The sequence below is a fragment of the Henckelia pumila genome, chromosome 4 (genome assembly GCF_033568475.1).
Source record: "Henckelia pumila isolate YLH828 chromosome 4, ASM3356847v2, whole genome shotgun sequence".
NCBI lineage: Eukaryota > Viridiplantae > Streptophyta > Magnoliopsida > Lamiales > Gesneriaceae > Henckelia > Henckelia pumila.
Window position 1 is genome coordinate 154,636,827 of NC_133123.1, and position 72,089 is coordinate 154,708,915.

At 35.5% G+C, this 72,089-nt stretch overlaps 3 protein-coding genes across 11 annotated transcripts; 2 read left to right on the forward strand and 1 right to left on the reverse strand.

The window, feature by feature from the left end:
- The first annotated feature begins 11,272 nt into the window (after positions 1-11,272).
- On the forward strand, positions 11,273-15,131 carry LOC140860935 (aspartyl protease APCB1). The gene is made up of 9 exons (XM_073263933.1): positions 11,273-11,975; positions 12,307-12,424; positions 13,011-13,240; positions 13,331-13,570; positions 13,955-14,108; positions 14,196-14,281; positions 14,463-14,577; positions 14,664-14,736; positions 14,848-15,131. Exons 1-9 carry the CDS (start codon positions 11,425-11,427, stop codon positions 14,955-14,957), a joined length of 1,677 nt encoding a protein of 558 aa, XP_073120034.1. The 5' UTR covers positions 11,273-11,424; the 3' UTR covers positions 14,958-15,131.
- A 10,821-nt stretch (positions 15,132-25,952) lies between these two features.
- LOC140863536 (uncharacterized) lies at positions 25,953-56,468 on the reverse strand. Of its 9 annotated transcripts, none has more exons than XM_073267029.1 (10): positions 56,349-56,468; positions 55,617-55,947; positions 55,330-55,431; positions 55,144-55,225; positions 55,020-55,039; positions 54,845-54,905; positions 53,840-53,922; positions 53,620-53,727; positions 50,938-53,181; positions 44,290-44,424 (listed from the first exon to the last, which is right to left on the reverse strand). In XM_073267029.1, exons 2-6 carry the CDS (start codon positions 55,668-55,670, stop codon positions 54,855-54,857), a joined length of 309 nt encoding a protein of 102 aa, XP_073123130.1. In that variant the 5' UTR covers positions 55,671-55,947; positions 56,349-56,468; the 3' UTR covers positions 44,290-44,424; positions 50,938-53,181; positions 53,620-53,727; positions 53,840-53,922; positions 54,845-54,854. The 9 variants fall into 9 exon arrangements, with proteins under 9 accessions (XP_073123127.1, XP_073123130.1, XP_073123128.1 ...); XM_073267027.1 differs by having other exon boundaries at positions 55,617-55,811; positions 56,349-56,462; XM_073267026.1 differs by lacking the exon at positions 44,290-44,424 and adding an exon at positions 25,953-26,485 and having other exon boundaries at positions 55,617-56,462.
- Positions 41,982-44,731, forward strand: LOC140862135 (putative late blight resistance protein homolog R1A-3). Its single transcript, XM_073265138.1, has one exon. It carries the CDS (start codon positions 41,982-41,984, stop codon positions 44,565-44,567), a length of 2,586 nt encoding a protein of 861 aa, XP_073121239.1. The 3' UTR covers positions 44,568-44,731.
- Positions 56,469-72,089: the final 15,621 nt, after the last annotated feature.

Genomic DNA, 72,089 nt, shown 5'->3' on the forward strand with positions numbered 1-72,089 from the left:
CTGAGAGTGTCACCTTTCCGCAAAATTCTCAGATTTGGCCTTAAGGGCAAGTTGTCTCCTAAATTTATCGGTCCGTTTGAGATCTTGGAGAGCATTGGAGATTTGGCTTATCGACTAGCTTTGCCACCGCATCTTTCCAGTATTCACGACGTGTTCCACGTATCTCTGTTGCGACGGTATGTGGCGGATGAGTCTCATATTCTGCAGCGGTATGAGGTTCAGGTGAGCAAGGATTTGACTTATGTTGAGAAACCTATTCGTATCCTGGATTATAAGGATAAGGTTTTGCGGAACAAAGTCATTCCTTTGGTTTTAATTCAGTGGCAGCGCCGAGGCACTGAGGAAGCTACTTGGGAGCTTGAGGACAGGATGCGTGAAGACCATCCTGAATTGTTTTGATTTCATTCTTAAAGTTGTATTCAGTTGCAAACTCTGTAAACGTTTGATTTGAATAAAGAATGTTTCTGATTTCTGTATTACATTCAGTACTTAAGATCTGATTTCGAGGACGAAATATCTTAAGTGGGGGAGAATGTAGTAGCCCGTAACCAAAATCATTAATTAAGGAATTAATCATAATTACTTGGGTAGAGTTCGGAAGCTCCGAAGGTGAGTTCGGAAGCTCCGAACAGGATCGAAAGCTCCGATGCAGGATCGGAAGCTCCGATGGTATTACGTCAGGCATGATGTGTGGCAAGATCGGAAGCTCCGATCAGGATCGGAAGCTCTGATCACCCCTATCCGAAGTCAACAAGTGATATTTTGACACGTGGCAGATCAGGATCTTCGAAAGCTCCGATGGCAGGATCGGACGTTCCGATCGAGGTTCGGACGTTCCGATCGAGGTTCGTACGTTTCGATCGAGGATCGGAGGCTCCGATCATTGTCTATAAATAGAAGGCCGAGAATTCATTTGCAATTGCCAATTCCGGATTTCCTCTCTACTCTAGTCGTATTAGAGTTGTTCTAGCCTTCCTAGGCTTGACCCGGGAGTCGTCGAGGCGTTCGATAGTCGTAGCGGAGTTGTGCCCAAGTTCTGGAGGCATCGACATCAAAGGGCTAACGACGGACGAAGGTATAACTTTTGCTTCCTATAAATATTTAGGAGTATGCAATAGCTTAGTTAAGGCTTTTAGAGCACTTTAATGATAGTAGTATCATTTGGCAGTGTAGAGCAGATTATAGGCGTGGACCTAGAGTTGGTAGAGCTTGCACTGATTTGAGGTACGAAAGTACTGTTCGAGATATCCTGACTGAGTATGCATGTATCATGTGACTGCATGGTTTATATGTCATTGATTTATGCTGCATTTATTTTCATACTGAGCTATCTCCTTCGAGATGTCTGTTAGTAGGGTTTTTCCCTATCCTGTTAGTGGTTGGACTTCCATCGATTTGGGTCCGGCATATCCACTTGTATTATGGTATGGGAGCCACCTCCTGAAGCGACGGCACAGCGTGCTACATACCAGGGCCTAGTCTGTCTCTGTTATCTGATCCTTGACCTCGAGTTTATAGGGAGTTCACTTTGCATGCATGTATACTCATACTCTCGTGCTGAGCATTTTATGCTCACGTCTCGTACTCTGTGTTTCTGGACACCCTATTTCATGGGGCAGGTTTGCGATTGGACGAGGCTGGTGGATCCAAGAGGGGCTAGGCAGTGGTTGGCCAGCTGGAGCTTCGTCTAGGTTTTATTTCTGTTGTTTTGGGTTGATACAGTTATTCCATTTGGTTGTATAATATTTGGATAAATTACAGATTACTTTCCTTGGGATTGTATTTATTTATGGTTTCCGCAAGTTTATTCTGATATCTGTTTTATTAAGTTATTGCATGCCTAAGTTCTGTTTAGTAGGTGATCCGGGTAAGGGTCACTACACTTCGGGTCGTCCGAAGTGCTCTCAGTCCGACACTTGTCAAAATTCATTGCTGAGTAATCCTGCCTACTTGGCACAAACGAGTTCGGGCCGTCCGAACTTGAGTTCGGATCGTCCGAACCAGCCTTAACTCCGAAGTCAACAAGCTCACCTTCGGAGCCCCCGGTGGTCAAGTTCGGGCCGTCCGAAGTCCTCTTCGGATCGTCCGAACTGGCTCAGACAATGAAATTTTATTTCTTGTTTCTGAAGTTCGATTAAATCCCGGAATCGGTTAACTACCAACCCTTAATCATGTTTAACATATTATTATCTTAAAATGAGTTCTGGGTTACTACAATAACCCCGTAAGGATGTATTGGATCTAAAATAGTTTTTCCGTAAGGAGTTTGATGGAGTGGGATTTTACTCCTTCTCGATCTGGTTCCTGCTGGATATGAATTTTCTCCAACTTGGAACTCACTATGTGGTTCTTCTGTTTTAACCATATATCTTGGGGGATTCTCTATGCGTTGTTCACCCTCAGGAAAATTCATTTTTAGATCTACTACTTTGAGATTCGCAAAAGAATCCGCAAGATCTTGTAGATCCTTGAGATTTAATCTTTCTAAAGTAGTTATCAGATAGTGTTTTTCTCTGATACTGCTTTTATAAGATTAATCATCATTTCATAATTGGTTAAAGGTTTTTGGACCATTTTGGTTTTACCTTTCTGATGTAACAAAGGTTCGGTACCAAATGAGAGTGGTAACCTTCCTCCTGTATTTCCTTTTCTAGAACCCGAAGTGTGTTCTAGATTTATGATTTTATTTTGAAGATCCTTTAGGTTTCCAAGAATTTCTTCTTGTTTCTTAAGGATTTCTTCAATTTGGCGAGGTATTTCATACAGCTGATTGCTGTAATATTGTACCATCTTTTGAATTTCTCTAAGATCTCTGAAGAGTTTAGAGGAATCTGGGGTAATCTCTAAAAATTGAGAGTTAGAAATCATTTTTTCTTTATCTCTTCAAAATTAAGAGCATTAATCACAACATGTTGTAAGTAATCTAATGTGAATAGATTAACTTGTTTATAGGATTTAATATGAATAAAATCCTCTTGATTCAAACCTTCGTTTGAAGTCATCTTTTGAAAGAATCTTCTCCTCAACAAAGAAAAGCATGAATTAACGAATAATATTATGTCTGAATAATTAACCTAAGGCTCTGATACCATTTTTACGGATAATTCTTTGTACCACGAATAAGCACAAAATCTTCAGATTTTAGCATAAAGTTTTTAGATTTTAAGCATAAAAAACATAAATCCAGTACAAGAATTAAACAATTAAATATTCAAGTTTTGTGGTCCTAGGGAGCTCTTGCAAAGAATCTTATGGGTAGGGAGTTAGGGCAAAGTCATGTTTGAGTTTGGGGATTTATCACCAATTTGCTCAATCAAAATTGGCTCAAATTCCATATCATTAATTATATATTGAGCAGATCGTTATATAAATCTAAGGATTTCATTCGAAATCAAAGTTATCGTCTTTCATATTTTTAATTACAAATGATTTAGTTGTATCCATAAAAATATAGAATATATCTCTTGTCACATGTTTCACGGATATATATCCATAAAAATAATATTGATGTTTTTTATACACTAATTAATTTATATTTTTTTCATTAGTCGAATCAGATTAGAATTGTGTTTCACAAAATAAAAGAGTTTTGTGAAAAATATATAGCTATATATAATCTTCTTATCGCATGCTATTTTTTAAAAAAACATTGTAACAATAATAAAGTAAAAATTATGTCACTATATTACATAACCAATATATTAGACGTTTTAACCAACTAAAAATTTATTTATTATGTGATAACAAGAAGTTAATCTTATTAATCAGTATATATATATATATATTATAAAATGGAGTTAAAGTATCGGTGAATTGGGATTAAATCCCCAAACCCAAACTTGGGTTTGGGGACAGTCCCTTGTCAGGCAAAATACATTTTCAATTCCTGATCCATTTCATTTGTTTGTTTAAGCTCCCTAAATGGACCATTTTACTTATTTATCCTTCAATTGCTCACGTCACCTGCACCATCTCTTTTCTTGTTTTATTCTCCTTTCCATCTTTCATTTCCATATCCCTTCGTCTCCTAGGAATAAAAAGTGGAAGACATTTAATTGGTGTCTGTGAGCTTCTAAATTCTTGGCAGCAAAATTTTCGAAGAGCCTTAAATTGAAACTCTTGAATCCATCTTCGTTTTGTAGGAGTCTACTTCGAAGACCAGAAAATGTTTTTGTTCTACTACGAAGCAACAACATTGAAGAATCTTGAAGCTAGTTTCATTGTGAAAATTGAAAGGTTTGGAACACAAAATCTCAAATTTTATAAATTTTACAAGCTTGTAGCTTTATTATTAGGTACTAATTCGTTTATAAAATTATTGATTAATTGGAGAAAATCCCTATTATTTCACAAAAAAATTTGGCAGAATAATACTTAATTCGATCGATTTTATAGAAAAATAACCATATAGAGAATAAATTAACATACATGTTATATCGTATTGGACTCCTTATATTTTCCTTACTTTTTCTGTGCAGAGTTCTGAATAAGGAATCCACCTCTGCCTCGCACCCGCCTAGTTGTGTGTATATATATATATATATATATATATATATATATATCTCCAGAAACTTATTCATTCACAAAAAAACACACACAAAAAGTCAAATATTAATATTAATGAATTTTTGAATATATATCTGTGTATATATTGAAGGAAGAAGAAGAAGAAGAGCATCAAAAATAAAGAAGAAGCAATAAAAAATGGAAGCACCAACAATATTTACACATGATAGAGATACCATCACATACTTTACACACACACACCTTTTGTTTCATTTCCGAGTCATATTTCTTTTGTGGACAACCTTTTGTGTTGACATATTATGTTGTTACCGTCGAATTTGTATTTTGGACAAATTTTGTTGTTGTGTTTGTGTAATTTTTTTGTGTTACGTATTATGTTTTTTGTGATGGTGTTTGTGTTTTTTTACATATAGTTTTTCGTACAAATGACAACAGCATATCGAAGTTGAGACCAAAAAAAAGTACAAATAAAGCGAAATTAGGTATATTTATTTTACATATATGGTACTCAATGAACCCAAATCGGGTATACAACTAATGAACCAAAAAAAAATTTCCAATTATGGCATGCAAATTAGTACCAAAATCGAAGGTCAGCTTCATCCATCAATGTCTCATTAGAACAATGAAAAGAACTACAAGGAGCACATTACCTTCCATCATCCTGCAATAATATCCAGAGTATAATAATGGCATTGTACACTTGTCCTGCAATATGTACTTGATATACATTACCTTCCATCAGAAAGTACTGAAATGTGCTTGGTTTATCACGATCTGTACCTATATTATGCTCATATGTACTTGATATACATGCATTTGTACCACGATCTGCACTTTGAAAATTCATCTGCTCGTGCTTCAGCGGGTAAAAAGTACCGCTCGTGCGCATTATTTTCTGTTCAGATGCTGATTTTTTTATATGGAGAGCTCGATCGGGTAAAAGTTACCGCTCGAGCGCATTGTTTTCAGTTTTGGTCTTCAAACTACCTCATGCAAGCTCGAGCGGGTAAAAATGACACGTTCTGTACCTATAATACGCTCATATATACCCGGCTTATATAGAGTTTGTATCTCGTTAAATTATTATGCTTACCTGTGAAATGACATTGTTTACCTTCTATCAAAAAGTAATTAAATGTTCTTGGTTTACCACAATCTGTATCCATATTACGCTCATATGTACTTCATATACATGACTTTGTACCTCGTGAAATTATGATTTTTACTTGTGAAATGACATTATTTACCGTCTATTAGAAAGTACTCATGAAATGTGCTTAGTTTACCATTATATGTACCTATAATACTCTTATATGTACTTGGATTAGATAGAGTTTGTACCTCGTGAAATTATTATGTCTACTTATGAAATGAAATTATTTACCTTCTATCAGAAAGTAGATAGAAGTACTGAAATGTGTTTGGTTTACCACGATCTGTACTTATATTATGCTCATATGTACATGATATACATGACTTTGTATTTGGTTAATTGTTTAGTTACAAATATGATTGATTACTTGGGATTTGAAATTAGTCTACCTTGTTTGACTAACTACTCAGAGATTTAAGTATGTAAAACATATGTCAACATGTCATTTCATGCTTTGGATATTGGTGGTCACTACATGAAATCATATCATTCAAACATATCATAGACATTCTTGTAATATTTACAATGAAGTTGATCACATGTTTCATACTGATTCAAACATATCATCGACATTCTTATTCTCACAACGGTGTACTCGATGTTGTACTCGATTGACTCTTACACATACCCGATTACATATTGTACGCACCCGATTTACTCGACTTGTACCCTTAAGTAACAAGTAGTTCAATATTACATTATACTCTTGAATTGGCATGAGTGAAGATTTTTAGTCTAACTATGTTGTGGTTTATATATTTCGTACATATATACAAAAGAACACTTTGGTTTGGTTATTGATGATCTATATATGAAGTCATGTTATGCACATATTTCATAGTTATTCATCCACTACTTACAAACAAGTTTATCTCATGTTTCATAAACTTAATCTAACTATTGTACCGTGTTGTATCATTATTCTGGTACTAACACAACTAAATATCTTGACATTGGAAAATTTAAAAAGTAGGGTAACCCACGCTTGGGGGGCACACGAGTGGTGTATCCGCATGGAGCAATAGAGTTAAGAGCTATAATTTTTTTTTCAAGCACAATTTCTTTTTTAAAAAAATATTAAATTTAAAACTAGAAAAAAAAACAAAAGAGAAGATGGGTTGTCATGCATGCTTAAATCGCATACAAATTTAAGTACATCGGGTACAAAACTGTTAAAATAAAGTACATAAGTAGCTGAATATGGTACAAAGACCGCTCGAGCGTGCACGATGATTTTTGAAGAATGCAAAACAAAGAGTTATGCGCTCGAGTGGTAACTTTTATCCGCTCGAATGTGATCGAGATTCGAGATAAGGAAACACTATTCTGGAGGATTTTAAAAAAAAGGTACATAACGAGCTGAATAAGGTACATATGTGTGAAATTAGAGTACTTACATAAAAGAGCTATACTAATTTGAATTCATAAGTAAATAATTAAAGAATCAGATAAGGTGCACTTTTAAGTAAATCGGGTACATTGAAGCTATAAATAAGGTACATATAAGAGTCAATAGAGTACATTGTTACCAAAATCCAATATTAGGTAGGAATATCGTGGTCTCCACTGAACGGGAGTGTGGTTCGTTCCAAAATACCATTGGAGATACTTACTATAAATATTGAATTGCGAATGAGATGTGATGTGTTGATAAGGTAAGGTACATGTGTAAGTAAATTGGGTACATGAAAGCTATAAATAAGGTACATATGAGAGTAAATAGAGGACATGGTCACCAAAATCAAGTATTAGATGGGAATATCGTGATCTCCACCGAACTTGAGCTTGGTTCATTCCAAAACACGATTGGAGATAGTTACTATAAATATTGAATTGCGAATGAGATGTGCACACGAAAATATAGATTAAGATTAGCAAACGTGAGCAATTTCTTTATAGAAAATGGTTACATGATATGAATTTAGAGGCATAATCGATATACCAACCATAGAGTGTGGATGTCCATATATTTGAGACACTCAAACTATGCAAATAAGTTTCATTAATACAAATTAACAATTATAATCTAATATTTAATTACTTACTTAAAGATCGTATATATGCAAGTAAATGAGGTAAAATAATATTTTAATAGGGTACTTATCGATCTGAATACGGTACATATGTGTAAAATTTGAGCACTTTCATAAAAGAGCTACACTAATTTCAATTCACAATTAATAGTTACTATAAATATTGAATTGCGAATGAGATGTGCACACGAGAACATATATTAAGATTAAAAAATATGTGAGTAATTTCTTTATAGAGAATGATTACATGATATGAATTTAGAGGCATAACGATATAGCAACCATGGAGTGTGGATGTCCCTATATCTGAGACACTCAAACTATGCAAAAAAGTTTCACTAATACAAATTCACATGTATAATCTAATATTTAACTATCACTTAAAGAGAGTATATATGCAAGTAAATGAGGTACAATAATATTCCAATAGGGTACGTATCGAGCTGAGTACGGTACATATGTGTGAAATTTGAGTACTTTCATAAAAGAGCTGCACTAATTTGAATTCACAAGTAAATAATTAAAGAATCATATAGGGTATCTGTGTAAATAAATCGGGTACATGGAAGCTGTAAATAAGGTACATATGAGAGTTAATAGAGGACATGGTCACCAAAATTCAGTATTAGGTGGGAATATCGTGGTCTCCACCGAACGGAAGGCTTGGTTCATTCCAAAACACGATTGGAGATAGTTACTATAAATATTGAATTGCGAATGAGATGTGCACACGAAAACATAGATTAAGATTAGCAAACATGTGAGAAATTTCTTTATAGAGAATGGTTACATGATATGACTTCAAAATAGAGATCATCAATATTCCAACCAATAGGAGTGCACATGAATACATGATTGAGATACTAAAACAATGTAATAGCTACTCAAACGAATCCCACTCATATCAAATGATAAGTATAATCTAAGATTTAATTATTGAATTAAATAGGATACATATTCAAGAAACTAAAGTACAATAATATTCAAATTAGGTACTTAAAGAGGTTAATATAGCACGAATTTATCATGCTTTAGTGTTTATACAAAAAACCTATATTAATGTGAATTGACAATTAAATAATGAAAAGTTAAATAAGGTACATATTTAAGTAAATCAAGTACATTCAAGTAAAAACAGAGCACATACAGGATTAAGAGAGCACATTATTATCAAATTTGAGTATTCGATAGGAAGATTGTGTTTTCCACCGAACATGAACGTGATTGTGTACAAAAAATCATTTGAGATAGTTATTTTAGTTATTGAATTATTAATGAGATGTTCGCACCAACACATAGATTAAGATTAGCAAACATGTAATCAACTTTTTTGTAAGTAGTTCATGAATATATGCAATATTTACATGATATGAATTCAAATAGAGACCATCAATATTCCAACCATTAGGAGTGCATGTTAAAATGTGTTTGAGATACTAAAATCATGTAATAGCTTCTCAAATAAGTTTCACTTGTATCAAATGACAATATAACATAAGAATTAATAACTCAATTAAACATGGTACATATTCAAGTAAATAAGGTATAATAATATTCAAATGAGGTACGTAAAGAGGTGAATATAGCACATATTTACCATATTTCAATATTTATACACAAAATTTATATTATGTCAATTGACTAATAAATAATAAAAAAGTTAAATAAGGTACATATGTAAGTAAATCGAGTATATCCAAGTAAAAAAAGAGCACACATAGGAGTCAATAGAACACATTATTATATAGGAGTCAACATAGCACATATTCAAGATCTATATTGAAGTTAAGAGCTATCCTTTCGCAAAGAACATATATAGATCCAAATTCCCCCCTAAATTTATACAATTATAGAAAGAAAAATCAAAGTAAGTTAATAACCAAATAAAATATTGAATGCTACTGTCTACTACTAACCATATTTGATTGGATACAACCTAGATATCTTGGGGCTCCTCCAATTGGCAAAAAATTGGGGTGGGTGTCGAAATTGGAACAAAACCAAAGTGAAGCAGAACTAGAAATTAATGTAATGTGATGAAAAAATTAAGTGTCATGAGGGCTAAAAAAAAAATCGGTCAAACCGAGAAAACCGACCGAACCAAAAAAATCGGAAATTCGGTTCGGTTTATTCGGTTTGACCAGTTATTTTTTTAAAAGATATCGGTTAAGTCGATTTAATCGGTTCGGTTCGGTTATTTTTAAAAAATATCGATTAAACCGAATTTTTTTATATAATTAAAAAAATTAATATTGGGCCTTAAGTTTTAACTATAATTATTTATTTGTTGTTGGGCTATAACTACATATATCCAATTTTATTAGAATTCAAACTCACTAACCCAACAAAAACGCATATCATATTTTTTAATTTTTTGCCTTAAATCCTAACACCACAATTTATCTTCATCGTCATATTGAAATTTCATCTTAAATTCGATTGAAAGCTTGTGCGCATGTAAGATTATATTTTTTTTAAAAAAAAAAATTGTTAAAGGCCCGTGCACCTAAAAATACTTGTAAATTCAAATGGAGAAATGTGTGCACACGAAAATACATTTTTTTTTTTAAAAAAAACATGTAAATAAAAAAAACAAATATAAATCGGTTATTTCTGTTGAACAGATTTTTTATCGGTTCGGTAAAAAAAACATGTAAATAATAAATAAAAAAATCGGTTATTCGGTCGAACCGATTTTTTTATCGGCTCGGTTAGTCGGTTTTAATATACAAATTCGATCGGTTCGATTTGTTAAAAAATAAATCAGTTGGTTCGATTTTTGAAACTTTTGGTTCGATCTGTTTTGTTTTAACCGATTGCACACCCCACGTAGAGAAGCATAACTGATATGATATTTCTCGCTACAAATTCCGTTTAGTGAATAAGTAAATTAAATGTTGGTATTCGAGAAAGTGATGTGGTTGTAAAAATAAAAATATATATGCTCTGGAAAATTGTTCTGTTTTGGTGGGTTTCATTTATTGCGATTTCTTTTGGATTCAAAAAAGAGAAATCAAACTTTAAAATAATGGAAAAAAAAGACAGAGAAGTTATATGGAGAATAAAAAAAAAAGTTATACGAAGAAGAAGAAATGATGAATTCATGTACAATTCACAAGGTGGTAAAGGGCATTTATGTCTTTCGAATCAACTAGGGAGTTGAGAAAAATAATTAGTCCATGTTAGGGACTGAGAACAATTTTTTCCTGATATGGGGACTGAGCACATATTTCAGTATTGATTTGGGGATATTTGGGTAATTCACCCTTAAAGTATCTGTTTTTTTTATATATATATAATTTTGGACTTCTCTTTCTTTTCAAAACCAATTTTAATTTTATATCTTTTATTTTCTTTTTCCAATTTAGACTTTTTGTATGGTGAATGCTTACGTAACACTACGATAAATTGTCATGCCAACGTCAAATCAATATCATGCTATAGAAAAATGACAAAAATTGAAATAAGATGAGCATAAAACATAAGGTTGTAAAGAACTGAAATTTCAAAATAAAAATTTTTCTTAAAATAAATCAAGTTTGGAGCATGCTAGTTAATTGATCTTCTCTGTACACTCCAGCATTTTATAGTATACCGTTGACTTGTGGCTCTGGGAAAAAGTCGCCCCTTTCTTGTTCCCTTCTTCATCTCTTCTGCGAGGTGAAGACCTGTGAAAATCGCGCAATCGTAAGCTCGCAGAAGGCGATAATGGAGGTGAATCCCGATTCTTCGCCTCAGCTTACGGGCGTGGTGATAATCACGTTGCCTCCGCCGGACAATCCTTCTTTAGGCAAAACTATTACTGCTTACACTCTATCTAACGACGATCAAACGCCAATTCCTCATGTTAGTAGTCCCCCGCTAGCCTCCCAAAATCGTACCTTTTCTGTACATAACTTCTTGTACAAAAGCTCAAAAACTGTTCTCCCGATTCTGGGTATCTCTCTGGTTGCCTTATATCTCTGGGTTTCTTTATCTGGAGAGACCCTTTTCGAATTACGGTATGAAAATGGTGACGATGATCGTCGTGAAAATAATGGGTCGAAAAGCTCGGTTCTTTTCCCGTTGTATCGGAAGCCGTACGGGGGTAGGGGTGAAGGGAATTTGTTGGGGGAAGTTGAGCTTAAGCTTGGAAGATTTGTGGGCTCGGAATCTCGCCCGGTTTTAAAGGTGTTTGAAGATGGGAAATCGGTTTCGGTTGCGTCGAAAATTGATGCTTCTAGTGTGGTACCTGTTAAGGGTAATATTCATCCAGATGGGTATGTTTGGTCGTTGTTTTTCATCTGATCAGCGTTTGGTGGCAGTGATTTCAGCGCTGATTAATTGAATGAATGAATATTGTGCGATTCTTTCAGTTGCATGTTTCCTAGTTGTAAACTTCAGTTCACCACTTGTATATATGTCATTGAACTAAATCTAGTAGCTTCAAAGTGTGAATTACACAAGTAAAACTAAAGTTTTGGTAATCTTTGCATAAATTTTTCTGCAAGGCGATATTTTAGTGCATTGACGTTATCAAATTCTGATTTTGGGTTTGGGTTGATGTTCTGGTTATAACAAGATTGATACAAGTTTAAAATCACATTACAGGCTGTATTACACGTACTTGCTAATTGGGAATCCTCCAAGGCCTTATTTTCTTGATTTGGATACTGGGAGTGACTTAACATGGATACAATGTGATGCCCCGTGCACTAGCTGCGCCAAGGTAATGCCTATGGCTTCACCAATTTTATGCAGTCTCCATCTAGATATTTAACTGCGTGTATTATGATACCACTGTATGCTGGCGCGTCTACCACTACTGCCACTTATATATTTACAACATTAACAAGAAAGGAGAGCCAAAAAACCATAAGATAGATCCATTTTATGGAGACAGCATTAAAGAAGACAGATATTTCATCGAGTGAACAACACTAATGAAGATCTGACCACTCTGCATTAGAAAATGCTCGAGTAATTAACATATTTAAATATCTACGGTTGTTTTGTTGTGGAAATTGGGTCCCTTGAACCTTGTTTTATATGTCCTTTACTGATATCTCCATTTTGTAAACATAGCATTTTTATCTATAAGACAGATGTTTAATCACATGAACATCAACAATAAAACTTTGTCCAGTCTGCATTAGAAAATGCTGGAACAATTACCATATATTTTCTATTGTTGGAGGCCATTGGTTAATATCAATGGCTGTTGTGTTATTGAAATGGTGTCTCGTGGACCTTGTTTCCTTTACTTAAGCTTATGGTACGGTAATCACAAAGCTCTGCCAATATATGTTATCCAGGGAGCACACCCTTTTTATAAGCCGGCGAAAGCTAACATTATACCGCATAGGGATTCTTACTGTGTTGAAGTTCAAGGAAATCAAAGAACGAAACACTGTGACACTTGCCACCAATGTGATTATGAGATAGAATATGCTGATCATAGCTCCTCCTTGGGAGTTCTTGCTAGGGACGAACTTAATCTAAACATGGCAAATGGATCCTTGGCCAGTTCAAAAGTAGTTTTTGGGTAACGATTTTTTTAGTAGCCCAAGTAGAACTTTTTGCTATGCTAACTTAATGATCTCAATGTTTCTTTTCTTTGGGTTTATTATGTCAGCTGTGCATATGACCAGCAAGGATTGCTTTTAAACACACTAGGGAAGACAGATGGAATTCTTGGGCTTAGCAAAGCCAAAATTAGCTTGCCTTCTCAATTGGCTCGCCAAGGAATCATAAAGAACGTCATAGGACACTGCCTTGCAACTAGTGATAGTGGTGGTGGTTATTTGTTCTTTGGTGATGATTTTGTTCCGCATCAGCAGATTTCCTGGGTCCCCATGCTTCACAGCAACTCTCTGTGAGTAGGATTTTCAAGAAAAGTGTTTTCTTGTTAATATTTTGACATGAAATTTCACTATAACCCGTTGCTGCTGAATCAGTTTCCATAGAATATTTCTATGGAAGAAAGTTTTGCAGAACATGCGAGAGAACGCGTGTGATGGTCTGATGGAAGAATTTCAGTTAGTTTTGTGGCATCGGTTAGGTAGAGAGTGTTGGTTATTACAGTTTAAGCTGTTCGAGAGTTTGAATGTTCAGTAAAATTGGTCTTTTCTCCTTATCTAGGATATTATTTTTGCTTGAAAGGGTATTATGGTGTTTAGTTTCGCCATTTCTTGATTTTTCTTTGTTACATTCAAGAGGGATTCAGATTTTTACAGCCCAAATGCATTTTATGGTCCAGCAATGCTTATCAGACAGAAATCGTAAAAATCAGTTATGGAAGAAGGCAGATTGAATTTGGCAACGTAGGGAATGAACAAGGAAGTCTAGTTTTTGACACTGGGAGCACATACACTTACTTTACAGAAGAAGCATACAATGATCTAGTTTCTATTGTAAGCAAACAGATTATTCTTACAAGAATTTTAATTTAATATCTTCCTTCGGTACTGTAATTTTTTAAAATTAATTATTGATTGCAGCTTGATGATATTTCCAGTGAAAGCCTTGTGCGTAATATGTCAGACTCATTTTTACCCGTATGCTGGCAAGCCAATGCCCCCTTGAGGTATAATAGAAAATGTTGCTCCATATAGTTTCACTCTAACTTGCTTCCAATTGTTTAAAGTTTCTTTTCTTGTGTATATTGTGAACTGGGATCACCGGTTGCATGAAAGTGCTCGTACATCTATATTCGAGCAAATGTAACTCTTATTTGATTTGGTTCTAAAGCTTTCCATCTTGTTTAGATCTGTCGAAGACATTGCACAGTTCTTCAAACCTTTGAACCTTCAATTCCGAAGCAATTGGTGGGCTGTGACCAAAAAGCTTCAGATTCCTCCTGAAGGCTACTTAGTGAAACATGTGAGTATTTCCTTGCATATCATTAGTTTTAAAAAACCACCAACTGTAGCTCTACAAAATGAATATGAGACTTTTTGCTGGTGCAGAGCAATGGTAATGTGTGCTTGGGCATCCTTAATGGACGGAAACTGCACGATGGATCCACATTCATTCTTGGAGGTATGAAAAAATCAGATAAAATTTGCTGACACGTGACATAATTGATAGAATAGACCACAAGTTCGTCTTTTGGCTCATCCTCGGTTATTCGACTTTCGCTTGTATTGACAGATATCTCAATGCGTGGTCGTCTATTTGTTTATGACAACGTGAACGAGAAGATTGGTTGGGTTCTATCACACTGTGCCCTGCCTCAAGGTTCAGAAACACATTCGTTATGATCGTACCAAAACATTGTCCTATGTACATAGTCATCGATGGCCGTCTAAATATTTTCCTAGTCTCTTACCTTCCAAACCTCGTCTTTTCTTGTTTTCCATTAAAGAAGAAAAGTTCATTGTCTCCACCCTAATGTATAGTGAAATTTTTGTTCAATCTGATATGCTTTTATTTGATCATTTTGTTGAAGGAAATAAAGATGACACAGGTTTAGTTCAAAACCTTGGTATCTTTAGTTGACTAGCATATTTTATCTTTAGATTTTCTAACCAAATATCAAAATAATATAAAAAATATGGTGTAAAACTTTGTGCACTTCAATTCTAATTTTAATTTAATTTGCAATGTATTTGATATGTTTTCACTCCCATTTATAACCATAAGTTTTATAATAATTGATGATTCATCTATCTCCTAATATATGATATTGTGGCATACTTCACCTTCTAATTTTTTTCCTATTAAAATTATATTTTTCCATTTTTTCTCTTAAACTTTATAGACCTGTTCTTGTTTATTTTTCTCCTTTTATATATTAAATAAAAAGTTATCAACCGCAATGAAAAAAATTGAATGTTTATCAACCAATTAAATACTTTAAAAAATAATAGAATTATGGAATCATGGAATGCATTGACTACTAATATACGTACAATTACCCTACAATTAATTAACCTAGAATTTAAGTGGGAAGTTAAAAATTACTAACTAAAAATTTTAGTGATAATAAGCAGGAAAGTCCATCTTTTAATTTTATGATGAAAATTGAACGTATTATGCATGATTCTTTTTGTTAAGATTAGTTTGTGGGGTTACTGCTAGACTGATAATTTACTTGATAACTGTAGTAGTTTACTTCACAATTATTTAACAAATCGAGATCAGTTGAGGTTGGTCAACTAATTTTTTTTTCTCATGTGTCGATGTTGATTTGACAAACAAAATATGTGCGAAAAATGACAACCAACAGATTAGAACATAATTCAAATGACTAAGCAGTTTCGTGAGAATGGTAGACTGAAAGTAGATTACATAGATGTTGTTTATGGATGTTCAGAAATTTCAATCACTCCTACGTCACCTCCTTCTTCCCCTCGAAAGGATTCACTCTAGAAAACTTTGACAATTATAAGTAATTTGTAAGAGCCCGATCTAAAACTAGGACTTATATACAATGTCTATCCCAGAACTCCTAGAAACAAAAACACAACCATCGTTTGTTTCTTACAACGATGATAGTGTTTTTACATAACACTCAACTAATCTAAAAGAAAGTTTACAACTCGATAGAGCTTAGCACGAAATGATCCTTCACTTAGATCGATTGAGACTTTATGTTTGTGCTTGATGATCAGTTGATTGCCACGATCCTTGATGTTCGTGTTCTTGAGAGTGTTTATGATTGTTATGCTCAATTGTCTTACACATTCAATATTTTTTTGTTATCATCCACCTTTTTAGATTCTTTGATCTTTTATTTATAGTCTTTTATCAACGGCTCTTATTGGGTTTCAAATTCTTTATCCTTGCTTTGTCTCTCTCCACGTCATCATCTTCGACAACGATACACTGATATTGCGTCTGTACTTTTGCGGCGTAATTAAGCTTTGTATTGAAAACCTTATCCCATTTCAGTTGTGGTGGTACACTAGTATGATGCATGAGAGAAGCACTTTTGCAGTCGATCAGTTTAGTCTGTTACTTCAGTTTAGCATTCATTTTTGTTTGATCAATTTTGACCTTTTTGGTATTGTTCAGTTTAGCTTAAAACGATAGTAAACGCCAAAACCTGGATCCTAACACCTTCTTTCCTAACATAGGACAATATTAATTAAGAGATTGTAACATTAATTATTATATGGCATATCATAATGGAAAATGTTTATAATACACATTAATAGTCCACCAATATCTCTATTTCACAAATAACTAAAATATAATTAAAATTTTCAAAATCTTAAGTCTATAAGAAATACATTAAATTAATGTAAATAAAATTTTTATGAAAATTTGAAATTTCTTTTACAAATATTTAATTATTGAAGTTGTTTATTTTATTTTACTAAGGAGAGACTGATTTTAAAAATAATAATAAAAAATATTGTCGTTAATATATAGTTTTTGAAATAAAAAAAACAAATTAATATATATAACCAGCCTTGACAATTCTGATACATTATCAAAAAAAAATCTGATACTGCTCAGACCGGGTTCTTGAACCGGGCATAAAAAGTGTAGATGGACCGTGAATGCATTTCTTCCTTAAAGATCCGAACATCCGACCAAAATAAGGAGGTCATTGAGTGAAATTTTGGATTTTGGAAAGATTTTCGAGTTTGGGGAATGAAAACGGGTTTGATAGAAATTTCTTCATATTCAAAGCAAATTTTTGACCTGACAGAAGTACAAACAATCTATTTGAGTTTCAAAGATTAGAGATGATATCCCAAAAAAAAAAAAAAAGTTCGATTTAGTGTATATTTTCTAAAATGTGAGAGCATACAAGATCAAAATATAAATATGTTAACATATAAGACTAAATTGCTAATGCTTCAGAGTTTTTTAAAAAAATCTAAAAGTAAATTAGAAACCTTGTCACACAATACGAGCCTTACAATAATATGTCTGAAATATCAGTTGGTCAAGTAAATTATTGTAAATAAGAGAATGAAGCATTGCTTGTTTATTTGAAAAGAAAATTCTGTTCAAAATCAAGATACAGTGAGTGATTACTTTACAAAATTGAAGTCTCTTTGGGAGGAATATTTGAATAACTACAGGCGTGGAAAATGCACTTGTGGGGTGGTGGTTTCAAAGATATAACAACTTATTGGCAGATGAAATACATCATGACTTTCCTCATGGGATTAAATGAATCATTTTCCCATGTTCGAGGTCTAGTTATTTTGATGGATCCTCATGACTTTCCTCATGGGATTAAATGAATCATTTTCCTATGTTCGAGGTCTAGTTATTTTGATGGATCCGCTCCCAACGATCAACAAGGTGTTCTCCTTGATTTCTCAGGAAGAATGTCGACAACGAAAAATTGTCATTCCTTCCTCTGATTCGACGGTTAAAGCTTCAAACTTGGAATGCAGTAAGTGTGATGTTCATGGACCACTGTGAAAACTACTTGTTATAAGATACATTGCTATCATTAACGTCACCGATCTGAAAATAATAATTAATTATAAAGTGATGTTGGTGCTCTAAGTGACTTTTTCTTGAACCTCTAGCCAGTCAATGTCAGCGATTGTTGTCTCTCTTGACCACGCAGTTGGACTCTTCTTCATCTTATGTTGACAGAATGCCTATATCTTCGACCTCGTACAAGACATGTATTACTAGTTTATCCATTCAACGTACCTGGATAATAGATTCTGGCGCTTCCCACCATGTTTCATATACCAATGCTTTCATATCGTTGCACCTTGTTTCAAGTTCGATGATAACTTTGCCAAATGGCACGTCTATTTCAATACAGTACAGTGGGGGTGTTTTGTTTGTAATAAAAGAGTACCTGGACAAGAAGATTGATAACCAAAAACTCGAGTTCAGCCCCATCATCCATGCCCAAGTTTACAAAATCACTCCAAACGAGTTGGTTGGTATGCTGTTTTCCCCTTGAATTTTGATATAATCGGCCATTCTTGATGGATATATTATAAAAAATGTTGATGTCTTGATAGGAGTTAGTCAATCAATATTTTGACCGTGAATTTTTAGATTTCAGAAATGTTGATTTCTTGATAGTCAATATTTTGATATTAATGGAAGGCCATCGATGCAAATAAGAAAATATATGATCACAATCATATCTATATATGAACCAAGATGTGTTGAGTTTTTGCCAAAGAAAGCAAAAGAGAGGCAAGAAGACAGAGTGGATCATGCAGGAGTATGTGGCCGATCAGACTCAACGACAACCGAGAGACCCTAACAACATGATGCAGGTAAAAATGGCAACTTAATTAAGTAATATCCATTTGTTGCAAAATCGATATTCATTCAAGATTATCTTTGTTTTTCGACTCTTGAAACTAGATGAGTATGTTGTATGTCGAGTTTACAAGTTTTGTAAGGTCGAGAAACAGGCAGTGAAAACTGAACAAGCTACTCATAAGCAGCGGCAGAATATGGAAGGGCATCAGCCACCCAATATGGAAGGGCATCAATAGCCCAATCTGTAGGAAGGTGCTCTCCAGAAGTTGCAAAACAATCGGCAGTCTTCCTGATTTTTAAACCTATAAACAACAAGAATGGATGCATATTGACATACGTACTGACTTTTTTTCAATATTGTGAATTCTAAGGGTCTTTTCACCTCTAAGGTGCGAGTAGAAAATATATTAATGGATGAAATTACCTTTTGTGTTTAATTAGATAGATATATAATTAGCACAATATATATGCACATGACCATAAACGAGGAGAATGAAATTCAACTTGAATTATTAAAATCAAATAGATGGTCCACAATCACAAATGATAACACTACCTTAGTGGATGAAATGCCCTATAAGGCTCGTGAACGATGTATGAAAAATCACCTCATTATATTGAGCAGACTATAAAGAGAGATTATGAAATACCAATGAAGTAACTATAAACGATTCAAGGGATACAAGGGCCAATGAGAGTTCTAATTCAAACAAAGCAAAATGGAGGGAAATATTTTCACAGTAGACTCCATCTAGGTTAGGATCAACATTCGCATGTAACAATGACCAAGAATAAACTAAATACTAGTAGGATTAGAACTGCAAAGCTTGTCTACATATTGGAAAATTCACAGGTCTTACAAATCCAACGACACTAAAAAATAATAAACAAAATAATCATAGTTCTTACAACTCCTATATAATTGGACATAACACCACACCGCTTACTTTTCTCGATTCTAATTATACTAGCATCAGATTGCTTCAAGTGTTCAAAATTCTTGGATAGTAAGACAAACATTCTTCATTTACATGAGATACAGTAACATGTAAATTAAAAACAGGTTTATTTGGTTCTTACAAAGCTGATTCTCGAAGCACGTGGAGATATTGCGTATTACATAGAGTCTTGGGCATCACAGATGATCAGGATACAAAAATATTATAATATTATTATCAAATCTTCACACAAAGTCAAATTAGAATACATAAATACCAGCCAACTCCTCTCAATCGATGAGAGTAGGATGAACTTGAATGTTGATGGTTATTAATTTCCTAAAAAACGCAAGGATAGATTGACTCCGACTAGTGATCCATCTGTAACGCTTTGTGATAGCTTACAGATGGATCTTTTTCGGAATCAGTCTTTCCCCACAAGGGTAGATCTGCTTTTCATGCATATTTTCTTATTGATACCGACGAAAAACACTGTTGAATTTGTTAACAAAAAAGAGTGACAACATGAAAAAAAAAGATCTGCAATTTTTATGTTATCCTTTGATGCCAACAAGTTTTTTGTTCCAAACATTAATTACAAAATTAGTAACAAGTTTTTTTGCTAAAATTAGTTTAAAATTATTTACACTAACTTGCTTCGTTTTTGTAATGAACTGGGCTGACCCAGTTCATTCTTGCTCTCATAATCTTATCCCCCCTGGTGGGGAATTTTTTCCCTCCCCAGGATTCGAACCTTGTACTCTAGGTCATAAATGCAATGTTCCCTCAATCCTGGTACCATTGAGCTAGTAGCACCCAATATTTTTAGTACGTAAATTCGCATGCATAATTAGGGATTTTATTTATTTAGAATTTTAGATTATGGGTTAAATAATTATGTGAAATTATTCGTGTATGTTTTAAGTTATTTTTAAGCATTTAACCCATAATTAGAGATTTTTCATGAATTATGGAAATTTAGTTATTTTATCGCGTAGACGGGACCGTGGACGGACGAGATGACAACTTTCTACCCAAATTATTTTATGAGTCTTTTTAGAGCCCAAAAATATTATTTTGAGTTTTATGCCCTCAAAATTATCAGTATTTAATTTTATATAACTTTAAGAGTCCGTTTTTACCCAAATTAAGCCATGTTATTGACTTTTTATTATCTTTAAAAATCCCCTAATTTAATATTTCGAGATTTTTGATATTTTATTTAAGTTATCAATATTTTAAAAACTTAGGAACCTTTGTAATTATGTTATTATCTCCTAGATTATCTATTTTTCCAAAATTATTATCCTAAACTACCCAAACCATCGCCCAAATCCCCTATCACACGCTCATTCCATCTTCTACTCACCCTAAGCGCCCACAGCCGCCTCCATCACCTTCCCAATTGGCCAGCAGGCCCTAAGTCACCATAGCCAATTTTTGTTGAAGCTTCAAGTGGTTATCGTCGTCCCGTCGTCTAGGAATCGTCGCCTACGCATTCTAGCTCTCATCGTCGGTGATAGGCATGTTTTCTTCCTCTTTTTTGCACTATATCAGTGATTATTATGTGTGTGTTGTGTATGCATGGATTTGTTCATAGATTTTCAGAAAAATGAGACGGTTTTGTTCTTGATGCTCGTTCATGTGCTTTCTTCATTCAAGCTCATGTTTTTCTCCCTCCATGGTAGTATAGCTGCTGGTCAGGGGTCCCTAAGTCTTGTGAGGGTGGTCTGGACTGGAGTGGCTCGAGTGGTTCGAGCCAAACGAGCTCAGGTAGGTGCTGGTGCAGGATCGGACTTGGGGGCGCAGGTTTAGGGTTTGATGGAAGGGGGTTCGGTGCTCTGTGCGTGGGCTGCATGGGGTCGGGGCCTTGGTCAGGTTAGGACCGCCCAGACGTGGGCCACGTCTGGGTGGCAGAGCTCCGGCCAGGGGCGGCCTGAGCTGGGCGGCAGCAGCCCTAGAAGGGCTGCTGCTCGCGGCCGCATGAAAAGGGAAGTAGGGATCGGGTTTAGGGTTTTGAGTGGGTTCGGGTTGGGTTGTTGGGTCCGGGTCGGGTCTGGATAGTCATGGGTTATGTTAGTTGGGTCCGGGTCCAGGTTAAGTGAGTCGAGCTCGGGTATTTTTATTTTTAAGTTTTAAATTTAATTAAGGGTTAAATGGGCCTAATTAAATCCAAAAATTTAATTGGGTTTCATTTAATTATTTGGGTTGAATTTAATTGTTATTGGGCTTAATTAAATTAAATTAAGTTAGCCCGATAATTTTTATGGGCTTGGGAGCCCATGGAAGTTATTGGGCAAGTCTTTGGGCTTTTGGGCCCATTGGGCCAGATTAAGTTGTTATTGGGCCAAGTATGTGCTAATGGACTTTAATTGATTTATTGGGCTTAGAAATGTGTTAATGGGCCAGTCTCAGTGTTAATGGGCCAGAATTAAGAAAATGGGCTTGAGTGTTAGGGCCAGCAGTTCAGTAAAAACCATGAGAAATTGCATGTGTCCTAATTATATATTTAATTATTTTATGCATGAAAGTTATTTTAGTATTTATATGTTAGTATAAAAATTAAATTAAATATATATGAAGAACACACATTTTTATTTAAGTGCATGCATTAATGAAATAATTTTATGGCATGATTTAATGTTTAAGGTTGAGCAAGAAAATAATTTTATGTTGGAAGTTGAAGTAGTGTGACAATTTAAGGGGTGGCAAGCCCCCACATGTTAAGGGCAGTTTACTGTCAATTTAAGGGTAGTTTACTACCAGCAAGAGGTGATTCGTCACTGCCGCGTACGTTGGTTTTAAGAGACTGATCAGTCGAACCATTTAAGTTTAAGGTTACACTATGGATATGACCATGCGATGTTAGAAAAATGTTATGCTCAACAATGTTTATGTATGTATTATATGATTATATATAAGATCAAGTTTAAGCAAGATTTTAAGTTATGATTCACGATTTTTAAGCATGTTCATTCATGTATATGTTATGTATTAGTACTTCAGTGATTTAAATTATTTTAAATCCTTGTTATGTTAGCATGTTGGGCCTCTAGGCTCACTACACTTATATGGTGCAGGTGAGTACGTAGAGGAAAATGTAGTACCTACCGGCGGCGAGGACGTATGAGCGGACAGGCAGTGATCCCCCGCAGCCGTCGTTTGAGTCATTATGAATATTTTTAAGAATTTTAAACTCTGTTATTTATTTAATTCTTTTAAGTCTTTTCAGTGGCAAATTTTAATACTATTTTTAGTAAGTAATTTATTGCATGCAAACTTTTAAGTTAATTGTTTTGACAGTATTTTATTTAAGTTTGACTCAGATATTTAAGTATAAAATGTTGCGTTTTATTTAAGTTATTTTTAAATCTGTTTATTGTTGTGCATATATGTATGGGCATGTATGTACATTTATTTCACTTAGGATATAAAAAAAAAAATATTTCCGCATATGTTATTTTAGAAAATTTGGTCGTTTCAATTGGTATCAGAGACGCGTTCTTGGTGGGGTCATCACTGCTATGTGAGCTCAGAAATCCACGCTACTGGTCTGTAAGTTTTAATTGATTTTAGTATGATTTAGTAGCATGTTTAAGACTTAAGTATTTATGTTAGCAGAAATTTTTTTTTTAAGTACTTAGTTATGCATTTCGATTTACGTAAAGAAATATGTGGTGGTGCAGAATGCCTCCGAGACCAGTTAACAGGCGTGAGGGATCCCCACCACCGCAGAACCCTCTTTTAGCATTGGAGCAAGCCAATGCAAACATGATGGCTGGGATTACTGCTCTGTTGGAGCAGCAGGCGGCACGTCCGAGACTTTCCCATGATGAGGACGTGGCGGAGAGGTTCCAGAAGAAGGGACCGAAGGAGTTCACAGGTGCCACAGATCCACTTGTTGCTGAGTGGTGGATCCGTTCTTTGGAGAGCATCTTTGTTTATATGGGGTTGACTGATGCGGACAAGGTGAGGTGCGCAGTGTACATGCTGAAGGGTGATGCAGACTTATGGTGGGAGAGTGCATCACGAGGAGTGAATCTGACTACTATGCTTTGGGCAGACTTTCGAAGGATGTTTTACTCCAAGTATTTCACTGAGGACGTGCGCAGCCGCATGATCCGAGAGTTCATGAGTCTCCGACAGGGGGACAAGACCGTTGTGGAGTACATCCGACCGTTCGAGAGGGGCAGTCACCTTGTGCCATTGATTGCTGACAGTGCACCTGAGAAGATGAGACAGTTTATTGAGGGGCTCATGGCATAAATCAAGCATGACGTTCGCATGGCGGACGTCCCTACTTATGAGGCTGCAGTCAGTAGAGCCTTGCATTCTGAGGAGGGTAGGAGAGCGATCCAGAGGGAGCAGCAGAGTAAGAGGCAGTTTCAGTCTGGGTATCAGCGACCATCTTCGCAGCCTCCTGCGAAGAAGCAGTTTATTGGGCCGTCTAAGGGCCCGAACCAGCAGAAGCCACAGCAGCAGAGACAACAGCCTAAGGGCGGGGCCCCTAATACTGGAGGACATCCTACTTGCCCAAAGTGCCAGAAGATGCATCCGGGACCATGTCTTCTAGGAGCAGGCGTCTGTTTTCATTGTAAAGAGCCAGGGCACCAGATGGCCAATTGCCCGAGGAAGAAGAACACTACATGGAGAGTGTTCGTGATGCAGGCTGAGGAGACAGACCCAGATACCTCCTTGATCACCGGTATATCTTACCCCTAGCATTTTATGATTCTTCTTTTGGGTAATATTTTTTCGATTTTTGTTGTGGAATAATTTGTTATTTGGGTTACCTATCTGCATGTTAGAATAAGAAGCATGTTTTACTTGTGATTAGAATTAAGGGTTATTAGTGACTCATCTTTGGGGGAAAGTTTAGTAGTGGTATGAAATTATTGGGATTCTTCTGCGTGCAGGGAGAATTCTAGTTGGAGGAAATTCCACGTTTGCGTTGCTAGATTCAGGGGCTACGCATTCGTTTATCTCCCTGGAGTTTATCAGATGGATAGGCATTTCCCCTGAGATTGCCGACAATGGTTATGATGTCACTATGCCGTCAGGACATATTATTACTACCTCTAGTGTCATCCGAGAGCTGGATTTGGAGCTGCAGGGGCACTCCATTCGTGCAGATGTTGTGGTTTTGCCGTTGAGCGGATTTGATTTGATATTGGGTATGGACTGGTTGACAGTCAACGGAGCTTCGATTGATTTTTGTCGGAGAACAGTGTCAGTGAAACCGTCGGAAGGCGACCCGTTTACTTTCCATGCATCTCAGAGCAGTGATATTCCTCAGGTGATATCTTATATTTAGACGAGGAAGCTGTTGAGACGGGGTTGCCGAGGTTTTCTAGCGAGTATTTTCATGGCCTCAGAACCATCTAGCAGATCATTATCAGAGATAGAAGTGGTTCGTGACTTTTCGGACGTCTTTCCGGAGGATGTTGCAGGAATTCCACCAGTGAGAGATGTGGAGTTCATATAAGGAGGTCATTGAGTGAAATTTTGGATTTTGGAAAGATTTTCGAGTTTGGGGAATGAAAACGGGTTTGATAGAAATTTCTTCATATTCAAAGAGAATTTTTGACCTGACAGAAGTACAAACAATCTATTTGAGTTTCAAAGACTAGAGATGATATCCAAAAAAAAAAAAAAAGTTCGATTTAGTGTATATTTTCTAAAATGTGAGAGCATACAAGATCAAAATATAAATATGTTAACATATAAGACTAAATTGCTAATGCTTCAGAGTTTTTTAAAAAAATCTAAAAGTAAATTAGAAACCTTGTCACACAATACGAGCCTCACAATAATATGTCTGAAATATCAGTTGGTCAAGTAAATTATTGTAAATAAGAGAATGAAGCATTGATTGTTTATTTGAAAAGAAAATTCTGTTCAAAATCAAGATACAGTGAGTGATTACTTTACAAAATTGAAGTCTCTTTGGGAGGAATATTTGAATAACTACAGGCGTGGAAAATTCACTTATGGGGTGGTGGTTTCAAAGATATAACAACTTATTGGCAGATGAAATACATCATGACTTTCCTCATGGGATTAAATGAATCATTTTTCCATGTTCGAGGTCTAGTTATTTTGATGGATCCGCTCCCAACGATCAACAAGGTGTTCTCCTTGATTTCTCAGGAAGAATGTCGTCAACGACAAATTGTCATTCCTTCCTCTGATTCGACGGTTAAAGCTTCAAACTTGGAATGCAGTAAGTGTGATGTTCATGGACCACTGTGAAAACTACTTGTTATAAGATACATTGCTATCATTAACGTCACCGATCTGAAAATAATAATTAATTATAAAGTGATGTTGGTGCTCTAAGTGACTTTTTCTTGAACCTCTAGCCAGGTCAATGTCAGCGGTTGTTGTCTCTCTTGACCACGCAGTTGGACTCTTCTTCATCTTATGTTGACAGAATGCCTATATCTTCGACCTCGTACAAGACATGTATTACTAGTTTATCCAATCAACATACCTGGATAATAGATTCTGGCGCTTCCCACCATGTTTCATATACCAATGCTTTCATATCGTTGCACCTTGTTTCAAGTTCGATGTTAACTTTGCCAAATGGCACGTCTATTTCAATACAGTACAGTGGGGGTGTTTTGTTTGTAATAAAAGAGTACCTGGACAAGAAGATTGATAACCAAAAACTCGAGTTCAGCCCCATCATCCATGCCCAAGTTTACAAAATCACTCCAAACGAGTTGGTTGGTATGCTGTTTTCCCCTTGAATTTTGATATAATCGGCCATTCTTGATGGATATATTATAAAAAATGTTGATGTCTTGATATGAGATAGTCAATCAATATTTTGACCGTGAATTTTTAGATTTCAGAAATGTTGATTTCTTGATAGTCAATATTTTGATATTAATGGAAGGCCATCGATGCAAATAAGAAAATATATGATCACAATCATATCTATATATGAACCAAGATGTGTTGAGTTTTTGCCAAGGAAAGCAAAAGAGAGGCAAGAAGATAGAGTGGATCATGTAGGAGTATGTGGCCGATCAGACTCAACGACAACCGAGAGACCCTAACAACATGATGCAGGTAAAAATGGCAACTTAATTAAGTAATATCCATTTGTTGCAAAATCGATATTCATTCAAGATTATCTTTGTTTTTCGACTCTTGAAACTAGATGAGTATGTTGTATGTCGAGTTTACAAGTCTTGTAAGGTCGAGAAACAGGCAGTGAAAACTGAACAAGCTACTCATAAGCAACGGCAGAATATGGAAGGGCATCAACCACCCAATATGGAAGGGCATCAATAGCCCAATCTGTAGGAAGGTGCTCTCCAGAAGTTGCAAAACAATCGGCAGTCTTCCTGATTTTTAAACCTATAAACAACAAGAATGGATGCATATTGACATACGTACTGACTTTTTTTCATTATTGTGAATTCTAAGGGTCTTTTCACCTCTAAGGTGCGAGTAGAAAATATATTAATGGATGAAATTACCTTTTGTGTTTAATTAGATAGATATATAATTAGCACAATATATATGTACATGACCATAAACGAGGAGAATGAAATTCAACTTGAATTATTAAAATCAAATAGATGGTCCACAATCACAAATGATAACACTACCTTAGTGGATGAAGTGCCCTATAAGGCTCGTGACGATGTATGAAAAATCACTTCATTATATTGAGCAGACTATAAAGAGAGATTATGAAATACCAATGAAGTAACTATACACGATTCAAGGGATACAAGGGCCAATGAGAGTTCTAATTCAAACAAAGCAAAATGGAGGGAAATATTTTCACAGTAGACTCCATCTAGGTTAGGATCAACATTCGCATGTAACAATGACCAAAAATAAACTAAATACTAGTAGGATTAGAACTGCAAAGCTTGTCTACATATTGGAAAACTCATAGGTCTTACAAATCCAACGACACTAAAAAATAATAAACAAAATAATCATAGTTCTTACAACTCCTATATAATTGGACATAACACCACACCGCTTACTTTTCTCGATTCTAATTATACTTGCATCGATTGCTTCAAGTGTTCAAAATTCTTGGATAGTAAGACAAACATTCTTCATTTACATGAGATACAATAACATGTAAATTAAAAACAGGTTTATTTGGTTCTTACAAAGCTGATTCTCGAAGCACGTGGAGATATTGCGTATTACATAGAGTCTTGGGCATCACAGATGATCAGGATACAAAAATATTATTATATTATTATCAAATCTTCACACAAAGTCAAATTAGAATACATAAATACCAGCCAACTCCTCTCAATCGATGAGAGTAGGATGAACTTGAATGTTGATGGTTATTAATCTCCTAAAAAATGCAAGGATAGATTGACTCCGACTAGTGATCCATCTGTAACGCTTTGTGATAGCTTACAGATGGATCTTTGTCGGAATCAGTCTTTCCCCACAAGGGTAGATCTGCTTTTCATGCATATTTTCTTATTGATACCGACGAAAAACACTGTTGAATTCGTTAACAAAAAAGAGTGACAACATGAAAAAAAAAAAAAAAAGGTCTGCAATTTTTATGTTATCCTTTGATGCCAACAAGTTTTTTGTTCCAAACATTAATTACAAAATTAGTAACAAGTTTTTTTGCTAAAATTAGTTTAAAATTATTTACACTAACTTGCTTCGTTTTTGTAATGAACTGGGCTGACCCAGTTTATTCTTGCTCTCATGATCTTTTCCCCCCTGGTGGGGAGTTTTTGCCCTCCCCAGGATTCGAACCTTGTACTCCAGGTCATAAATGCAATGTTCCCTCAATCCTGGTACCATTGAGCTAGTAGCACCCAGTATTTTTAGTACGTAAATTCGCATGCATAATTAGGAATTTTATTTATTTAGAATTTTAGATTATGTGTTAAATAATTATTATTCGTGCATGTTTTAAGTTATTTTTAAGCATTTAACCCATAATAAGAGATTTTTCATGATTTATGGAAATTTAGTTATTTTATCGCGTAGACGGGACCGTGGACGGACGAGATGACAACTTTCTACCCAAATTATTTTATGAGTCTTTTTAGAGCCCAAAAATATTATTTTGAGTTTTATGCCCTCAAAATTATCAGTATTTAATTTTATATAACTTTAGGAGTCCGTTTTTACCCAAATTAAGCCATGTTATTGACTTTTTATTATCTTTAAAAATCCCCTAATTTAATATTTCGAGATTTGTGATATTTTATTTAAGTTATCAATATTTTAAAAACTTAGGAACCTTTGTAATTATGTTATTATCTCCTAGATTATCTATTTTTTCAAAATTATTATCCTAAACTACCCAAACCATCGCCCAAATCCCCTATCACACGCTCATTCCATCTTCTACTCACCCTAAGCGCCCACAGCCGCCTCCATCACCTTCCCAATTGGCTAGCAGGCCCTAAGTCACCATAGCCGATTTTTGTTGAAGCTTCAAGTGGTTATCGTCGTCCCGTCGTCCCGGAATCGTCGCCTACGCATTCTAGCTCTCATCGTCGGTGATAGGCATGTTTTCTTCCTCTTTTTTGCACTATATCAGTGATTATTATGTTTGTGTTGTGTATGCATCGATTTATTCATATATTTTCAGAAAAATGAGACGGTTTTGTTCTTGATGCTCGTTCATGTGCTTTCTTCATTCAAGCTCACGTTTTTCTCCCTCCATGGTAGTATAGCCGCTGGTTAGGGGTCCCTAAGTCATGTGAGGGTGGTCTGGACTCGAGTGTCTCGAGTGGTTTGAGCCAAACGAGCCCAGGTAGGTGCTGGTGCAGGATCGGACTTGGGGGCGCAGGTTTAGGGTTTGATGGAAGGGGGTTCGGTGCTCTGTGCGTGGGCTGCATGGGGTCGGGGCCTTGGTCAGGTTAGGACTGCCCAGACGTGGGCCACGTCTGGGTGGCAGAGCTCCGGCCAGGGGCGGCCGGAGCTGGGCGGCAGCAGCCCTAGAAGGGCTGCTGCTCGCGGCCGCATGAAAAGGGAAGTAGGGATCGGGTTTAGGGTTTTGAGTGGGTCCGGGTTGGGTTGTTGGGTCTGGGTCGGGTCTGGATAGTCATGGGTTATGTTAGTTGGGTCCGGGTCCTGGTTAAGTGAGTCGAGCTCGGGTATTTTTATTTTTAAGTTTTAAGTTTAATTAAGGGTTAAATGTGCCTAATTAAATCCAAAAATTAAATTGGGTTTCATTTAATTATTTGGGTTGAATTTAATTGTTATTGGGCTTAATTAAATTAAATTATGTTAGCCCGATAATTTTTATGGGCTTGGGAGCCCATGGAAGTTATTGGGCCAGTCTTTGGGCTTTTGGGCCCATTGGGCCAGATTAAGTTGTTATTGGGCCAAGTATGTGCTAATGGACTTTAATTGATTTATCGGGCTTAGAAATGTGTTAATGGGTCAGTCTCAGTGTTAATGGGCCAGAATTTAAGAAAATGGGCTTGAGTGTTAGGGCCAGCAGTTCAGTACAAACCATGAAAAATTGCATGTGTCTTAATTATATATTTAATTATTTTATGCATGAAAGTTATTTTAGTATTTATATGTTAGTATAAAAATTAAATTAAATATATATGAAGAACACACATTTTTATTTAAGTACATGCATTAATGAAATAATTTTATGGCATGATTTAATGTTTAAGGTTGAGCAAGAAAATAATTTTATGTTGGAAGTTGAAGTAGTGTGACAATTTAAGGGGGGCAAGCCCCCACATGTTAAGGGTAGTTTACTGTCAATTTATGGGTAGTTTACTACCAGCAAGAGGTGATTCGTCACCGCCGCGTAAGTTGGTTTTAAGAGACTGGTCAGTCGAACCATTTAAGTTTAAGGTTACACTATGGATATGACCATGCGATGTTAGAAAAATGTTATGCTCAACAATGTTTATGTATGTATTTTATGATTATATTTAAGATCAAGTTTAAGCAAGATTTTAAGTTATGATTCACGATTTTTAAGCATGCTCATTCATGTATATGTTATGTATTAGTACTTCAGTGATTTAAATTATTTTAAATCCTTGTTATGTTAGCATGTTGGGCCTCTAGGCTCACTACACTTATATGGTGCAGGTGAGTACGTAGAGGAAGATGTAGTACCTACCGGCGGCGAGGACGTATGAGCGGACAGGCAGTGATCCCCCGCAGCCGTCGTTTGAGTCATTATGAATATTTTTAAGAATTTTAAACTCTGTTATTTATTTAATTTTTTTAAGTCTTTTCAGTGGCAAATTTTAATACTATTTTTAGTAAGTAATTTATTGCATGCAAACTTTTAAGTTAATTGTTTTGACAATATTTTATTTAAGTTTGACTCAGATATTTAAGTATAAAATGTTGCATTTTATTTAAGTTATTTTTAAATTTTTTTATTGTTGTGCATATATGTATGGGCATGTATGTACATTTATTTCACTTAGGATAAAAAAAAAAAAATTTTCGCATATGTTATTTTAGAAAATTTGGTCGTTTCAATTTGTATCAGAGACGCGTTCTTGGTGGGGTCATCACTGCTATGCGAGCTCAGAAATCCACGCTATCGGTCTGTAAGTTTTAATTGCTTTTAGTATGATTTAGTAGTAGCATGTTTAAGACTTAAGTATTTATGTTAGTAGAATTTTTTTTTTTTAAGTACTTAGTTATGCATAACGATTTACGTAAAAAAATATGTGGTGGTGCAGAATGCCTCCGAGACCAGTTAACAGGCGTGAGGGATCCCCACCACCGCAGAACCCTCTTTCAGCATTGGAGCAAGCCAATGCAAACATGATGGCTGGGATTACTGCTCTGTTGGAGCAGCAGGCGGCACGTCCAAGACTTTCCCATGATGAGGACGTGGCGGAGAGGTTCCAGAAGAAGGGACCGAAGGAGTTCACAGGTGCCACAGATCCACTTGTTGCTGAGGGGTGGATCCGTTCTTTGGAGAGCATCTTTGCTTATATGGGGTTGACTGATGCGGACAAGGTGAGGTGCGCAGTGTACATGCTGAAGGGTGATGCAGACTTATGGTGGGAGAGTGCATCATGAGGAGTGAATCTGACTACTATGCTTTGGGCAGACTTCCAGAGGATGTTTTACTCCAAGTATTTCACTGAGGACGTGCGCAGCCGCATGATCCGAGAGTTCATGAGTCTCCGACAGGGGGACAAGACCGTTGTGGAGTACATCCGACAGTTCGAGAGGGGCTGTCACCTTGTTCCATTGATTGCTGACAGTGCACCTGAGAAGATGAGACAGTTTATTGAGGGGCTCAGGGCAGAAATCAAGCATGACGTTCGCATGGTGGACGTCCCTACTTATAAGGCTGCAGTCAGTAGAGCCTTGCGTTCTGAGGAGGGTAGGAGAGAGATCCAGAGGGAGCAGCAGAGTAAGAGGCAGTTTCAGTCTGGGTATCAGCGACCATCTTCGCAGCCTCCTGCGAAGAAGCAGTTTACTGGGCCGTCTAAGGGCCCGAACCAGCAGAAACCACAGCAGCAGAGACAGCAGCCTAAGGGCGGGGCCCCTAATACTGGAGGACATCCTACTTGCCCGAAGTGCCAGAAGATGCATCCGGGACCATGTCTTCTAGGAGCAGGCGTCTGTTTTCATTGTAAAGAGCCAGGGCACCAGATGGCCAATTTTCCGAGGAAGAAGAACACTACATGGAGAGTGTTCGTGATGCAGGCTGAGGAGGCAGACCCAGATACCTCCTTGATCACCGGTATATCTTACCCCTAGCATTTTATGATTTCTTCTTTTGGGTAATATTTTTTCGATTTTTGTTGTGGAATAATTTGTTATTTGGTTACCTATCTGCATGTTAGAATAAGAAGCATGTTTTACTTGTGATTAGAATTAAGGGTTATTAGTGACTCATCTTTGGGGGAAAGTTTAGTAGTGATATGAAATTGTTGGGATTCTTCTGCGTGCAGGGAGAATTCTAGTTGGAGGCAACTCCACGTTTGCGTTGCTAGATTCAGAGGCTACGCATTCGTTTATCTCCCTGGAATTTATCAGATGGATAGGCATTTCCTCTGAGATTGCCGACAATGGTTATGATGTCACTATGCCGTCAGGACAGATTATTACTACCTCTAGTGTCATCCGAGAGCTGGAGTTGGAGCTGCAGGGGCACTCCATTCGTGCAGATGTTGTGGTTTTGCCGTTGAGCGGATTTGATTTGATATTGGGTATGGACTGGTTGACAGTCAATGGAGCTTCGATTGATTTTTGTCGGAGAACAGTGTCAGTGAAACCGTCGGAAGGCGACCCGTTTACTTTCCATGCATCTCAGAGCAGTGATATTCCTCAGGTGATATCTTATATTTAGACGAGGAAGCTGTTGAGACGGGGTTGCCGAGGTTTTCTAGCGAGTATTGTCACGGCCTCAGAACCATCTAGCAGATCATTATCAGAGATAGAAGTGGTTCGTGACTTTCCGGACGTTTTTCCGGAGGATGTTGCAGGAATTCCACCAGTGAGAGATGTGGAGTTCAGTATCGACTTAGTGCCAGACACCGTGCCTATCTCAAAGGCACCGTACCGACTTGCTCCTACCGAGATGAAAGAGTTGAAGGAACAGATTCAGGAGTTATTAGAGAAAGGATTTGTTCGTCCTAGCTTTTCTCTATGGGGAGCTCCAGTGTTATTTGTGAAGAATAAGGATGGCAGTATGAGACTGTGCATCGATTATCGAGAGCTCAACAGGGTCACAGTGAAGAATAAGTACCCACTGCCGAGGATAGAGAACTTATTTGATCAGTTGCAGGGAGCTTCGGTGTTCTCCAAGATCGACCTGCGATCTGGATATTATCAGCTGCGAGTTAGGGATGCAGATGTGTCCAAGACTGCTTTCCGGACACGTTATGGGCATTACGAGTTCTTAGTAATGCCATTTGGGCTGACCAATGCTCCAGCGGTTTTCATGGATCTCATGAACCGGGTATTTCAGCCGTATCTTGATCAGTTCATCATAGTCTTCATTGATGATATCTTGATCTACTCTAGGAGCATTGAGGAGCATAGGCAGCATCTACAGACAGCCTTGCAGACTTTGAGGGAGCAGCGTTTGTATGCCAAGTTCAGCAAGTGCGAGTTTTGGCTTGAGCAAGTAGCATTTCTTGGCCACATTATTTCGAGAGATGGGATTGCAGTTGATCATTCGAAGGTTGAGGCAGTGCAGAAATGGGGTATTCCGAGGAATGCTTTGGAGATTCGCAGTTTCTTGGGTTTGGCAGGATATTATAGGAAGTTCATCAAGGGTTTTTCCTCTATTGCAGTACCCTTGACTTCCTTAACCAAGAATAATGCGAAGTTTATTTGGAGTTCAGACTGTCAGAGGAGCTTCGATCAGCTGAAGAAAGCACTCACTACCGCATCGGTTTTAGCGATGACAGTACCACACGAGGAGTTAGTGGTATACACCGACGCGTCTAAGCTAGGGTTAGACGCAGTACTTATGCAGTGTGGTAAGGTTATTGCTTATGCGTCGAGGCAGTTGAAGATTCATGAGCAGAACTACCCGACACATGACTTGGAGTTAGCAGCAGTGGTCTTCGCTTTGAAAATCTGGAGGCACTATCTGTATGGCGAGAAGTGCAAGATTTTCACTGATCATAAGAGCCTCAAGTACTTCTTCACTCAGAAGGAGTTGAACATGAGGCAACGGAGATGGTTGGAGTTGGTGAAGGATTATGACTGTGACATTAGCTACCATCCAGGTAAAGCTAATGTAGTGGCCGATGCTTTGAGTCGGAAGTCGTCAATAGCATCGTGTTTGACAGTGCAGTTACCACTGCAGAGCGAGATTCAGAGGTTTTATTTGGAGTTTTACTCGAGTGGTCATGCACCGAGCTTGTCAGTGTTGACGGTGCAGCCGATTCTACGAGATAGGATCAGAGATGGACATCCTACTGATGAGGAGTTACAGCGTTGGAGGCAGAGAGATGAGGCCAAGGGTGGTCTTCTTTATATAGTTGTGGATGACATTGTTCAGTACCGTGGTAGGATGTGGGTACCGAACGTCAATCAGTTGAGAGCTGAGATTTTAGCAGAGGCTCACACATCTCCATACTCCATTCACCCCGAAAGTACGAAGATGTACCGAGATTTACAGCTATTGTATTGGTGGTCCGGGATGAAGAGAGACATCGGGAGAGTTGTGTCAGAGTGCTTGACTTGTCAGTAGGTCAAGGCAGAGCATCAGCGTCCAGCAGGACTTCTTAGACCTCTTCCTATTCCGGAATGGAAATGGAAGAACATTACGATGGACTTTGTAGTTGGTTTATCGAGAAGTGCCAGAGGTTGCACGGCTATTTGGGTGATCGTGGATAGACTCAGAAAGTCAGCACATTTCTTGCCAGTGAGGACAACTTACTCATTGACACAGTATGCGGAGCTTTACATCAAGGAGATTGTTAGACTGCATGGCATACCAGTGTCGATTGTGTCAGACAGAGATCCGAGATTTACGTCTGCGTTCTGGAAGAGTCTACATACAGCATTGGGGACTCGACTACTGTTCAGCACAACTTTTCATCCCCAGACAGATGGTCAGTCTGAGAGGGTGATACAGATTCTTGAGGACTTACTGAGAGCCTCTGTCATCGATTTTCAGGGCTCATGGGAGACGAGATTGCCATTAGTGGAGTTTACCTATAACAACAGCTTTCAGGCGTCTATAGGTATGGCTCCTTATGCAGCTTTGTATGGGAGGAGATGCAGATCTCCTATTCATTGGGATGAGGTTGGAGAGAGGATTCTATTGGGTCCCGAGATTGTACAGCAGACTGCAGACATTGTGATTCAGATTCGGAATCGTATGAGGACAGCTCAGATTCGTCAGAAGAGTTATGCTGATACTCGACGACGAGATCTTGAGTTTGCAGTGGGTGATAATTTGTTTTTGAAAGTATCACCTATGAAAGGGGTGATGAGATTTGGACGCAGAGGCAAGTTGAATCCGAGATATATTGGGCCATTTGAGATCTTGGAGAGAGTTGGCACGTTGGCCTACCGTTTGGCTTTGCCACCAGGGCTTGCGGCAGTGCACAACGTTTTTCATGTATCCATGCTACGGAGATACGTCTCGAATCCGGCGCATATACTAAATTTCGAACCTCTGCAGTTAGCACCGGATCTAGTATTTGAGGAGAGGCCTGTTCGGATCTTAGCCAGAAAGGAGCGGAGATTGAGGACGCGGGTCATACCGATGGTCAAAGTCCAGTGTCAGAATCATTCCGAGGAGGAAGCCACTTGGGAGACCGAGGCAGACATAAGGACTCGCTACCCGGAGTTATTCGAGTAAGTACTCTAATTTCGAGGACAAAATTCAAATTAAGGGGGGGAGAATTGTAGCACCCAATATTTTTAGTACGTAAATTCGCATGCATAATTAGGGATTTTATTTATTTAGAATTTTAGATTATGGGTTAAATAATTATATGAAATTATTCGTGCATGTTTTAAGTTATTTTTAAGCATTTAACCCATAATTAGAGATTTTTCATGATTTATGAAAATTTAGTTATTTTATCGCGTAGACGGGACCATGGACGGACGAGATGACAACTTTCTACCCAAATTATTTTATGAGTCTTTTTAGAGCCCAAAAATATTATTTTGAGTTTTATGCCCTCAAAATTATCAGTATTTAATTTTATATAACTTTAGAAGTCCGTTTTTATCCAAATTAAGCCATGTTATTGACTTTTTATTATCTTTAAAAATCCCCTAATTTAATATTTCGAGATTTGTGATATTTTATTTAAGTTATCAATATTTTAAAAACTTAGGAACCTTTGTAATTATGTTATTATCTCCTAGATTATCTATTTTTCCAAAATTATTATCCTAAACTACCCAAACCATCGCCCAAATCCCCTATCACACGCTCATTCCATCTTCTACTCACCCTAAGCGCCCATAACCGCCTCCATCACCTTCCCAATCGGCCAGCAGGCCCTAAGTCACCATAGCCGATTTTTGTTGAAGCTTCAAGTGGTTGTCATCGTCCCGTCGTCCCGGAATCATTGCCTACGCATTCTAGCTCTCATCGTCGGTGATAGGCATGTTTTCTTCCTCTTTTTCGCACTATATCAGTGATTATTATGTGTGTGTTGTGTATGCATCGATTTGTTCATAGATTTTCAGAAAAATGAGACGGTTTTGTTCTTGATGCTCGTTCATGTGCTTTCTTCATTCAAGCTCACGCTTTTCTCCCTCCATGGTAGTATAGCTACTGGTCAGGGGTCCCTAAGTCGTGTGAGGGTGGTCTGGACTCGAGTGCTGGTGCAGGATCGGGCTTGGGGGCATAGGTTTAGAGTTTGATGGAAGGGGGTTCAGTGCTCTGTGCATGGGCTGCATGGGGTCCGGGCCTTGGTCAGGTTAGGACCGCCCAAACGTGGGCCACGTCTGGGGGGCAGAGCTTCGGCCAGGGGCGGCCAGAGCTGGGCGGCAGCAGCCCTAGAAGGGCTGCTGCTCGCGGCCGCATGAAAAGGGAAGTAGGGATCGGGTTAGGGTTTTGAGTGGGTCCGGGTCGGGTTTTTGGGTCCGGGTCGGGTCTGGATAGTCATGGGTTATGTTAGTTGGGTCTGGGTTTGGGTTAAGTGAGTCGGGCTTGGGTATTTTTATTTTTAAGTTTAATTAAGGGTTAAATGGGCCTAATTAAATCCAAAAATTTAATTGGGTTTCATTTAATTATTTGGGTTGAATTTAATTATTATTGGGCTTAATTAAATTAAATTAAGTTAGCCCAATAATTTTTATGGGCTTGGGAGCCCATGGAAGTTATTGGGCCAGTCTTTGGGCTTTTGGGCCCATTGGGCCAGATTAAGTTGTTATTGGGCCAAGTATGTGCTAATGGGCTTTAATTGATTTATTGGGCTTAGAAATGTGTTAATGGGCCAGCCTCAGTGTTAATGAGCCAGAATTTAAGAAAATGGGCTTGAGTGTTAGGGTCAGCAGTTCAGTACAAACCATGAGAAATTGCATGTGTCTTAATTATATATTTAATTATTTTATGCATGAAAGTTATTTTAGTATTTATATGTTAGTATAAAAATTAAATTAAATATATATGAAGGACACACATTTTTATTTAAGTACATGCATTCATGAAATAATTTTATGGCATTATTTAATGTTTAAGGTTGAGCAAGAAAATAATTTTATGTTGGAAGTTGAAGTAGTGTGACAATTTAAGGGGGGGCAAGCCCCCACATGTTAAGGGCAGTTTACTGTCAATTTAAGGGTAGTTTACTACCAGCAAGAGGTGATTCGTCACCGCCGCGTACGTTGGTTTTAAGAAACTGATCAGTCGAACCATTTAAGTTTAAGGTTACACTATGGATATGACCATGCGATGTTAGAAAAATGTTATGCTCAACAATGTTTATGTATGTATTATATGATTATATTTAAGATCAAGTTTAAGCAAGATTTTAAGTTATGATTCACGATTTTTAAGCATGCTCATTCATGTATATGTTATGTATTAGTACTTCAGTGATTTAAATTATTTTAAATCCTTGTTATGTTAGCATGTTGGGACTCTAGGCTCACTACACTTATATGGTGCAGGTGAGTACGTAGAGGAAGATGTAGTACCTACTGGCGGCGAGGACGTATGAGCGGACAGGCAGTGATCCCCCGCAGCCGTCGTTTGAGTCATTATGAATATTTTTAAGAATTTTAAACTCTGTTATTTATTTAATTCTTTTAAGTCTTTTCAGTGGCAAATTTTAATACTATTTTTAGTAAGTAATTTATTGCATGCAAACTTTTAAGTTAATTGTTTGACAGTATTTTATTTACGTTTGACTCAGATATTTAAGTATAAAATGTTGCATTTTATTTAAGTTATTTTTAAATCTGTTTATTGTTGTGCATATATGTATGGGCATGTATGTACATTTATTTCACTTAGGATATAAAAAAAAAAAAATTTCCGCATATGCTATTTTAAAAAATTTGGTCGTTTCAGTTTTGGTTAGTCAAGTTATCATTTAGTCAATTAACTAAAAAAGACCAACCTTATCTACCGACTAAATGTAAAAGAAATATTTAAAGTATGATATAGTTTTCAAATTAATTATTGAATATAATACGTTATGTTTATTTTAAGAATCGGTTGAATATAAGATCCGCTGAATTCAGTAGTTGATAGTGATATGCTAATATTAGAGATAAGCAAAGAGTGCTTGTTTGGTAGTCTATTGATTTTACTATGATGAATTTCATTTCAGGTTAACTTAATGTTTTCAACACATCACCAAAACTAAGTTATTGATACAAATCAAATTATGAGATCTATTTATACCAATGGCACATCATTGACCAATGACTAGGATTATGCAATATATCCAATGGCTAAAAGTTAGTATTTAGAATCCTCTCATATGTTCTGCTAGTGTCTGAGTAATAGATAATCTATATATATATTTTCAGAATAATATGGAATGTGATTGTGTACGATATTCTTAATTAAAATGATTCTAGAATATGAATATTTTTTGGTTTTATTTTGACTACTAAATGATTGGTAAATCAATTTATTTAATTAATACAATAACAATGTGCCAAAATCAAGTTTAAGATCCACAGATTATCTTCCAGCCCACTCTCTCTGGTTCGATGAAAATAACATTTAGGTTGCAATTGGATCAAGTCATTTCAAATCTATGATTTTCAATTTATTTTCATTATTCAAATAACTTAAGGTTCTATATCGATGAATTTCGAATTCATGTATTTCAAATGTATTCAATTGCATTTTTGTTGTTTAGAAAAATAAATTAACCCAAAAATTAATAATATAATTGAAATTCATTATACTTTTGTATCGCTAATATGTAGACAAGTAAGTATAAATTTAAGATTGGATCTATTTTTTCCACATTAAATAATAAAACTATATAATTAAAATACATGGATTTCAAACTCATCTAATTAACCAAAAGTAATCTAAAATAATGAAATTCAAATCCATCTTTTACTTATTTACATTATAAATATAATAATCATAATGAATTTCGAATCACTCAATATTCAAAGGATTTGAATATCATAGAATTTTAATGCATTATCAAATCAACCAAGGGAATGTGAGCTTTTTGTGAATTTACATTTGATTTAGATAGTGTTTGCAATCTCTAAAATAATTGATTATTTTTCATAATATTTGTTGCAAACACTACCTTAGCCAGTGAATTAGTAGAACTGACTTTGTAAGCATGCATGCGGAATTTGTCGGGACTCGGGAGGCATTCCTAGAAGAATCCTTGAAGAAATTTTTTAACATGCATATTCGCAACATCGAATGGGAGTTAATTAAATTAAAATTTATAAAAAATGTAACAAAATTGCTCTTATAATTTTGATTGATATTATATATATATATATCGCATGGAAGTTAATTAACATGTAAAAAACCTAACAAAATCGCTCTTAAATTTTGATCGATTGATAATATATATATATATATATATATATATATTATAAAATAAATAAAAGGGTAAAATAGTAAGTTCACATGCAATTGAAAGTGACTTATTTATAATATATATCACATGCAATTGAAAGTGACTTATTTATAATATATATATATATATATATATATATATATATATACTTTCAATTGCATGTGAACTTACTATTTTACCCTTTTATTTATTTTATAATTTATCATGCTCATAAAATTCTTTATGTCACTTCCTATATTACTTTAATTAGTTTTATTTAAAAGTAAGAGTTAATTGGTTAAAAAAAAATTCCACATGTTATATGTTTGATTGAGATTCAGTTTCCCTAAGAAATTTATTTTTTCTGCAATCTTGATTCATGAAAAGATTTGTATTTAATCGCTGAACTCACAAATTATTTTCAAAGTAAAAAATAGGAATAAAAAATTGAAAACAAAGCAAAAATATATAAAATTTCAGTATTAACTATTTTAGATTGGGTTTAAAAACATGTTTTTTTGGTATACATATTTTGTGTTATATTAATCTCTGTAAAACTGAAAATATAAATTCAGATTTTGTACTCAATTTTATGCAATTGATGTTATAAATATATTTAATCTCAAATTTCTTAAATTAGTGCACATAAAATTTAATTTTTGTGATTCTCAAAATACTAATATTTTTATTGATTAATAATGAACAAGTGTTTTAATATAAATATTTTTTACATAATATGTATGCATAGTAAGTTTTTGATATTAAAAAAGTTGTTTCAGTATTATACTTAAAATCTTAATTTTTTTTTATCAAATATGAAATTGTTAATATTCAAATATCATATATTAGTATCATATATTTAACATTTTGTATTGATTTTTATCAATGAAAGAAATTGACCGAATCTTTAACTTATATTTGAAGTAAGAGACTGAATCCAAATTATAGTTAAAGTAAACACCATGTCAGTGGTTCTCTGGCTAGACTTGAGGCGTGACATGAGAATCAGATATGTTTTTCCTAGAGCTTTCTTCCTTCGGTCATCTCCAATTTTCTCCATATAATGAAAGATTTCTCCATGAGAGAGGACACCATTAATTAGGAAAATGTCATCTTCTAAAAAAATTGCCAAATGGTTCATTCATATATATATTTTGGTCCACTTTTTTTAAAAAAATAAATAAATTAATTTTAGTGTTCAATTTTTTATTTTAATTAATTTATTTGAAGTTCTTATTTATTTCAATAATTAATATTAATTTTAATATTTATATTAAATAACAAATAAAAATAATAAACAAGATCATGAAAAAACTAAAGTAACATAATTTATAGCAAACGCGTTATTGATATGGGTTGGAGATTTAGTATATAATTATTAATATAGTATTCGATTTATTTTAAGCTTATCGAATATTGGTTGAAAATTTAGTACATTATTATTGATATAATATATATTATTCAATTTATTTTAAATTTATTGAATTAATTCAGTTAAACAATGTATTTAATTATTTAATTACACACACATATATATATATATATATATTTGTGCTTATGAAAAAAAAGCGGTATAATTGTATTATTCTTTGCTAAATAAAATAATTAATTTTGTAATTAATCGAAGGAGTACTCAAACAGTCAACTATTTATCAACTTGTCCTTGTCCTTGTGCGGCCTCTCATTTTTTCCAATGGCCGCTGCTTACGCTGCGCTTCTTGCTCTTGCTCGATCACTGCGAGAGATTGGGGATCTTCAACATTACATCGATCCTCTTCACAAAGAAATAATCCTTTCTCTCCATGAAAAAGTTGATTTTATCGTCACTTTCCTTGAAGATTATTCAGATAAGCATCTGGGAACAATTGATTGCGTGGGAAATGGGATCAGAAATGCGGCATATGAAGCTCAAGATTTCATGGATTCGTATTATTGTTCTGTATCAACTACCCATCATGACGATGAGAGTTCTTCTTCAGAGTTCTGTATCAACTTGGATCGAGACTTAACCATGGCGTCTGAAAGAATTGATTTTATTTTGGGAGAGACGAAGAAGATGAACAACAGTGACACAGCTCAAGATCTCCCATCCCTGTCTTATTCTTCTCCTGTTGATTCTTTATCTACTGTCCAAGCCACTGCCAAAAACATGGTTGTGGGATTTGATGATGACTTGAATTCAATCAAAGAAAGGTTATACGAAGATTCTGCTAAGCTTCAAATCATCCCAATTGTGGGGATGGGAGGAATCGGGAAGACGACTCTTGCTAGAAGAGCTTACGAGGATTCACTCTTCTCTCAGTACTTTGACAAATGCGCATGGATCACAGTGTCACAAGAGTATCAAAGGAGAGAGATTCTTTCAGGGCTTTTCAAGTCCCTCAATAATGAACAATCTGATATGAGCGAAGCAGAACTGGCAAAACTGGTGTATCAAAATCTCTTGGGTAGGCGATATCTCATTGTGATTGATGATATGTGGAGTACTAAGGCTTGGGATGATTTGAAGATGATATTCCCAGATGATGGTAGTGGAAGTCGAATCTTGTTAACCACCAGGCTTTTAGATGTGGCCTCTTATGCAGGATCTTCAGATAATCCATGGGTTCACCAAATGAAGTGTTTGAATGAAGATCAAAGTTGGAAACTACTTCAACAAAGTGTTTTTGGGGAACAATCTTTTCCACTCCAACTGGTGGAAGTCGGGAAGAAGATTGCGAAAAATTGCAGTGGACTTCCACTCACCATCAAAGTGGTTGCAGGACTACTTCTTTCTTCAGGCAACGGGATGAGAGAAGAAGTATGGGAAAATATTTTGGAAAATATAAATTCTAGAGAGCCTACAATTGCACTTGAATGCTCAAAAATACTCTGTTTTAGTTATGATCGGTTACCTCTTCGACTAAAACCATGTTTCCTATACATTGCGGCTTTTCCAGAAGATTATAAAATCAAGGTTTCTAAGCTAATCCGATTGTGGGTTGCCGAGGGATTTCTGAAACCAAACGATGGGTTCAAATTCTTGGAAGATGTGGGGAAACGTTATTTGGAGGATCTTGTGAACAGAAGTTTGCTGTTAGTGAACAAGAAAAAGCAGGATGGTACACTCAAAACAATTGGAATCCATGATATGTTGAGGGAGATTTGCATAACAAAAGCTGAACAAGAGGGGTTTCTTCATCGTCATGTGTCATCCAAACCAACAGAATTCATAGAGAATCCATGTCGACGCCTCACAATTCAAAACACCGATGAAGATAAAGAATGGGAAGTCCTAGATTCGAGCGTTCGATCAATTCTAATATTCCGCCATACATATTTTATATCAAAACTATATGTACGGTCTAGGCACATCTGTATCTTTGATACACCCAGCGTAAGTGGGACGAACTTTTCTCATACAATCTCCACATTCCATAATTTAAGGTACTTAGAATTTTCCATGTGCGGGGGATTGCCAGCCGCAATATCAAAGTTTCCTAATCTTGAAAATTTAGTTGTTCGTGATAAATCTTTCCCATCAGAAGAACTACAATATGAAATTTTAAAGATGCCCAAGTTAAGGCATCTGATCATTCACAACGATGCTCTTCGTTTATCCTACCATCCCTCTGACATGGGAATAGTTCATGAAAGTGATCTACAAACAATTGAGACTGTGACGGATTTTGTATTTGCGGAAGAGATCACCAGAATACTCGTGAATTTGAAGAAATTGAAGGTTGAATATGATATGCAGGATCGTGATTGGGATGATTTTAATCTCGACAACCTTTCCAATTTACGAAACCTCGAGCACTTAGAAATCACTGTGGAGGATCAGGACCGGTGTCATTCCTCAATGACATGGAACCATGCTTTCCCAATGGCTCTAAAGAAGTTATCTCTGGAAGGAGTCCCATTGCCTTGGGAAAACATGGCCATAATTGGATCGCTCCCGAATCTTCAAGAACTCGAGATGGCGGATAATTGTGGCACTAAACTTTCCGAGTGGACGACAGTGGAAGGTGAATTTCTTCAACTCAAGTATTTTGCTTCTGACTTAGATGGTGTGGTGAAGTGGGAAACGGAAAAAGAGCACTTCCCATGCCTTGAAACCTTGATTCTGGCTTGTGTCCAGTTGATTGATGAGATTCCTAGTGGCATAGGAGAAATAGATACGCTTCAATGCATCCAGTTGGTGGAGTGTAAAAAATCGTTGGTGGACTCAGCCAACCAAATTCGAAAGCATCAACATGAAAATGGAAACGATGCTTTTCGTGTCATTCATGAGTCATGACAATCAACATTTTTTGTTTTGAAGAATTATTACGAAAGAGATTCTTGTACTTGAACTATCCAAAAAAAAAAAAAAAAAAGAAAAGTTTGGCCAATTGTAATTTTAGTTTTTTACGTGCCTTCCACTGGGAGTTTTGCTTTTAGTATTGGGACATTTTAGATACCAGTAAGTATGATGAGTTGATTAAATTTTAAATAAAATGATAAATTATCATTTTGTTCTTTTAATAATATAGATTACCAAATGTAGTTTTATATGCTAAATTCTATGCTTTATTACTAAAATTATAATTAAAGACATTAATATTTTTTTTATTAGTTTTAGGTATTTTATATTTAAATGTTTTCTTGTTTATTTTGATTGTCTTCATGTTCTTCATTTGATCTTTAATCTGTCTTTTTGTTCTTTTTGTTTTGTAGAGTGATAATTTTGCATCATCTCGTATTTCCATTAATTCTATCTTTTGGTCTGCTTTTTCTTTATCTAAAAAATTGTAAATATAAAGTTTTTCTACTATCTATTTTTTCTTATAAATTGTTGTTCAATTTTTTAAATAAATCATTCTTATTTTATTGGTAGAAATAGAAATTAAATTCATTGATATAAAAAAAATAAAAGATAATTATTGAAAACAAATGTCAAAACATAATCCACATTTACCTAAATAAATTTAAAGATCAAATATAAGACTCTTGACAAGTATTAGAAAATCAATAAGAATTATTTATAACTCAAGGTTATGCTATCTTCAAACAATAATTATCATATATTGTCTTATTTAACTTTTTGATATGTGAAAAAAAAAATCTCTACTATAAAAATATGAATGATATGAAAAGTATTTTAGTTGTAAATTTATAACTTTGGTCTCAAATTGTGTATCGATAAAATATATATATATATGGGTGATTATTGAAAAATGAGGTAAAAAAACAAAAAAAATATGGATTAAGATTTAACTTTGATCTCAAATTGTGTACGGATAAAAAAATATTTATGGGAAATTATTTAAAAATGAGGTAAAAAATCAAGGGGAAAAAAGGGATTACTATTTAACCTTAAATAGTGATTTATTATATCATGTATAATGAAGGTGTATTTAAGTTTTCATTTATATTCAATTATAATCTCAAAATTAATTATTGATATACTATGTATACTATATAATATAAAATTTTACAAACAATATTTAGTCAAATATTTTTATATTGCAAAATATTTTACATTTTGATAGGTGGAAAAAAAATAAAGGGTCATTGATTACTAATGACACAAATATTTAAAATAAAAATAACCAAAAATTTGTTCTAATTAGTGTATTAATTAATTATAAAATTTTATACACTTTGAGATGTATTATATTTCTTATAGTAGCTAAAGGAACTTATATGCATGATGAGCAAAAAAAATTCGAATTTATAATTTTACCTTCAAATTGTGTATGGATAAAAAAAATATGTATGGACAATTATGAAAATATGAGTTAAAAAAACAAGGGCAAAAAGGAATTAAGATTTTAGTCAAACCTTAAGGAGTAAAAATTGAGAATGTTATATTTAAAAATTATGGTCAAATGAAGGTTATTTAGTTAATAAATCCGTAATAATTTATTGCATAATGAGTAATGAATGTGTATTTAATTTTTCATTTATATTCAATCATCATCTCAAATAAAAAATAATTTTAAATTCACTCACAATTATAATAAAAATAAAATAATTATAATTGAAATTTCAAATAATATATTTGTTTTAATTTTTTAGATGTATTAAATGTGTAATAGAGTATTCTGTCCAAAAAAAAAAAAAAAGTGTAATGGAGTAATAGTAACTAAAGACTTTATGTTTGGATATATGTTAAAGTTTGTTTTGCTAAAAATGTGAATTACATTATAATTTTAATTTTCCATAACTATATTTAATTTATTTATATTGATTAACTTAATTTTAATATATGTCTTTATTATATAACAATTTTTTTTCAATATTTTTGACACTTAATGACATGTTAATTTATGCGACTACCAATTTTTTTCATCTTTTCGTGAGAATTTATTTTAGAATTTTAAGCAAGAGCATAAATTTTTTAATATAGTTAATTTTTTATCAATGTAATTATCATAATTTTATTACGTTCAACTTCATTGATCCGTTTTTATTTTGTTTTTTTAAATTAAAATCTGTTTTTTTTTAAATATCACCTACATGAATATAGGAGGATATATAAAAAAATATTATCTTCAAAAAAAATTTCTTTTATATTTTTTTCATTTATTTATTTTAAAAGATATTATTTTATATTAATTAGTAGTTTCGTCGTCGTCATCACCATCATCATCCTCACCTCTTATTTTATTACACAAATTCGTTTTCAATGACTTGATTGATTTAATGTATTTTATATGAATTTAAGACAACAAAATCAACATGTGAACAACAAAGTATTTATATAAAAATAACATTGGGTTACAACATAATTCTAAAAAAATTGAAAATAATAATATATCAAAATTGAATAGATATTTGATAATAAAAATATATTATAGAAATAACAGTTTGCCAAAATATAATTCTCATGAATCTAAAAATAATGAGCAAAAAAATTATTACTAAAATAACTTTCGTTGTGGATTTGGTATTTTACCCTTAAATTGTATATTATTTTGATTAAATATTACATGGACATCTTCATAATTCTTAGAAAATATTTAAAAAAAAATGATACATAAAAGTGAATATATATTTGACATACAAAAAAATATTTTTCATTGAAATTGTAAAAAGAAAATGTGTATTTGATATATTTTATCTATAAAAATGTAAATATATAGAAGTAAAAAAAATCATTACAGAAATAATACTTAAAACTCAAGCATAAGACTTTTAACAACTATTAAAAACTTAAAGAGTGTTTGACTAAACTTATTAAAAACAACTTATAAGTTTATAGGTCATTTTAGAAGCTTATAAATTAAGTTTTATTTTTTAAAAAAGTTATTAAAGTGTTTGGATGGACTTATAAACTTTTTAAAAACAGCTTCTAAGAAGTGATGATTTGTTTTGTGTGTTTTAAAATTTAGTATATTAACAATTTTATTTTTTAAAAAATTATATTAACAAATTTAATGTTTAGATAATTTTTTTTTTAAATTGAAATTACCAATGAATTTACAAAAAAAAAAAAAATCAATTCAAGGGTTATCATTGGTAATATTCACACAAAACTTAATGAAAAATATGTTTTAATATTCAACCTTTACATTAAAAAGAATACATAATACTTGTATTTTAAAATTTTATCCATTAAAAAAGATATTAGGTAAATTGCTTTCTAGATGCTATCAATGTGTAAAGCCCTGAAATTAATTATTTCGTGATTAGCAGAATTGATTATTATTTATTTTGGAGTTTAATTGAGCCAAGATTGAATCGATTTAATTTGGAGTTTCAGGGACCGGATTGCAATTGAGCATGTTGAATAGTCAAAAGAGGGGATTAATATATTATTTGATTGTATAATATCTTATCTACCTATCCTATCATCTCACCATCACTCATCATTCTCTCCTTCCTCCTCTCTCCCGTGCGCGTGAACCGAGTAACCATGGCCATCGATTTTTCAAGCTTTTCCTTCCTCTGATTCGCACAATCCGACCGTCAGATTTTCGTTTCGAGTTGAGATTCATGATCACCACAACGAGGGCTTCGTCTTGACGTAAGTTTTGCTACGATCCACGAATTTTGATTTTTGTTGGGTTGTCAGAATTTGATAATTTTCGGGTATGATGTTTTTGAGCTAGCATAGACCGTGTATTCGAAGTTGGTTTGGAAAAAAAAACGAAGTTTGGGTTTTATATGATTTTTGGAGCATATTTTTGAAAATGGGTTTTGGATTTTGGTTGGATTTGGTTGTGTTTTGTTGGATTGGAAGTTGGGTTGAGTTGTATTGTTGATGATTGTTGATTGGAGATTTTTGGTTTGACCGTTTATAGCCGTTATGCCGTCGAAATCGAGTTTTGGATTATCGGTTGTGTTGTTTCGGTTCGATTTCCGGGTTTGTTTGAATTAGTAGATTGATATCGAATCCGTATGTTCTACGTTTTCAGATTGTGTTGAAGATTTGGGTTTGGAACGAACTTGGGAGTTTGAACCGATTCGAGAGTTGAAGACGGTATAGTATTGAACTTCTTGTATTGATTCGTTTTGATTCGATTCGATATTGATTGAGTTCGTTGTTATTTTCAGATTTGAATCCTCGACGAACTTGAAAGGTAAAAGACGACATTGAATTGAATAAGGTTGAATACTCGAGTTCGATTGATTCTCGAGTCCCGAAAATCACATACTGCATGTTAATTGTTGGTGTGAACTTGATTGATTTATATTGTTTACATTTGCATTTATATTGAGCCGAATATTCGATTCGTTTTGAAATTAGACGATTTAGGAAGCTATATTGGAATGACTTTGGATTTCGAGTTTTTCCAAGTGGTAGAATACTTCTTATAATTGCTCTGAAGTCTAGGGGTTGAGTTGAACGACATCCACCCCGAATGGGTGTGTCGGTGAGTTGTTCGTGAAGACTTGGCCCCAGGATCCCAACCGAGTACCGATTGATATTTCGATTATTTCACTTGATAATCCCGAGTTTTGAAGTCATGCATACATTCATTCTCATTTTGATTTGTTATTTATTGATACATTTCGATATGAGATATTTAATTGATATTGTATGTCTGTCTCTTTTACTTAAAAATTATATTTCTAACCGGGTTATCCGGTTGTTGTTTTTGTTTGTATGTGTACTTGACAACAGGAGGAATAGGAGCCGGACCGAGTCGTCTGGGTTAGCTCGGGGTGAGAAATATAGAAGTGAGACACCGTGTGTCGTAGGGTTGTGCCTTTTGGACTTGTATTATTTTGATTAGTCGAATGAACCCTATCGTCGAACTTGATATGTATGTTGGGCAGAACTTAGAATATTGTATGCCTAATGTTGATATGTATGTGTGCATGGGTTTTGAATTGATTGGAAATGATTTTGTTTGGCTTGTGGAAAGCCTGGAAATTTCTGTCCGATTGGCATATGCGCGAGCGAGGCTTTACCTCGCGCGCGCAGGGGAGGCCTGGGGGGACTCGGGTTATTTTGCCTGCGCGCGCGCGAGCTGAGTACCTCGCGCGGTCGCGAGCAATCCCCTGCGGTCTCTGTCTTGTAACCCCGCGCGCGAGCGAGGGGCGTATCTCGCGCGAGGTCTTCCGTCGGGCTCTGTCGAGCTAGCCCGCGCGCGCGAGATGAAGATCTCGCGCGAGCGCGGGGTCTTTAAAAAAAAAAAATTATTCGAGTCCTCGGCTTTCAGTGTTCGATTGTAGTTAATTATTCGAGTTTAGAAGATTAGAAACGGGGTCTCACACAATGAATTCCACATCGGACAATGATAATTATGAAAAAGCTGAAAAAACTCGACAAATAATTCGTTTCAATATGTAGGTCACATACTATCATAGTAGGAACAAGTATGACATGTCAAGTATCCAATGTTCATAAGCCAGTGAATATCACATTGTTTGTATTTTTTTGTCCCTTTTGTCGAGCTTAAAATAAATATTCAATAAAGATCACTGCTGTCAGATCGAACAAACTTTCATTAAGCCATTGTCCATGGAAGCTAAATACACCAATCTTAAGCCTATTTCAGAGTCGAAACTAATAATTATCATCTGATTAATACGTGGCTGATTGTCTCCCAAAGTCATCAACATTTGTATTTTGAAAGCACATAGAATGACAAGCTTTTTAACATGGAAAAAATAGAGATAAATAACTTCCACAATAAATTAGCAGTTGATCGTCTATTCGTAACATAAATGACCGCAAATTCAGTCAATCACAATCTTGTTCTTTACATTCTAAGGAAATCATGAATTTTATTTTTAGTCCTAAAAGGTTCCTCTACTCTTTCCAATCAACCAATCAATTTGATATTTTTAAACATCGATAATTACCCAGCAACCCTCTTTTGTCATGCTACTTTCTCCAACAAGCATAGCATAACCTCCACAAACATATCTATCATATGTCAAGTTTGGAAAACAAATTTACCATAAACCATATCACTATTTAAGTGCTCTCAGTGTTTAATTTATTATTTGTGTAGGATATCACGTACTAAACAATAATTCTCTCAATAACACTGCGCACATCAGATATTAACTAACTAGTCCTTCTGTCTGAAAATCTAAAAAAAGAACCAAAATTAAATTACCACAACATGGGGATAAATTATTAAGTAATACTTGACTAAACCAGGCGGTTTTGAAGAAAACTAAGGAATTCACAGTTTGATAAGACATAAGATCAAAGAAAAGCTTACCTGCATCTTATTCCAATCTTTAAATATGGGGTGTCTTAGCATGTAATCATCATGCTCAATATGGAGCTTCTTCATCCATAAAACCACTTGGTGTACCAACTTGTAAGATTTCAAACCACGATATAGTCCAATCTCCACCAAAAGAATTGGGTGGCTCCCGATTTTTTTTTTAAAAAAATCATGCTTAATCACATGGTAAATGTGTTGATAACCAGAACCTTAGCAACAGCCTGGGAAGATTGTGACAATGTCTTGCCAACTCAAAAAAGAAGGCTTCTTATCTCCGTCCCCTCATTAATGACATATTTCCATTATGGTTGTTGTAACAAAATCAGATAATGACATAATGCAACAAAAGAATATGATCTGAATACCGAATGCTAAAACTTGATATTTTGGCAAAAAGTCCTCAAATATTTCATTCATCGCATATATTGTTAGTTATTTGCATAAAAATTTCATGAAATAGATAAAAGGAACCAATTCAAAAATTAATAATGAATCGGTCTTTAGTCATCAAATATGAAACCACACACCAATGTTTGACTTAAATTCCGAGAGATTCTCATTTTCCCAAAATGAACCCAGGCTGCACCTAACACCTAAGACAACTTTGACAACCATGTTTTTCAGTGTTCTAAATGGCAGTCGAGGCGGCCGCCTAAGTGGATCCCTTCTCAAAACAACACAATTATTATATTTTATTTTATTGCAATGAAACTATATTTTGAAATTCCAAAATGCTGTAACAAACTATTAAAAACTCAAATAAACCAATGCATTCTCACATGATATGTCATCTTTAGTAAAAATTTGTTTCTTTCCGGAAAAAAATCAAATATTAATTGATCATCAAATAAAACAAAACAATACCTCTGGATTTGTTCAGTTAGTCACAACCACTTCAATATTTACGGTACACGCTACAAACATAACTCTTATCACTCAGATACAGTTTGTTTCTCAAACCTTTCTCAAGTTCTAAACAATTTGAAATTTATGGGATGACTTCATTTCCAAAATATACAAACCAATTTCAGTTCCATAATAAAATAATTAGCATATAAACCTCTATTTCTCAATGGACATCAACTACACAATATAATTCACAGATTAACTATCAAGAAATCACATCATCCATTTAAGCTAAAAGTTCTCAATATGATTTCACAATCAATGATAGATGGACATTTTATAATTGCAAACATTCATGCTTTTATAAAGACCCTAAGTATGGCTCTAACGAAGAGCATTTCATCATACCAAATGAACATTTCACAATTGCAAACATTCATGCTTTTATAAAGATGATGATGATGATGATGATGATTATTATTATTATTATACAATGATCACTTAACTTATCATTTAATGATTTTTTTCCTTATTTTCTAGGCAATGGTTTTGTTATTGTAAACCAAATTAAAAATTAAGGTAAAAATCAACCTGAAAAATTCAGAGTTTTGATGCTATCTTTTAGACCACCGACTAAAATAAAGAATTAATAAAAATATAAACACTGTCTAGACCATATCTTTTAAATCCACCGGCTAAAATCAATAATTAAGAAGAAATTTTTTTTACATATCTACTTGAACTTATTTCTAAAATTTAACGAAAAATATGTTTTAAGGATCAACCTTTACTTTAAAAAGAACAAATAATACTTGTATTTTAAAAAAAAAGTACTCGTAAATTGTTTTCTAGACGTTATCAATCAATTCCACATCGTGCAATAATAATTCTGAAAAAGCTCGACAAATCATTGGTTTCAATATATAGATCACATACTATCATTGAAGGAACAAGTATGACATGTTGAGTATGCAATGTTCATAAGCCGAAAAAAAATACAACGTAAATTGCTTTCTAAATGCTATCAATCAATTCCACATCGAGAAATAATAATTTTGAAAAAGCTGAAAAAGCTCGACAAATCATTTGTTTCAATATATATGTCACATACTATCATAATAGGAACAAGTGTGACAGGGTATGCAATGTTCATAAGTTGGTGAATGGCATATTGTTTGCATTTTACTTCCTTTTTGTCGAACTTAAAACAAATCATCAATAAATCATCAATAAAAATCACTGTTGTCAGAACGAACAAACTATCATTAAGACATTGTCCATGCAAGCTAAATACACCAATTTTAAGCCTATTCAGAGTCGAAACTATTAATCATCATCTAGTGAATCCGTGGCTAATTGTCCCCCAAAGTCATCAACAACATTTTTATCCTGAAAGCACATAGAATGACCAAATTTTTTAATATGGAAAAATAGAGATAAATAACTTCCACAACTGATTAGCAGTTGATCGTGATCGTCTATTCGAAACATAAATGGCCGCAGATTCAGCCAAGTACAATTTTGTTCTTTGCCTTTTAAGGAAATCATGGATTTCATCTTTCATACTAAAAGTTTCCTCTAGTCTTTTCAAGCAACCAATCAATTTGATATTTTTAAACATCAATAATTATTCTATCAACCCCTTTTGTCATGTTACTTTTCCAACAAGCATAACATAACCTACACAAACATATGTATCATGTAAAGTTTGGAAAACAAATTTACCATAACATGGGGATAAATTATTAAGTGATACTTAACCAGGTGGTTTGAAGCCGTCTAAGGAATTCACGGAGTGATAAAACATACGACCAAAGAAAAGATTACCTGCATCTTATCCCAATCTTTCAATCTAGGTTGTGTTAGCATGTAATCATCACGCAGAGGGGCCCAAGATGGAACTTCTTCATCCATAGAACCACTGGGTGTACCAACCTGCAAGATTTCAAACCACGAAAAAGTCTAACCAGGAACAGAAGGAATTGGGTGGCTCCCGTGAAAAAAAAAACACGCTTAATCACATGGTAAATGAGTTAATAACCAGAACCTTAGCAGCAGCAGCCTGGGCAGATTGTGACGATGTCTTGCCCAACTCAGAAAAAAAGGCTTCTTTGCTCCGCCTCCTCATTACTGACATATTTACATGATGATTATTGCAACAAAATCAGATATGACATAATGCAACAAAAAAATATGATCTGAATACCGAATGCTAAAACTTGATACCTTGGCAAAAAGTCCTCAAATATTTCATTCATCACATAGATTGATAGTTATTTGCATAAAAATTACATGAAACAGATAAGAGGAACCAAGTGTTTCAAAAATTAATAATGAATCGGTCTTTAGTCATCAAATATGAAACCACACACCGATGTTTGACTTAAATTCCGCGAGATTCTCATGTTCCCAAAATGAACCCATGCTGCACCAAACACGTAGGACAATTTTGACACCATGTTTTCCAGTGTTCTAAATGGCGGTCGAGACAGCCTCCAAGATGGATCGCTTCTCAAAACAACACAATTATTATATTATATTTAATTGCAATGAAATTATATTTCAAAATTCCAAAACACCGTAAAAATTATTAAAAACTCAAATAACCCAATGCATTCTCACACGATACATCTTCAGTAAAAATTTGTTTCTTTTCGAAAATAAAATCAAATATTCTTCAAAACCCATAATTGATTTTCAAATAAAACAAAACAGTACCTCTGGATTTGTTCACTTAGTCGCAACCACCTCAAAATTTACGATATACACTACAAACATAACTCTTATCACTTCAGATACAATTTGTTTCTCAAACCTGTCTTAAGTTCTAAACAATTTGAAATTCATGGGATGACTTCATATTCCAAAATTGAAAATATACGAACCAACTTCATGTTCCACAATAAAGTAATCAGCACATAAACCTCTATTCCTCAATGGAGGTCAACTACATATCATAATTTTAATTTGATATACACGAATAAGTGGACCAAATAAAGAAATACCAAGAAACGAGTATATGGGAATAGAAAGCAAAATCGTAATCACATACTTTTCTTATCTTATGTTCTTGAGGGATTTAAGCCTTTATGAGTATTTTGTGCCTTGTTTACCTGTGTGAGGCAGAGATACAAAATGCAGCAAATTGTGCTATGAACAAGGGCAAAAATTGAAGAAAATGGAAGCATGAACACTAGTAATGGTACAAAGATGACATGAAAACTTACAGCATTGAACAACTTGACCACTGAACACCCAGCAGTACACATGACAATGATAAGATCAAATCAGTATCTTCGACAAAAATAAATGAGCTCATTGGGTCATTTTAAGCAACAAAACAATGTGTACCTCCTTTGGTAGAAACTCCTAATAGAAAATTTTCATGGGAATCCAAGTAATTAGCCGGTTTCACATGTCCCTTCTCAACTTTCTTGTCATCAAAAAAATCGATGAAACACACCATCAATCAAAGAGAAATTAGGAAAAAAAACAAAGTACATCATTAAACCAAGTTTAAATCAATAAAATCAATACCAAATGCTTCTCTTTCTTTGCCTTTGCCTTTACTTTACTTTCTGATTCTTCTCCAACAAGCTTTTCACCCAAAAGCTTCTTACGAGCCGATAATACAGGACCCTGCAAACAAAACTTCGTGATTTAATTCCTAAAGAGCTCTATTTTGTTCGACCAAACATATTTTTTTTTAACAAAACAATAGAATACATCTCTAATATACTAGAAAATTATTACAATTACTGTGATACAATTACTGTGATACAACTCCCTTCACCACAGTGCAGTGTTCCAGAAATTCTGCTTACCAACAAATCCGAATCCCAACCGCTCTTGCTAGCAAGAATTTTCTTAAATGCCATCTTAAAAGTTTTAATTCCCTCAATAAATTTCCAGGCTGGATTCTGCCGTCTTCGTCTTTGTCTACAACTTCAATCGGTGACTCAATCACTTCCGCCATTGCTGTACTCTCTCGATTTTTCGAACATTTTTTACGATAATTACTTTAATCAACAAAAAAACCCAAATCAACAAGTGTTCAAACTATTTATACATAGATTTCACAAAAGCTGCAAAATATATATATCACTTCCGCCATTGCTGGACTCTCGATTTTTCGAACAATTTTTACGATAATTACTTTAATCAACAAAAAACCCATAAAAAGCTGCAATATTAAGAATGTTTGTTTGACTAAATTTTAACCCGCAAAGCTGATAACAGTTAAGATAATCCATCCTTATGCTATCAATTCATTGCCGCAAAATTTAAGTCTCCAAACATGCGTGTACAATAATCTGATGCACAGCTGGAAACTCCTTAACATCCAAAAATTATAATTTATCCATACAATATGCATAACACGATGAGATCAGACATCGTAAAACACAAGCTGGTTTTTGCATGTCAAACAGATTGGTGGCATATGAAAAAGAACCCAACTTTCGGCTAGTAAGAAAATGTTGCACAATCACGAACCTAATCTAAATAATGGAAACATATTTCAATTGAAAGATACAAAATTTCTTGCGAGAGAGAACCTGAAAGAAACGAAAACTCTAGCTAGCCGGTTTGAAGAACATACAGGTATTTCATATTTAAAATTAAAAAAACAAAAACAAAAACAGAGAGAGAGAGAGAGAGAGAGAGAGAGAGAGAGAGAGAGACAAATAGGTTTATCTAAAGCCCAACGCCAACAAACAAATTTCAACTTATAGTCAAAGTCAGGCCCAACCCAATTTTTTTTCAAATGGAACGGGGCCCAACACAATTATAATTAGGATTTGCTGGATTTTGTTCTTTCTTCTTGATAGCAGGATCGGACATCCAAGAAAAATGTATCATGAAGTCGTGAATATTTATCTTAAAAAATTCAGTATTTTGTAGTTCAAAATCTTTTTTTTTTTTTGAGAAATAATTTTACGAAAGTTTGGGATATCCTGAGATTTTAAGGGGTAATAGTCAAATTTTCTAACTCATAATTTGGAAACGGGATACCGATTTGAATGTGACTGAACAAGTTCTGGATTTTGGTTGTTCATTAAACAAATGTACGAGAACATTGAAACAGAATCTGGATTAAAGTCTTTTAGGTAGTGTTTGAGAGAGATTCTTAAAAATACTTCTCAGCTTTTTCGTTAACAAAAATTTGAAATTTTGTGAAATTTTGTTAACGAAAAGCTGAGAAGTGTTTCCTAGAAACTCTCTGAAACACTACCTTAGTTCTCTTTCAAGTGTACTGTGCATATGGGTATTGTTAATAGTAGGTAGAAAAAATAATTCTTGTCCGAGCTTCCACTATCGAGTGAAGTCGTTTATTCGAACAAATTTGTGGGCACAATAAGTGATTTTCATTTTATTTTTAAACGGCTTTCCACGTGCATACATAATTTTAGAAAGTGAACGGGTCCTACGTATTATCATTTTTTGGGGTTAAAATTGAGTCAAACAAAGATTCTTTTGGAATCCTTCTTTAATTTTTCTTTTTTTTTTTTTTGAGGAAAACAAGTTAATATTAAATTGGAGAATCCAAAATCACAGCATCTGATAGCCATTTAGGCAATTCACCATTCATAAAAATAAGAGAAGATGAAGAGGAAAGTGCTTTCCTAACTAAAACATGTGCTACGCCATTTGTCTTCCGTCTCATGTGACTTAGCGAAGTGAAGGTGTTTGATTGCATTATATCATGAATTTCTGAAGCGATGGTGCCATTCAAACTCAGATCAACTTCATGTTGTAGGACGACATTAATGGCCTGGGTAGAATCAAAATAGATGCAAACACCAGTTAATCCAAGTCGAACACAAAAATCCATACCTTCTCGGATTGCCACTAATTCTGCTCCCTTTACCGAGCCCGGATTCCTAACAATGCACGCTTTGGCACCCCGAACATCCCCTCTCGAGTCTCTTATCACTGCCCCAACACTGTACCGGATACCTTTGGCATCAAAACCCGCATCCACATCGAGTCTAAATTGGTTCGGTAATGGAGAAGCCCATTCTCTGCCTGTTGACCGATGTGGCTTGTTACATAGATTCCCACAAACCAAAGTAGATCGTCGATAAGCATTTAGCCATGATATTACCCAATCCACTTTGATATCAGATTTGAGTCTCATTGGATCGTGGGAAAACTTGTAGTATTCAATCCAAGCACCCCATATTATCATAGCAAATAAATCCATTTCCTCACGACTAAAATGCATCAAAATTGCTAGAGCACAGTCAACAAAATTCACAGCTTGAAACTTTTTCAAACAAGGCCAAAAAATTGTATTTTTCCAAACTTCCTTCAATATTGAACAAAAAATAAGGCAGTTGTTGAAGTATGCTTCTATCAGATTGAATGGAAATAGAGAAGAGATCGGATCGAATAGTACAGATCAGATGAGCTCGGTGTTCAGATGAGTTCATGGCCCAGATCGTATACTGAAATCAGATCGATGTGATGGTCAGATGAGTCTTCGGATGAGTTCATGCAGATAGATTGCTCGAGTATTGTGACTTGGTTAAGAAGTCAGATGAAGTGTCCGAGAAAGCTATACGCTTGCAGGCAGATCGATGCAGATCGAAATACGAGGGCAGATCAGACTGATGAATGAAGGCTTATCGGGCTGGACCATGTTGACTTTATAATTGGGTCGTAAGTTACTGTTGACCTAAAGCCCAAGATGAAAAAAGTCGGTCTAATTCTCTATATAAGCAGATGGAAGCTGGCCGCAACGAGAATAACAGAAAATCAAAATTCTTCAGAATATATTGAGAGAGAAGAAGAAGAGATTTTGGAGGAGAAAACTAAGCGTAGATTGTGACGGGAAGATTCAAGTATCAATAGCTTGAATCGTGTCTGTATCTAACTTGATAGTTTGTCTGAGTCCATCTCTGTAATAAGCTCTGTTCTTGAGCTTGGGTTGTTTCTGTTGGTGATTAATAAAGTGTGTGTATTGCTCTCCTGTGGACGTAGGCAAATTCATTGCCAAACCATGTAAATACTTGCGTCGTTTAATCGCTTTCGCGTGAGTTGATTGATTGATCTGTGTGCATTGGTTTTATCTGTTCTGGGATTGTGTTGTTGTTCTTATCTGTGTGTTATGTTTGCTGGTGAATTCTCGATAACCAAAGTTTGGATTGCTTCCCAACAAGTGGCGCCGTCTGTGGAAAACTAAGCAAAGATGGTGGGATCAATGAAGTTTGATATTGAGAAGTTTACGGGCAAGAACGATTTCTCGCTCTGGAGAATTAAGATGCGTGCAATCCTGATACAACAAGGATTGGTGGAAGCTCTTAAGAAGAAGGAGGAGATGTCCAATGAGATAAAGAACAAGGATGAATTGCTCGAGAAAGCACACAGTGCAATTATTCTCTGTTTGGGAGATATACCTCTTCGGGAGGTGGCCAGAGAAGAATCTGCAGCGGAGGTGTGGCTTAAACTCGAAAATTTATACATGACGAAATTCCTGGCTAATTGTCTGTACATGAAACAGAGATTGTATTCCTTTGTGATTAAGGATGAGAAGAACCTTGAAGACCAGATCGAAGAATTCACCAAGATATTGGATGACTTGGAGAATATTGAAGTAAAGCTTGAGGATGAAGATCGGGCTTTGATACTTCTGAATGCTCTTCCAAAAGCATATGAAAATTTCAGAGATGCTTTGCTATATGGAAGAGAACAGACAATAATCTTGGAAGAAGTTATGTCTGCTATTCAATCCAAGGAACTTCAGAGAAAATCAAACACAAACACTGAATCACATGGAGAAGGTCTTACGGCGAGGGGCATAAGTGATAAGAGGACATCCAGTGGGAAATACAGGCCAAAGTTGAGATCGAAGAGTCAAGGAAGATACCAGAACAGAAATTTGGGTAATATGAAGTGCTATGCTTGTCAGAAGGTTGGACATCTGCGAAGAGATTGTCCGGAAAGAAAAGGGAAGCAACATGAAAAACCCAAGGATGATGGTACTCTGGCCGTAGCTACAGATGGATATGACTCAGCAGAAGTATTGGTGGTTTTTAAAGGTGATCAGAACCACGAGTGGATACTAGATTCAGGATGCTCCTTTCACATGTGTCCTATAAGATCTTGGTTTGAAAAATTGGAGGAATCAGATCAGGGCATGGTGCTGTTGGGGAATAATCAATCATGCAGAATAAAGGGCTTTAGAAATATCAGAATAAGGATGCATGATGGGATTGACAGAGTACTCACCAAGGTGAGGTATGTGCCCGAGTTGAAGAGAAACTTGATATCATTGGGAACGCTTGATGCTCAGGGATATTCATTCAAATCAGGAGCAGTCAGTATCTCAGTGTCTAAAGGATCTCTGGTAGATATGAAAGCTGTCAAGAGGAACCTCCTGTATGTACTACAAGGTGAAACGATTATTGGAAGTACAACAAGTATTCAGGAACAGTAAGACAGAACCAAGATATGGCATCTGAGGCTTGGACATGTAAGTGAGAAGGGATTACATGAGCTGTCTAAACAGGGTCTGTTAGGTGGAGATAAGATCGAATCACTTGAGCTGTGTGATAGTTGTGCTCTTGGGAAATCAAAAAGACTATCGTTTGGTCAAGGAAGTCACATAACTGAGCAACCATTGGCCTACATTCATTCAGATCTATGGGGTCCTTCTCGGACATAAACTTATGATGGAGGCAGATACTTCATGTCTTTGATAGATGATTACTCAAGGAGAGTATGGATATTCATCTTAAAGACTAAGGATGAAGCATATGACAAGTTTAGAGAATGACTGCTGGCAGTTGAGAACAAGAGTGATCGAAGTGTTAAACACCTGAGAACAGACAATGGGCTGGAATACTTATCAGATAAGTTTGTCAAGCTATGCAAGGAGAAAGGCATTACCAGACACAGAACAGTGGCAGGAACGCCATAGCAAAATGGCCTGGCAGAGAGAATGAACAGAACTCTTCTGGAAAAGGTCAGATGTATGTTGATCAATGCTTCTCTTCCTAAGTCCTTCTTGGGAGAAGCATTATCTACTGCGTGTTATTTGGTCAATAGGTGTCCATCCAGTGCGATTGGTTTCAAGACACCAATGGAAAAGTGGAGTGGAACACCTGCAGACTACTCAAACTTGAGGGTATTCGAATGTCTTGCATATGCTCATCTGAAACAGGACAAGTTGGAAGCAAGGGCAGTCAGATGTATATTCATTGGGTATCCGGATGGTGTGAAGGGTTATATAATGGACTGGGCCTCTGTGCTCTGCTAACCCTCAATTGGGCCGACCCAGCCATACTCATGGTCTCTTCCCCCCTGGTGGGGAATTTCATGCCCTCCCCAAGACTTGAACCTTGCACTCCAGGATAAGTACAAAGTCCACTCAGTCTTGGTACCATTGAGCTAGTCTAGCTCAATGGTACCAATACTGAGTGGACTTTGTACTTATCCTGGAGTGCAAGGTTCAAGTTAGCTCAATGGTACCAAGACTGAGTGGACTTTGTACTTATCCTGGAGTGCAAGGTTCAAGTCTTGGGGAGGGCATGAAATTCCCCACCAGGGGGGAAGAGACCATGAGTATGGCTGGGCTGGACCGGCCCAAGTGAGGGTTAGCAGAGCGCAGAGGCCCAGTCCATTACAGGTTATAAGGTTTGGAACCTGGAATCAAGAGGTCCAAAGTGCTTCAACACCAGGGATGTGAAGTTTGTCCAAACTGGGATATAAAATGAATACAGATGGAAAGGACAGTCAGATCAGTGTGAATGATAAACTATCGATTGAGGTGGAGTCTTCTGTGCCAGATGAAGGGTCAAAAGAGATGCAAGATAAGATTGTGACAGCAAGAGATCAAACAGAGGATTTGAGCACTTACAATCTTGCAAGGGACAGAACCAGAAGGGAGATCAGAGCTCCTAAGAGGTTTGGTGAAGCTGATCTGGCTTGGTATGCACTTACAGTAGCTGGGGAGGTGGAGTATTCAGAGCCAAATACTTATGATGAAGCTATGGCGAGTAAACAGAAAAACAAGTGGATTGAAGCTATGAATGAAGAGATGAACTCACTCGAGAAGAATCAAACCTGGAAGTTAGTATACAGACCGAAGCATCAAAAGACATTGGGATGCAAGTGGATCTATAAACAGAAGGAAGGAACTCCTGGTACAGATCAGATCAAGTATAAAGAAAGATTGGTTGCAAAGGGTTTTGGTCAAGTAGAAGGGATATATTTTAATGAGTTCTATTCTCCAGTGGTCAAACATTGTTCCATCCGGATTATGTTAGCACTGGTGAACCAGCTCGATTTGGAGCTTGAGCAGATGGATGTGAAAACTGCATTTCTACACGGTGACCTGGAAGAAACCATTTATATGGAACAACCAAAGGGCTTCATACATCTGAAAACCCAGAACAAGGTCTGCTTATTGAGAAAATCATTGTATGGGCTGAAGCAGAGTCCGAGGCAGTGGAACAAGAGGTTTGATGAGTTCTTGATTGATATTGGTTTTGTGAGAAGCCAATATGATAAATGTGTCTATCTGAAGAAGGATGAAAGTCAGGTTATCTTGTACCTACTGATTTACGTTGATGATATATTGATTGCAAGTAAAAGTAGGACAGAGATATCATCCTTGAAACAACAACTCAACACAGAGTTTGAGATGAAAGATCTGGGTGAAGCGAAGAGAATTCTGGGCATGGATATAGTGAGAAACAGAAAAAGACAGGAGATTCATCTGAGTCAGAAGAACTACTTGAAGAAGGTTGTTCTGAGGTATAACATGAATCAAGCAAAATCTGTCTTGACCCCTCTGGGACAACATTTGAAGCTATATGCGAATCAGTCACCTGAATGTGAGGAAGACAAGATGAAGATGGCTGGTATTCCATATGCTAGTGGAGTGGGGAGTCTCATATATGGAATGGTGTGTAGTAGGCCTGATCTGGCATATGCAATCAGTGTAGTGTCAAGATTTATGGCTAATCTGGGAACATATCATTGGGAAGCTCTTAAGTGGATTCTCCGATATCTCATAAACACAACTGGGTTGGGGTTGAAGTTTGAGAAACAGCAAGATGGAATTGATCCGGTAGTTGTATATGTGGATTCGGATTTTGCTGGAAACTTAGACACGAGAAAGTCATTGACTGGTTATGTGTTCACCTTTTTTGGCACAGCGATCACCTGAAAGTAAAATCTACAGTCAGTGGTTGCTCTTTCTACCACTGAGGCAGAATTCATAACTGTTACTGAGGCCATAAAAGAAGGATTGTGGTTAAAAGGAATGATAGCGGAGTTTGGTGTAAAACAAGATCAAGTTGTAGTACACTGTGACAATCAAAGTGCAATACACTTGACGAAACACCAAGTCTATCATGAACGATCGAAACACATAGATGTAAAGATGCATTTCGTGAGATATGTGATTGAAAAAGGATATGTGATCCTTGTGAAGATAGCATCAGAAGAAAATCCTGTAGATGCTATGACTAAGTCACTGTCGTATGCTAAGTTCAAGAAATGTTTAGACTTAGTTAATGCGGTGATTGGAAATTAGCCAAGGAGGCTAGGATGGAGAGCAGAATTCAACCTGAAAGAATCAAGGTGGAGATTGTTGAAGTATGCTTCTATCAGATTGAATGGGAATAGAGAAGAGATCGGATCGAATAGTACAGATCAGATGAGCTCGGTGTTCAGATGAGTTCATGGCCCAGATCGTATACTGGGATCAGATCGATGTGATGGTCAGATGAGTCTTCGGATGAGTTCATGCAGATAGATTGCTCGAGTATTGTGACTTGGTTAAGAAGTCAGATGAAGTGTTCGAGAAAGCTATACGCTAGCAGGCAGATCGATGCAGATCAAAATACGAGGGCAGATCAGACTGATGAATGAAGGCTTATCGGGCTGGACCATGTTGACTTTATAATTGGGTCGTAAGTTACTGTTGACCTAAAGCCCAAGATGAAAGTCGATCTAATTCTTTATATAAGCAGATGGAAGCTGGCCGCAACGAGAATAACAGAAAATCAAAATTCTTCAGAATATATTGAGAGAGAAGAAAAAGAGATTTCGGAGTAGAAAACTAAGCGTAGATTGTGACGGGAAGATTCAAGTATCAATAGCTTGAATCGTGTCTGTATCTAACTTGATAGTTTGTCTGAGTCTATCTCTGTAATAAGCTTTGTTCTTGAGCTTGGGTTGTTTTTGTTGGTGATTAATAAAAGTGTGTGTGTTGCTCTCCCGTGGACGTAGGCAAATTCATTGCCGAACCACGTAAATACTTGCGTCATTTAATCGATTTCGCATGAGTTGGTTGATTGATCTGTGTGCGTTGGTTTTATCTGTTCTGGTATTGTGTTGTTGTTCTTATCTGTGTGTTTCATTTGCTGGTGAATTCTCGATAACCAAAGTTCTGATTGCTTCCCAACAGCAGTGATTAGTAATTGCAAGATGTATCTGACACAACGGACACATACCATTAGTTGGAACATGGTGTACTGCCAAGTTTTTCGCCGTAGGGATGAAGTCCCATGATGCTCGCCACAGGAATATACGAACTTTTGGGGGAACTCGGAGATGCCATAGGGTCTTCCACCATTTAAGATCAGGGATCTTAGATTGATTAGGGTGAGGATCATTGCTGTTAATCTCCAATAAGTAGCCTGATTTAACTGAATATCTGTCATCAAAATTACTTGGCCAAAATCTTATGTCTGCTGAATTCCTTCGGTTTAGAGGAATGTCCAGAATTTCTTCTGATTTATAACAAGGGACGTTCTGCCTTACAGCTTCTACATTCCAAGCATGAAGCACCAGTTCATGTGATAAGATTATCAACTTTAAATTCATTATCCAATAACATATTAATCCCACTCCGAAAAAGCGTAATTCCTGGGATCCAAGGATCCATCTTAGCTGAAATACACTTCCCGTCTCCTACCCACCAACAAATTCCTTTTTTGATAAGATCGCGTCTCCAAAGCAAAGATCTCCATATAAATGAGGGATTGGATCCTAAGCCAGCTTCCATAACATCAGAATGTTTAAAATAAATATCGGCCTTTGAGAATTTTTGACATCAGTGACTTCGAAAATTGTATAATTCTCCAAATCTGCTTTGCTAAAAGGGCCTTGTTGAAGGCTGAAAGGTTGCGAAATCCCATCCATCTTAAACTTTTGGGTTTACATAATCGTTTCCCGCTCGCCCAATGCATTCTTTTTCTTTCAATACCATCTTTCCACCAAAATCTGGCACACATCTGGTCAATCTCTTGACACACTGATTTAGGAATCTTGAAGCATGACATTGCATAAGATGGTATAACTTGTAGCACCGATTTATTGAGTATTCCAAGACCTCCAATAGTAAAGAACTTTGAAGACCACCCCTGAATTTTTCGGCTAACTCTTTCTCGCAGATAAGAGAATTGTAAGTGTTTATTGCACAATGATAAAGTTGGTAGCCCAAGGTAAATATTGTGAACCTTCACGATTTCTACCGAAAACACATTTTTAAGTTCAGCAATGTTAGACCAGAAGTTCTTGGACTAAAGGAGAGGGCAGATTTATCATAGTTAACAGCTTGCCTCGAGGCTCGTTTATAAATCTGTAAGCACTGGCGCACTTGCAAGCCATCTTCTTTCTTAGCCCTGAAAAAGACTAAGCTATCATCAGCAAAAATAAAAAATAAAAAATAAGTGTGATATACGAGGACAAGCATTCAAAATTCTAATTCCCTTGAACAATTTGTTTTCCATTGCTCTAGCAAAGATATGTGATAGTCCTTGGGCACATAATACAAAAATATAGGAAGAAAGAGGGTCTGTCTTAAACCCCTCTGTGGATGAATTGTGCCAAAGATGGACTGATTAACCCTGAAAGAGTATGATACTGTAGTGACACACCTCAAAATCAAATTGACCCACTTCTCTGCAAATCCCAATTTGATCATCATAGCCTTGAGAAATCGCCACTCCACATGATCATAAGCTTTGTTCATGTCTAATTTAAGTGCAGCAAACCCATCTTTGGCCTTTCTGTTGTTTCGTATCCAATGCATACACTCAAATCCCACAACTAGATTATCAATGATTAATCTTCCATGAATGAAGGCACTCTGGTACGGATCAATAACCTGAGCCAAAACTGATCTGAATCTATTTGTTATTGTTCGAGCGACTATTTTATAGCATGTGTTACACAGACTTATGGGACGAAAATCCTTTAGTGATGTTAGTTCAAGACACTTTGGAATAAGTGTGACTAGTGTAGTATTCCAATCCGAAATCCTTCTTTAATACTAACTTACTAACAGAAATAGTTATTTCTTTAAATTTTTTTAAAGGTTTAAAGATTTATTTTAAAATCTTTTGTTTTTCTTGGACTTCAAGTTTTTAAATTGATTGATATATCTTTAATTAAGAAATATCTAATATTTAATAGATTTATAAGTTGATATGGCATTTTTGTGATATATTCAAGTATGTTTCTTTATTTGTTACTATTTTTATTCACGCTTTTAATATTCCCACGACATGTTATCTAAGATATTGTCAGCATCTAGTGACAACATCTAAATGTGATATTGTTTGCAACCATTTATTCCTTATAAGTGGCATCAGAGATAAAATCTTGATACACTAGAACTGATCCTGATTATTATTTTTTCAAGGGAATAATATGGAATCATCTACTACAACAAATTCGTTTCTAAAACATCCAGTTCTAGATGGTACAACTATTCTTTATGGAAGTATAATGTGTTTTACTATCCAAGCGTTGGATGAGCGTGCATGACAGAGTATATTCACCGGTTGAAATCTACCAAAAACTGAAAAACCGTGGACAAAAATGGTGATTACATCATAAAACATAAAACATCATGGACCACCGAGGAGGAACAAATTTCTAGATTTAATGATAAAGCAATCAACACAATATTCTCAAGCGTGGATATGAGAATGTTTGGGTTTATTGTTGACTGTGTCATTGCCAAAGATGAATGAGATACTCTTCAAGAACATTGTGAAAGGACTGAAAGTGCCAAAAGAACAAGGATGAGACTGCTGAATTCCAAATTCGAGAACCACATAATGAATGAAGATGAAACTATTTCAGCCTATGATCAGGGTCTTCGAAAATTAGCCACTGAAGCATTTACTCTTGGAGAATCGATTGCTAATGAAAGACTTGTGAATAAGGTTCTTCGTTTGTTGCCAAAAAGATTTAATAGAAATGACAGAAATCGTATTGTAATTGTAGGTTAAAATAAAGAGTCAGTGTTGTTCGCGGTGTCACAACATCAACGACAACACAGTGCAGCGAAAAATAAACAAAAATAAATAACACAAGAAATTAATTTTGCACGAGTATAAAAACTCGTGTGGGTGCCTTAGGGCTAAATATCACTAGTAAACGTAAGATCAATCTTACAAAGATAATCCTATTGATTTTACGAAAAATCATTAAATCCTAAATTTCTCAACAAGTTGAGAAATCAAACTTGCATCATAAATAAATCAGAGTAAAAATAATAGATGCAACTCCCGTAGCCTAAATTTAAAGAGACACAAAATATCTTCGAACAACACTATTCCCACAGTGTTGTCTCTGATGTCTTCAACACGAACGGCAGCACGGGGACAAGCAACAACGATGGTTGCAAAAATTCTTCAGAATCTTCGAATTCTTCTATGTGATTTTCTCTGAAAGCTCTTATGAATTCTCCTCTGAAGTGTACGTTTGTTTGTGCGCAGAAATCCTTTACTTATAGATGAGAGTCCAAGCATGGAAGGAATTCTTCTATCTTGATAATTTTTGATAACAATAATGCCTTATCAAGATAATAATTAATCTAGGTAAATATCTATCCATATATTTTCGATAATATCACATAAATATTTAGCCTATCATATTAATGCATATCTTGATATTATTGTATAAACATAAAACACTTCAATTTGATATCAAGATATATTTTGATTAAGTTAAATATCTATCCTAAAAATATTATCGAGATCATAGAATATTTAACCATGTCAAATCAAATCTTTTGTCTAGAAGGAAAAATTCAATATTTATAATTAACACACTTAAGGAAAAGAATATCAAGGAATTAATATTCCTTTCAATCTCCCCCTTTTTGCCTTTCTGGACAAAACCTGCACAAACCATTTTAAACATAAACTCCCCCTGAGTTTAAAACACTTCTCCCCCTGAATTTTAAGTCTCCCCCTGAAGTGTTGTCCCTCGTATTGGTAACACCAAGATAACACGAACCTTGACGCTTAAGGATTCTATAATTCATATATCAGAGCATAAGAGGGGTAGAAGTAGTTAGTCTAGTTAAAGCATATCAGAGCAATTAGGTCACATAACTAGAGCAAAACAAAAACAGATATAATAATCAAAAAATTAAAGCAAAGATGAGATAAGGAAAAAAATATGGGGTGACACCAATCATTCCTAAAATTGATCAGTATCATATCCCTCCTGATCTTCAGTGTCCTCATCCTCATCGTCCTTAGTCCCAGATGGACCAGCCTCATCTTGTGCATTCTCTCCCCCTTTTTGGCCAAAAATTTCAAATCTTGTACGACAGTCAGCTAACAAGGATCCATAAAGATCCAAGTCCTCCTGGGCTTGGGCAGTATTCTTCGCAACATGAGCCATGAGAGCCTGAATCATAGCGAGAGAGAAATTCAGAGTGGATTGTTGAGGCACAATTTTTTCAGGTTCTTCAGTGTTGTCTCCCGTGTTGGCAACACCGGGAACAACATCAGCACCAGTAACAGCAGCAGTAGATTCAGACCAAGGAAGGTCAAGGTTTCTATTCTCTCTTATTAAAGCAGTTGCAACCTGCAGATCTTCAGTCAGTTCAGAGATACCTTCACCAAAAAGACAAAGCAAACCTTGAAACTCCAAAATTCCATAGATCAAAGATGAAAAAGACAGCTTGATGAATTTAATCTTCCATCTGCAAACTGGAGTATAGTCTTGAATACGAGCTTGCTAAAATTGAAAATGCTCTCCATCATTATAGCAAATGACACAAACGCTTATGGTCGAGTCACCACAGTGAAGCTTGTAGAAAGCATCCAATTGCGTAAGATAGAGTAAAAGAATGTGAGCTGTGCAACAGAGAGTTGTCCAGGAAACTTTTGAGCAAACCACCGATGAGTAAGCAGTAGCTTCATGAATATTAGGGTGGTTCCCTTTTTCAACATCCGATGTGTCATAAAGAGTATTGATTGTGGCAGGGTTGAAATAAAAAAGCTTTTCTCTCACAAAAATTCCAGCTTGGTTTTTTGATGTAGGGCACCACTGGAGTAAGACTATAAAATAGCTTTTGAGACTTTCAAAAACTCAACACAAATTGAACATTCCATAGGCGTTCACATCAATATTCTTCTCATCAATCAGCCTCGATTCACATACAAAAGTCACACAGAAGTATCTTCTCCATAGTAGAACTTGTAGGAAAAGACAGTAGTCAAATAAAATTCAGCAGCATTTGTGTTGTCTGTGATGTTGGCAACACCATCAGCAACACCAGCATCAACATCATCGTCCTCGAAAAAACTTGATTCCTCACTAGCTTAAGCATCAAACTCATCTTAGATGTGGAGGAATTATAAGATACATTGAGCCTGATTGCAGCAAATTATTTCAACATATCTTTATCAAGCTCATCATCAAAAGGTTGAGCAAAAACAACTACAGAAATATCAGCCTTCCCTTGCTTTAGAATGTCCAGAACTTAAGTCAAGGAAGCTTCATCATCATCATAAAAGATAATTTCCTCAGTAGCAATAGGAGGAACAAAATCATCCAATTCAATCATCAATCAATACTTGGTCAATAAGGCTTCATAGTATACACTGTATTCCTTCTCCTGACTTATTTTCTTCACTACATGATCCATTGAAGATTGTACAGCAGCATGAGTGATCTGTAGAAAATTCGCTGTGGGAGCAGTGTTGCGACTTGCGCGCAGTGTTGGCAACACGAGGCACAACATCAGATTTAGACCAAGTTAGGTCTATTTTTCCTTTCAGCAAAATATGAGCAGCCTTCAATTCTTAACCAACTAGAGACAAAGACTCATCAATGTCTCAGATAAAGCCATATTATTCCAGAATCCCAAAGATGAGGGATGGAAAAGGAAAATTTGTGGACTTTATCAACCTCCATCGGAAAATTGGAATATGAACTTGAATATCAACTTTACCAAACTTGAAAGGACATCAAGTTCCAACTGCAAAAAGTACCACTCCTTGTACTTGGTTACCACAGTAGATTTGGTTGAAGGATTCTCGTTCTTCACAATACTAATTGATTTTCAGCAAAACCCCTTTCTCTTCAACATCAAAAGTGCGATATAGAGCAGTGATAACAGCTGAATCAAACATCTATTCCCAGCAGCGAGGTTTGTAAAGAGTTTCAAAACAGGCTTTCGACTGTGATGAACAAAAGCAAAGACAGTAGCAAAAAGACCTCGAGTCTTGAACAAATTCAACAAAATTATGCCTCTTGCAAGCATCCAGATCAATCTTCTTCTCTTCAATGAACTCATGGTTGACATACAAATGTCAATCAACAGTAGAAGCTTCTGAATATAAATTGTGAGATAAGGAAAGTGACATGTCACAATCTGCATAAACAGTGTTGCCTCCAGTGTTGGCAACACCATTCACAACATCATCACCAGCAGAATCTTTAGTATTCACTTCCTCAAATGCATCATCCTCAGAGATTAAAGATGAACTACCAGAAATATTTGGCCTCTTTTCTGCAAGTTTCTGTTGCATATCTGCATCAGGTTCTTCCTCAATAACAACAGAAGTAGGCACATGTTTGGAAAAACTAAAAAATAAAAGGATAATATGATTAGCACAGAATGCAGATAAGCTTAAAGTCAATCAAAGCGAGAGAATGTAGGAAGGCAATTTGATGACTGCAAAGACCAATTAAGCATAAGAATGATCAAATCCATGAGTAATATATGCTTAAAAGAAATCCATTGGTCAGTAAAAAGAAATTCAAACAATCAAATATTCACCTTCTAACAAACTCATCCAGAAACACTTACCAATGAAAATTCTTATGGGTAAAATTTTTAAAATCGAGGAAATAAAATCCAACCCAATTATGAAAATAATCCGAGATTGAAAGTAATCAAAAATTCCCATAAATAACTCCACATCGGCTCAACTCCACTAAATCATTGTTAATCACAAAAATTCAATTTTCACTAGATAGAGTATTTCACCAAATTTGTTCGTTTAGAACGTCAAACCCTGAACATAAAATATTCACAATTCTGAATGCATATGCATGTCTTATTTTATGCCTAAAACAAAATGTAACATAAAAATAAAATGCAACCACATGCACATGATATGTTCACAAGTGTAGTGTTGTCTTTCGTGTTGACAACATCATCAACAACACCATAGTTTTTCAAAAAGTATTTGAAACTTACACACTTGATTACCCTTGATTTCAGAAAATTTCTAGAAGTGGTAGCCTGCACACTAAAAAAACAGTCTTCATTGGACTCAATTAGGTAGCTTTTTCTATTTTCTTCCGATTATTGATAAAGTTCGTACAGATGACATTGGTCATCAAACTTATTAAAAAGTTGAACACTGAATTTGCGAAACCACCTTTCACATGGGACAAGAACATGGAATACACATACATCCCTCAACTACTTAGTGGTTTAGTCAGAGTTCCATAAACAAGGGTCGGTGTGTTTAAAAATTTTACTGAAAAACTTGGTGCCTGTCAAATTACTGTAACAGATATTAAAACACTATACACCACAAAGTGAATGCAAAATGTCTAAAATCCTAAACATGCATGAAAAAGAAAAACAGTGTTGTCTATGGTGTTGTAACACCGAGGACAACATCAGTAAATGGTTATAATTCACACATGCTGAGAGACCTCCGAAGAGTAGAGAATCTCTCGAAATCTAAAACTTTTGTGAATATAACTATCAGTTGGTTATTAGTTCCAACAAAATCCATTCGGATCACACTTTTTTCTACCAAATCTCGAATAAAGTGAGGCCTAATGTCAATGGGTTTTGTGCGAGAGTGTTGAACTGGGTTTTCTGAAATGTCAATCGCACTCAAATTATCACAATAAAAAATAGGAGGTTCACTTTTAAATTCATAATCCTCTACCATTTGGTTCATCCAAAGGAGTTGTGAACGAAAACTTCTATTTTCAAGATAAAAACACCCCCCCCCCCCCCATAGTGCATGTTCTATCATTCAAAACCCCAGCACATAAACACA

Excerpts from the sequence above, each read along its gene's own strand:
- LOC140860935 (XM_073263933.1), top strand. The coding sequence starts at position 11,425 with ATGGAGGTGAATCCCGATTCTTCGCCTCAGCTTACGGGCGTGGTGATA. Across the intron at positions 13,571-13,954 it reads ATGCTTCACAGCAACTCTCT|CAATGCTTATCAGACAGAAA; the intron begins GTGAGTAGGATT and ends TTTATGGTCCAG. Across the intron at positions 14,282-14,462 it reads CAAGCCAATGCCCCCTTGAG|ATCTGTCGAAGACATTGCAC; the intron begins GTATAATAGAAA and ends CATCTTGTTTAG.
- LOC140862135 (XM_073265138.1), top strand. The coding sequence starts at position 41,982 with ATGGCCGCTGCTTACGCTGCGCTTCTTGCTCTTGCTCGATCACTGCGA.
- LOC140863536 (XM_073267026.1), bottom strand. The coding sequence starts at position 55,670 with ATGGCATTTAAGAAAATTCTTGCTAGCAAGAGCGGTTGGGATTCGGAT. Across the intron at positions 55,432-55,616 it reads GTTGGGATTCGGATTTGTTG|GGTCCTGTATTATCGGCTCG; the intron begins GTAAGCAGAATT and ends TTTTGTTTGCAG. Across the intron at positions 55,040-55,143 it reads AGGAGTTTCTACCAAAGGAG|TGGTCAAGTTGTTCAATGCT; the intron begins GTACACATTGTT and ends CTGGGTGTTCAG.